General features: G+C 38.7%; 1 long non-coding RNA gene across 1 annotated transcript; it reads left to right on the forward strand.

The window, feature by feature from the left end:
* The first annotated feature begins 8893 nt into the window (after window positions 1-8893).
* Window positions 8894-49337, forward strand: LOC142600110 (uncharacterized). Its single transcript, XR_012833565.1, has 4 exons — window positions 8894-9007; window positions 9784-9889; window positions 47682-47761; window positions 48572-49337. It is a non-coding gene; the product is annotated as an uncharacterized LOC142600110 (long non-coding RNA).
* The last annotated feature ends 22752 nt before the right edge of the window (window positions 49338-72089 follow it).

Consider the following 72089-nt stretch of genomic DNA (forward strand, 5'->3'; position numbering starts at 1 on the left):
AAAGAATCAGAACAAATGCAGAATATGCAATTGTTCTTAACTTTTTGTATAGCATCTGTTTCAAAGCAGTGGCATTATTTTAGTAAAGTAGAGCTGAAGACTGCTAAATGGTAGCTCCCTACACTCCTGTACATTTTAACATATATAATAAAAATATATAGCAAAAGTTAAACCCAAGTACAGCATTGCTGATTTTTTTTTTCAAATATGTATGAATATAAAGAAGATTACAATTGCTACACAAGTGGGCAAAAATTTACGTTTCTTACCCAGCTCTAGTATGAATAGCCTTAATGGTTGTTTCCTGTCCTCTGCTCAGACTGCTCTCTGTTCAATACACAGATGATTCCTATAGGAAGCAACTTTCAAAAGAGTTTGTGTTCTTTAAGAGTCTATGTAGAAGCTACCTGCAATAACCATTTCTTGGCTTTTAAATAGCTTAAAAACATTTATCTGGGTTGTCTTTGTTTTTTATATTTTAGATGACAGTGGATATAATACAGCTTTTTTTTTCCCTAATTATTTTTTCTTTTTTTGAGGGAGTGAAAGGGGGGAGGGTAATAAAACTCTACTAAGTATTATTTTAATCACCAGATTGCTGATGCCTACTTTAAAGATGACTTTCTTGGATTATTTTTCTTAACATGCTTTTTTCACTTTTATCCAGTGAAGTCTTTGTCCTTGACTCATGTTTACTCAAAGGACGAAACTCTTCTGTCTGCATGAATCTTCTGTTCAGCTTTGAGAGTTCCTCTTCAGGTTTGACTGATCAGGTTGACTTATGAGCATCATGTAAACAAATGCTAGGTCTGTGGCACTTCCTACTTATAGAAGCACTTGAGAAATCCACTTCACTTAAACAGAAAGACTAAGTTTCATGCACGTAGTTATATAATTTGTCTTACTAGCGTTTTGCTTGCTTTTTTTTTTCTCCTTCCCAAGGTATATTATTCTGGTTTTCCATGCAAGAAAAATTTCTTTTATATTGTGCTTGTTTAAGTTTATATTTCATTTGTTCCAACCTAAATTTTTCTTCTGCTGCATTGGGAACTGGAGACATTTCTGTGCTATACTTATGCAATGGTTTCAGCTGTTGTCTACTGTTGTTAACAACCACAGAAGTGAGGTGGCAAAGTTGAGTTAAAGATGGGAGAGAAAGGAAACAGACCAGAAAATTGTGATCTTTATGGTTTGTTGCAATCCCAATTGCATTTCAGAGTGTTTGCCTTTTGCTAATAGCAGCTTTACCTAATTCTAGCTTAAATTTCTTCTTGTACATTATAGTTTACAGCTTTGATCCTATCTTCAGGCTTGTGTACCAAATAGATGGAACCTTCATCAGTAGTTCATAATCTTCCAGGGTATCCATAAATCAAAAATTTCCCAGTGGAGGAAAAGATCTCCTTTAGTAATTTTAAGTTTGCTGAATATAGACTTGCTCTTTTAGTTCTTGCAGGCAGAAGTAATCTGCTGACTTCTGGGAGTCCCTAGTTAAAAGCTAAGAACTACTGGTCATCCACCATCTAATGGTGCAGAGTAGTAAACAGTAAATTTGTGTGCATCTTCAATTTCAAGTGCCTATATTTGTATATAATATAGGAATATTTTGCCCATATTTTCATAAATCCAGGCACCTGGAGAGCTCATCTTCCTGAGAGATTCTGCTACTCCTGTGGAAATCAATGTAGCGACAGTAAACAGCTTCAGGTGTGCTATTTTCAGCATAAGTTTGCTCATGAATTGTATGGTTAATGTATTCATTAGCTGTGTAGTCAGAGCTACAAAAATCTTCAAATACTGCCGTCTGAAAACACTGAATTTTATCTCTGTCCACTGATAGCAAAAATCATGCTGTGTTTGAAGATACTCAGACAGATGTTATAATTTCTCTGGCTTCTTGGAAGCTTTTTTGTTGTTTTGTACACAGCTCTAAGGATATCCAGGTAGGTGCTTCGTGACTTTGTTTTATGAATTGCTCCTTGACGTTAAGGAAATAACGCAGACTGCAGAACTCTGATTTTTTGCATTCTTGTAACAAAACCTGAGGTAGAGGGGGTTTTATTGGTAAAGGGTATCATTCTTGTCCTGTTAGTACGTTCCATGAGAAATAGTAAATGTGTATCCCAACTCGAGTTCAAACCCACAATTTTTCAGAAAGCATCTGACAGTTGGTTTTTCAACATAAATAACTTCAGTGGGGCATGCGTAAGGATGAATACGTAAATTCTACTTTTTCATAAAACAAAATCTATCTGAAGTTTTGCTTTCAGCAACACATCTGGGAAATCTAAATTTGGGGTTTGCTTGTTCTGCGGGTTTTGTTGTTGCTGTTGTTGTTGTTGTTGTTTTCCCCAGAAAACTAGTTCTCTAACAAAATAAATGACATAGACCTTTGTGCAGTCTTGGTCCATGGGACAAACCTGATCCATGCCCCTTGTTAAGTTGCTTGTGTCGTGCCCTCATTATACTTCTGACCAGGTGCGACCCTGCAGGACAGCGTGGTGTGGAGAGTCCTTTATGGTGCCAGGCATGCGGTCAGCATGGGGTGAGGAGGTGACTGTCTTTCTGCTGAGTTGTCAAAACAGCCTTTTTCTTGGCCACAGTAAATATCGTTACTTTTCACTCATGCTTTGTGTACTCTGTTTATATGGATAACAGGAACACTGTGGGCAGGGAGACTGTTCATACAGCTTTCTGCAGCAGGATACCTGCTTAGGTGTGGCATCTGTTATCAGCCTTCAGTCTCTGAAATGAGCAACTACTGAATTTGGGATAGCCTTTTTCAACCAAATCCAAATTTGTTTTTTTGACTTCACCAGTTAAACCCACAGGAGATATGAGAATGCAGCTTCAGTGGTCATAAGATTCTTCAGGTGTTTTTCAGAGCCTAATAATGTGTACAGATCCTTAATAGAGGCTTTGTCTTTAACAGCTGCAGTGTGGAGATGGTGAAGAGAGGTTTTGCTGAACTGTTGTTTGAGAAGAGTTGAAAAACTATTTGCTTGCATTTTTCTACCTATGTCTTTTTTTCTTTTTTTTTTTTTGGGGGGGGGGGAATTATGTTGTACAGGTTTTTGTAACTATAGAACACTCTCTTCCTTTTTTAATTACTAGATGTCTGGAACATTACTAGAACAATTTCTTTATTTCAAATTTGTTTGTGAATACAAGAAATTTTAGTCTTTAAAAATACTCTTTTCTTTTTCTATGTATATGTGGGTTATTTTTTTTTTTTTTAATATGGCAGTTGTGTACTTTGTCCTTGGCATTTTGTTGAATTCATTACTAAGCAAAACTTACTGGTGCTGAGCTCTGCTTTCCCCAAGCTTGCTATACAGGTCTATGAACTCATTATGCATATTTATTTTATTTATGATAAAGAGTATCAGCTAAAAGTAGATAACATTATTTATCAAAATACCACTTAGAAACTTTATCTCCTAAAATAAAATAGAAGAACAGTACATAAACCCCATGTAACAGTGTAATAAACTTTCTTGCATATCAAGTATATATTGAATTACCTTGAGATGATCATCAAGATGTATTGAACCAAGTGGTAAATATTGATTGAGTCAAGGCTGAGATTAATATTTACCTCAAGGGTCAATAAATTTTGATGTTGACTGAAATATGAAGTCAATATATATATTGTTAATACATTCTGAATGCATTCAGCAGAAATATCTAGAAATCTGTTCTGTAACCCTAGAGATCCCAAGGGACACCTTCCTTCAACCTAATATTGCAAAGGAAAAACAAGAAATACAAGAAAGTGACCAAGTTTTAATTAGTCAGTCAGATACATATGCACACACACGCACTTCATATCTGATGGGTGAGTACAGATGGAGCAAAAACTTTCTAGAGGGCTGGCCCAAAGCTATACAGCATCTTTGTGAACACCTCAGGGATCACAAACCTCCACTCCGTGCTTTGGCTTCAAGTATAAAGTGTATGTGTTTGACTACGCTTTATGTACCATGAATATAAATGAATGAGTAAGGGTTTAAAAAAAAAAAAAAAAAAAAAATCAAAGGATCCCCTGCCTTCCTCCCTGAATACTTTAGTACATACTACTGTCTCTGCTGAGTGAAGAATGAAACAGTTTTATATCATGTTGATCAGTGTGTTATTGGCGGCTGAATAAGCACTACAGCAATGAGCATCATGGCAGAACAACTACAGATGTTATTTTTGCCAAACTCCAGTTCAGCCAATCAAGATAGTTTTAGCCCTTTGGTTCACATAAATAATAGGGAAAGGCATTCATGGGGCTGATTTGAGTGAAAATGAAACTTATTCATGTGGAGAGAGAAAAGGAGAACTACCCCTTCCCTCCCCATCTGTAAAATGAGTTGGCAAGTCCACGTTTTGCTGAGTCTATTTGTGTCTGAGATCCTTTGTGTGCCACTTTTCCTCCATGCATCTGTTTTGTTGTTACTAAACTAAACAAAAATATCACCTTTCATAGAGCATGTTCGATTTTCTGTTGGAAATAGGCATCTGTCTTAAGCATGGCTTTGGAAATATCCCAATCTGTTACACAGAATGGCTGTGTTTTTTCTGGACTCACAGCTTTGATCAAGATGTGGTACAAAGGAAACTTAAAAATATCTTAGAAAATAACATTTCTTTTGTGAGGTTTAAGATACTAGTGGAAAGAAACTGAGGTTAAGTCTTTGACTAAACTAATTCTTGGAAATCATATGCTCTGTCTGTTTACCAATGGGATGAGATAGCGTGGTGTGCGGGCACAAGTGAAGAGTTAAAACTCAGCTTTAGCTTTGATTTACCCTGTTTTTAAGGTTAAGTCTGACAGAAATGCTATTTTAATGAACACTTTGTATCTAATACAGTTTCATTTGAATGAGCAATGTAGCTGTTTTATTACAATGCTGCCGAACATTCCTGCTATTTCCATCTCTCGTTAAAATAATAAAATGTAGTCATAAACTGTTGCTAAGGACAGAGGTTGGCTCAGAGTGAGATACTCATTTAGTGTTTCAAAAGTTGCACTGCATTCCTTGCAAAAGCAAGAAGAATAGGCAAAGGAAGCCTTTGAGTCTTGCTTACTCAGTGTGCAAGAAGTAATGAGTGCAGTTCAAAGACTGAACAGGAGATGAAGCCTAGCCTGCCTCAACACAGTGAAGAGCTAGAAAAAATTTCAACAATAGTATTGTTAATATTTTAATCTGTTGCTGTAAGCTTTCTTGAAATAAAGATTGTAATGGAGCTGCAGTTCCTAATTTTTAGGGTTATTTTCAATAACTTTTTGCTTTATTTTAATTCATTTTCATCTTAATGTATACACTCACATTAACAGTTAAAAGAGACACCCTGCTTTTTGAACGTGAGAGTGTGTTTTGAACTACGAAGCTAAACCTTCTTCAATTAAAACACTGAAGGATTTCTGTACAGACTTAACTGGAGATATCAGAATTAGAAAATGAGTTGTTCCTTCCCCTTCATCTTTTCTGCACATGCAGTTACTTTGTTGGGGCTTCAAGTGTAGAACTGAGAATTTGTCCAGAGAGTTACATGAGTAGGAACGAAGTCAAACCCATTTGAGTGATGTATGTTAATCTTCTGCTTGAGTTGTCTGAATATCAGTTACAGTTCCAAAGACAGTAAGTTTAGTAATCCAAGAATTTAATGGCACAAAGGTCAATATTCCACATGTCAGTCCATTTGCAGGACCTTCGGTGTCATCCTACTTCGTCATCTTGCTGTGAGTGTCATTCATTTTCCAAAATGCTCCAAAGCATTCTTTTGTTGTCTTATGAAGAGTTGGTATCATTGCTACTCTACTGCATCCAGTGACTAATTTTTTTTTTTTTTCTTCTCTTCCTCCATGAGGTTTTTGTTTGGTCAGTTTTGAGTTAATGGTATTTTTACAGTTCAATATAAACTTGCCATTTCACAAGTCTTTTTAAAAAGAAACCTGTTAAGACATCACTAGTCTCCATTAGAAATATTTTTGCTTATGGCCCAAAATAACTGGTAACTACAGAAACTGAACTTCACCTGTTACCCAGAGAGGATTCACTTATTTGATCCCTAGTACTGCGGTGTTGAGCCACCTATTTAAGGGTTTCTTTTATCTGTGGTTATGATGAGTTATTAAATGTACATCACACTGTCATGTTGTCATGGTTTAATCAGATTCAGAGCAATCGCATTTGATAAGCATGTAAGATAAAGCAACCTATGAACATAAGGGGCAACTCTTTCCTCTTGTTTGTGTTGGATAAAATCCTCAAATCTTTGCTTTGAGAGATCCTTATTTGAAGGTGAGAAGTGGAACTGACCTGTTCACATAAAGTCTGTGCTACTACATACCTCCTGGGACCAATGACTTCTCTTCCTTCCATGCAACCAACTTTTTTAAGGACTCCTGTCTTTGATCCACTTTTTCATTTCTTGGTGTTTGCTTATTGTTTGATTGATGGCAACCTAACTCAGTAATCAGACGCATCTGCCCATTGTGCCCATTGCATTTGAACATGCATTAGCAAGCCATGAGAGTTTTAGATGGCTTTGAAGAGTAAAAGATGTCTATGCAACTTCAGTTTCAACAAACACATCTTTGCTTAAACCAGAATCTAGTTTTGTTTCATTCTACTTCTTTTAACAGCTAGATTGACGCTTCCCATAGACTAAATTTGATAGTGTGCTTTAAGCTCAGTAATAAAGGGAAGATTAAAAGCTTGCATCTTGAAAGCAATTTCCTTCCTAATTCCTAGGTGGTGGAACTGTTGACATAACTTGATGTCCAGCAGATATATTTTCCAGCCAAGCTGCTAGCTTCATGGGATAATTATCCTAGCTCACTGACTTCTCTAAGAGAGATATCATGGGGGAATACTAAGACCTAATAATGATGATTAGTAGTCTACCAAAGTCTTAACAACCTAGTACAGATACTACCTTCCATAGGTGAAGCTGGCTCATTATTTTCTGGTTTCAATTGGTCCTCTTTTTTAAATCTAAACAGTTCTTTTGTGAAAAATTAAAACTGTAGAGAAGCCCCCAGACAATGTCAAACATTGTTTGTAACGCACTTTCCATTTTAAGCTGAAGGAGGGTCGATTTAGATTAGATGTTAGAAAGAAATTCTTTACTGTTAGAGTGGTGAGGTACTGGAAGAGGTTGCCCAGAGAGGTTGTGGATGCCCCATCCCTGGAAGTGTTTAAGACCAGGTTGGATGGGGCTTTGGGCAACGTGGTGTAGTGAAGGGTGTCCCTGCCCATGACAGGGGGGTTGGAACTAGATGATCTTTGAGGTCCCTTCCAACCCAAACCATTCTATGATTCTGTAAGTGACAAAGTTCAGAAAGAAATTCTAGATTGAAAAAAAAAAAAAAGCTTTTAATGATGACCTTGAGATGCTATCTCTGGCATCAGTTTGAAGAAAAAGAATAAATGAGGTCCTATGATAAAACAATAGTCTTGAAGGTGGAAAGTTACCTCCGTGTTTTAGCAATCTGAATGCAACTTTTTTCTTACTATTTACATTCAAATAGTGAAGAATGTAATCTATGCTACTTATTTTAGACTGGTTTAGGCTAATTTCAACCTTCTATAGATGTACTGTTGTTGCTGAGTAGGTGTGTGCATGAACAAATGTGTGTATTCTGATTGATCGAGGAGGAAAGGAATGGCTTGTGTTCATGCATGCAAAAATCTCCTGTCTGCACCTGACACTGTGGATGTGCTTGTATCTACTAGTGCTCAGATGTTGCTCACCTGATCTTTTCCTTCTCGTAAAACAAAAGCACACTAGAAACTGCTTGTGGAGGACTTCTTTGGACATATCTGGATCGTCTGTCTCCATGGATAGGTTGATTTAGTGAATAAATAGTAGACAGCATTTGAGTAACTTCCTTAATTCCTCTTTTTCTTATGTTGGTATATCACTTGCCTGAACATCTTTGGTAATCAGTTTTGCCCAATGTCCTAAAGAGGCTTACAATGTTCTTGTAATTACCAGTCATCTGTGAGACTGATCAGTTCCTCAAAGAAAAGGATCCCCTGCTTTAACAATGAATTCTTCTTTTTTGTTATGTCAATAATCTCCTCAGCATACTTCCACATAGCTGACTTATACTGTCCAGCTTTCTCGACTGTTATGTAGTGGGCAATACTACAGATTGGTGGTAGGGTTTGCTGTAGCTTCCTGATGTGCCAGAGAAACCATGTTCCCCTTTTTTCCAAAGACAGAATGTGGGAAACACCTATGTACTAAAAGTATTAAGATATGTGGTCATTTTGTCTTTTATAAAACAGTTTATATTGGAGGGTACCCTCTGTTAAATGTAGGGTCAGCTTATACCGGGTTGTCCAGGGTCTTCTCCAAGTGAGGTTATGGAATATCCATCCTTGGAGATGTTCAGACCTCTTCAGTAACCTGTTCCTGCGTTTGAGATCCCTTATTACAAAAACTTTTTCCTAGTATCCAGTTGGCATTTCCCTATTGGAACTTATATCTGTAGCTTATCACTGTGCATTTTCAAAGAAGAGTCTGACTTGGTCTTCTTTATATGTTATCATTAGATATCTTTGGACAAATGAGTTTTGTTTTCAGGGGCTGAGAACTCTGAAATGATATCTAGGATTTCACAGTTGGGAGGAAAGACAAAGATATTGAGAGAAAATGAAGCCATAAGAAAACATTCCTTGAACTTCTGTAGCTCAAAATACCTGTGACTTTTAAAGTTTTTATATGCTAAAGTTCATGAATGTAAATAGAGATACATACAGCATGTGTGCGTAACTTGTTCCAAGACCCTGACATGGAGTATGTGATCTTGAGATTAACTGCAAAGCTCTTGGGACATTGTGGAACGATATGTTGGTTTTCTTCACATAATAGCACCCTTTGCCTTTTTTCTGAGCTTTATAACATCTTTTGGGAATCATGACACAGCAGCTGAGAGAAGCTGGTCGGGGGCACTCATGAGCATTGGAGTGTCTGTCTGGTCTGAATGCTCTGAAGTCCTCCTGAAGTAAGTGTCTGTTCAGTTCCATGAAACAGCAGTGTAAAACTTAGCTTTTATATTATTAGTTTCCATAAAAACTTGGATCATATGTTTTAGGATTATTATGTGTTATTACATGTTATTAGTGTTATTAAAAACAGTAAGAGTTGCACTTGGTTGGAATACAGGACATGAACTCAATACATGGATTAACTACACCCCAAAAAACCACCTACAACTTTAATGCTGTTTCAAAGTTAAACGTTTGATGCCCCAAACTTTTATCCACTTGAATTAATCAGTTTATATAATTTGTTTCCTTTAAAAGCAAATATAGCAAAATTGTTTACTGTTTTTGAATTTAAAAGTCACCATGTAATTCAACTAGTATGTTTTATTATGTGACTGTTTTCAGTACACTGGAGTAGCAGAAAATATTCCACATTAAACAGTTAAGAGACTAAGAAAGAGACAATGGTGCATTGCATCCATCCAGCAAGAAACCAAGTATGAAAATAGAAATTAATGTAATGGAGGCTGTTAAATTGTTTGTAATTGCATCAAGAGAAAGTTTTAGTTTGGGTAGTAAAGGACATACTCCAGAGCTGAATAAACTAAAACTTCAAACTTTTTTTTTTTTTTAAATTTTTTTTTTTACTTTTTCATTTACGATACATTGCTTTCAAAGTAAGTTTTTAACTTGGTCTGAATTTCACACTGTCACTGTGCAATTCATAACTTCAAACTCATGGCTTTTACCTACATGTAATGGTCTCTCTGTTTCCACTTCACATCATTCCTAGCAGAAAGGGGAAGCCAACGGTCACCAAAGGCTGGTCCTTGTCCTGCACTCGCTGCTACGGTAAGAAGGTTCATACGTGCCTGTTTCTAGAGAAGGCGCTTCCCACGGTGAGCATGAATCTCGATTCAGTCTTCTAGAAAGCTATTGCTGCTGGTTCCCAAAGGCAGGCATTATCAATACGGTTGGATCCAGAAGCACTAGATAGTATTAAATGCCTTTGGGAGCCGTAGTGAAATTACAGAACATCAACAGTGTTTTCATAACAGATGTAACCATATAAACTACTAATGCAATGTATACCCTGAGGCAATATAGACAGTCTTGGAATGACCTGTAGAAGCAGCTTTTCATACCGTTCAGAGGACAGGGGCAGCCAAAAGTTCTCTCAGTGACAGTGTGAGTCTGTCACTGATCTTCAGATGTATCGAGTTGTCTCTACTGCTCAAAAAATAAGGTCGCCAAAGGCTTTTGAATGTGTTGTACTCATTATGGCGTTCTGAGATATGCAGAATTTGCAGTCATGGGAAATAGTGTGGGTTGTGCAATATGACTGTACATAGTTACAGACCGGTCTCTAGCAGCAAGAAGAAAAGTGAGCATGAAACAGCTACAGAAATAAGAATGTTTTGGAAACCAAAACATTATATTGGTGTTGAAATGCAAAATAAGCAGATCAATGAAACAGCTGTGTTGTTTGAGTGTGAGGAAAGCTCCTGGGCTCTGTTTCAGTTGAGATCAGCCAGGAAGTACAATTCAGAGCATGAGGGCATTTCTGCGAATCTTTAAGACTGTTTCTTTATTGCACTGACTGGATTCTATATTTTCAAGTATGATGATTCAGGATGGATAAACATTATTTGCCAACAATACTTAGGGAAAAATTCCAAAATATTTTTTGAACTGTATCTCTGATAATAAATCACTTACAGGTGTTTCTCTTTCTAATAATTTGATCTGATATAGGGAATTATATAGGTTTAGCATGCAATGAATATGCAGAGATATATGTGTACAGTACTATGTTAAGTCTATTGCAGTATTAACATTTTCTTTAATATTCTTTTTATCTGATTCAAGACTGTGGAAGGGAAAAACTGTTATAGAACCAGAGAGTTACTTTCCCTTATTTTTAACAACAGCCTTTAAAGTGCCAGTACCAAGATGAATTAAACAGCCTTTAAATCCAATGTGCTAATTCAACACTTTCAGTATATTGTAGTGACCTGAAATTTAAAATAATAATAATAATAATAATAATAATAATAATAATAAGCCTTGTACTCTTCTCTATGCTAATTTAAACCCCAAACCTAACCAGACTGAATGAAGGATCAGTGAAAAATGCTCCCAATACCCCGTTATAGCCATCTCTCAGAAGTCACAATGCAGGTTTTAGAAACTACTGGTGGAATAAGTCCTTCTAATTAGGAGATTTTACAAAGGAGAAACTAGTGCTAAAACTTAACTGTAAGCATTTTAGCTTGATGTTTCCGTTCTAAAATCAGTCCAATGCCCAATACTGTGAACAGTAAGAGATATCCAACTGCAGGTGTGTGCTATCATATTTAATTAAGTTTTGCCTTTCATCTGCATTCATTGCTTTACTTAAAGTATCATACTCTTATTATAATCTTTAAATTCCTATAAGATAAATTTTAGGTCATAACTCAAAAGGACCAAATTAACCTCAGATGGACAAAGCTGTTTCCCATATAAGACTGACTTCAGAAATTGCAAAATATGAACTCTTGCACTTTTAGTATCTCCTTCTATTTCTGTCCAGACCTGAATTTATAACAGTGAAGGTCCAAGTTTGGCAATTTTTCATGGAAAAAATAGTGTGCAGGTCCAGGTAGTGTGACTTTGTCTGCATCATACTGGTATCCGTGACTCTGGAATTTTCCAGCCTTTTCATTGCTTCTTTTAATGCACACTAGATACAAATTTTAGCTAAGCTGTGAGCTGCAGCACCAATGTTTTAAACTGGTCAGAAGGAGATGAGATTAACCAATTTATTTCATATGATTTTTGCAGCATTGATGCTCATACTTCAGTTAGTGAAATGGAGTATACTAATCCATTTATTTCTCATTTCTATGTGATTTGCCTAAAGACACTGAAAAAGAATTCATGATTTATTTTTTTTTTTTAATTCCCAAAACCTAAAACAAACTGTCCCAAAAATGCAAGTACCACTGGTCTTCAAGCCGTGTAGTTCAGAATAAAAAGTAAACATGCTATTTGCCAAATGTGTATAAAGGATATGTTTTCTTTCATTTTGTTATCTCACACTATTTAATGTTTGCAATGTGGCATAATCAGGGCACCTAAAGATATATATATTTGCTGTTCTAATTCAAAGACACAAAAATGCAAGATCCCTGAAGTAAGGTTAAGCAGGAGATGGTACAGTCAGGGTTGAAATTCAGACACTGCAGATATAATCCATCTCCCTGACACATGCAGTGCTTCATTGTGAGACTGCCAGACATAGTCTGCTGAGATGGGAATGTCACAGAATACCAAAACAGGGGGAGACGCAGTTTTGTTCATCATTGCTTTTATCTACAAATATCTATCTAACAGTCTACATACATAGCTGTCGCCAGACAGAGAAATATGAATGCAGCATGGAGATGCAGCAGCTAATGTTCAGCGAAGTATATGGAGCATATGCTGGGAGCTCAGAATTACCTGAAAATAATTTGGGTAGTTAATCAGGTTAATTGCTTATCTTTAAGGCAATATTTCAGTGCAGTCGCTGAGCCACCACCTCCGTTGTCTAGCAGAGATCAATGGCATGCCTGGTTGCCTACATCTCCCAGTGAATTCTGAACCGAAATGACAAAAGGGACCCTGAAGGCAAAGAAAGTGCACTGTCATCACTGGGGAGACAGGGAGGCAAGCAGAAAGAGCTGCAGTGGCAGAAAGAAAAAATGCTTTTTCGAAAATATAAAGTGCTACTGGTCTTGCAATTACCTCTCAGTTATTCCTACTCTGTTATATGTTTGAAGTTTCCATGCTGGGGACGGAAGAGGAAAAACCCTGAACCAATTTAGAGAGAATTAAGGTTCCAAAATGAGAGATGCAAATGTATGCATATCTTAGATATATGTGTAAGTTTGGTCTTATGCAAAAAGCAAAAGAACTTGACTTGTCTGTATTGGCCAGTCATACAGATTTCAGTGGATTTTCAAATGCCCATGTCAGGCAGCAAAACACTAAAACTGTGCGAGTGCCTGACCTGTAGCAGTCTCAGCCTGGCATGAGCATAGGTAGTTCTCTAAACGGTTGGGGTCCCTGGGTATTTATGGCTCTAATCAGAAAGGCAGAAAGCTTCTGGGGCTCTGAAAAAATACACCCTTGCCATAGACTTGGCAGAAACCAGGCTGGCCATATGACCAACAGGGCTGGAGGGACATGGTTGTCTGGGTTTATGTCTGGGCATATGGCAAGCTTAGCATTGTGATTAAATATTGTTGACTCCAGCTTCAAAAGCGTGTTTTTATTTGAAATAGGGTATCCTATTCTAGATGTACTGAGCACAGTATAGGCATTTTCCTGCCCATTTGTAAAAGGTAGCCTTTAGCTAAAAGCACCGCTGTGACATGAATCAGCAGTTCAGTAGCAAGCAGGGACACAGCTGAGGAGCTTGGAGCAGTGGGATGGATGGAAATAAAGGGCATGTATCAAACCTAGAATATATCCATTGTAGGGATGCTAATATTTCCCAGGCTTGTGGCAAAAATTTCATGAGGAACCTGCAAGCAATTAAAAGTTTAGGAGAAAGCGCAGCAGGTGGGCTTTCTGTTAGGGAAAGAGAGTTAAAGGTTAGGTTAGATATTTTGGCATTGGTTTAATGCCTGCCCCCCGCCCAGTTCCTGTGATCAATCATTTCATTCTGTCTGCATCATGACAGTTTTCAGTGTCCCCTCTGAATCCCTCCCTCAATCCCAGTACGAAGCCCTGCTCTTTGCAAAGTGGTCTGCACCACCAGAGATCAAACCCAGTGGGTGAAAACTCACTATTTCAACTTTTTTTTCATCGCTTCTATTTGAACTGCAGGAAGTTTTCTCTTTGCATTATCTTGCTCTGAATCTCTTTCTTACCTGTTATAATGTCGTGGTTTAACCCCAGCCGGCAGCTGAGTCTCATGCAGCCACTCACTCACTCTCCCCTGGTGGGATGGGGGAGAGAATCGGAAGAGGGAAAGTGAGAAAACTTCTGGGTTGAGATAAAGACAGTTTAATAAGAAAAGCAAAAGCCGTGCACACAAGCAAAGCAGAACAAGGAATTCATTCCCCACTTCCCATGGGCAGGCAGGGGTTCACCCATCCCCAGGAAAGCAGGGCTCCATCACGTGTAACGGTGACTTAGGAAGACAAACGCCATCACTCTGAACATCCCCCTCTTCCTTCTTTATATGCTGAGCATGACGTCATATGGTATGGAATATCCCTGTGGTCGGTTAGGGTCACCTGTCCTGGCTGTGTCCCCTCCCAACCCCTGGTGCACCCCCAGCCATCCCGCTGGCAGGGCGGTGTGAGGAGCAGCAAAGGCCTTGGCTCTGTGTAAGCACTGCTCAGCAACAACAGGTCCACAGAACAAAAACATCTCTGTGCTATCAACACTGCTTCCAGCACAAATCCAAAACATAGCCCCATGCTAGCTACTATGAAGAAAATTAACCCTACCCCAGCCAACACCAGCATGTATAACCAAAAGTGTCAGGGCTGGAGGGAAATGCCATCATGTTACATCAATTTTCTAGAATATATAACTTCTGAGGAAAACAGTGAAGATCATGACGACAGAAGATACTTATGCAGAGTTGGATGTCTGTTCCTCCACCTGCACTAATCTCAGGTAGACTGGGATCTCATGTGATAACCAGTTCCCAGGAGCCTCACTTTGCATCTCTTTAACATTAGCATCTCCTACTACATATTTCCTCAGAAACATTCTGGTATGTTGAATTACTGGGCATAAAGATTAGAAGTAAATCTGACCACTCCTGTCACTTAGAAATGGATTAGACCTATCTGGTTTGGTGGTCTTATAAAAAGAGCTTAATATGTCATTCAGCATTCACCTCGCATCCTTACATTTTGTGTAAGTCTGAATTTTTTGGGGGTGTGGAAAAAATAATACATTTCTGCATATGTTGTTTTTGTATTTCCATATCTAGTAAAAATTACAGGAAAAGTATATTTGATATTTCTAAGCAGCTGACAGTGAGAAACACAGGTATCATAAGAGAGTTTGCTTTCTTTTTCCTTAATCTGTTATTTCAGGGAATCAGAGAAAAATATTTTTATCAGAATTTTATAGATACAAGCAGTATCTTTACATACTACTACATACAGATACAAGCTCTGAAGTTTTTACTTATTTACAAAAGGTTCCTTTTGTAGTTTTGTTTCATGGAAGAGAGAAAATATGTGGCAAAGATAATATGTATTTTTTTACATATTAGATTTTTATATATTACATAGGGAAAAACGAATTCTCCATTTTGAAAACTCTGTAAAAAATAGGACACATTTTTCATAAATACATGAAAGAGATCCTGTTCTACCAGTTCTGTTAATTGATCCTTTTTTCAACACCTAGAACCCAAAGAGATCCCACAGCAGTTGTTCAAACTTAATCATGAATTCAGCTCATTTTTTCCTAAAACGAGACTAAAAGTCCTTAGTTTTTGTATTTGTAAATAAAAATAAAATTGATGTTCAAGATGTCCTCCAAGGATTTAATTTCATACACTCGCACTGCTTAATTAGTAAAGAATATCAGGTACAGGAAATTTTGACCTTTCATTCTTTAACCATCCTGTCTACCATAATAACGCTTCTGACAGTAAGCAAGGTACTTACTGTCTTGTTTTGCTTCAACATTATCTTTAAAGAATAACCTAAAAATAATCTTGAGTTTGAGCTGCTGAATTTGTAAGCACAAACATATATGGAGTTATTGACAGAAACAAATGTTTAGACCTGTGAAAAATGGATTTTTATTAAGGAGTTTTACAATCCTTCAGACATTAAAAATGTTTGCCAGAGAGCTTTACATTCTGTAACTTCTGTAATTCAGAGTAAAAACTTCAGAGTTTTGTTTTCATATTGTATGTTTTAGTTGAAGTTCATCTGATTTCCTGCAGCGTACTGTTCTCTCTCTGTAGCAGCAATGTCTTTTCCCATGTTTCTTGCTTAACTGGAAGTAGAGAATCAAGTTTGCATACATATATGCCCACATTAAATCATAGATATGAATCCATAATGAAATTCAGTTAACAAAGATTTCGGTGCGATTTCTTGATGTATTTGAACATGCATTCTAGAAAACTACAGAGATTAGAAATACCCTGCTGGTAATTTTACATTAAGAAATTTAAGAAGCTGAAATTGAGTTGTAAATATGTTACCAATTTCAAAATCCTAAAAGAGATATGATCTGGCTAGAAAAGGGAGACACACACACACACACACACACAAAATCTACAGAAATTAAAAGTTTTAATCTAAACAAATAGAGAAGTGTTATGATATCTCATAAAATGGTTTTAGATTTAATTTCTGTTTTTATTAGCTCAGAGTAGTATGTCTTAAAATGCTTCTCCTTCCAGTTTGGATGTTAGCTTTATCTTCACATCATCACAGAATGGCCGAGGCAGGAAGGCATCTCTGGACATTGTCTAGTCCAACCTCGTTGCTCAATGCAAGGTCACCTAGAGCAGCTTGCTCAGGACATTGTTCAACTGGGTTTTGAACACCTCCAGAGATGGAGATTCATCTTCCTTCTGAAGTGGTGTTCTATGCACTATTTCTGCAAGATTTCCATCTAATATTTCTGTTTTCACTTGTACGATCACAACTCTACTGGAGAAAGAGAGGAAAAAAAAAAAAAAAGAAAAAACACACACCCCCCAAACAAACCAACCAACCCAACAAAAACAAAACCCCTCATGCCTCTATTTCAGTGTCAGAATGTTTAATTGTTAAACTAAAGGGAACACTGCCCTTGACAATCCTTAACCAGGATTCTCAGCAGATTCACTTGATACCGGGTTGTTCCATGAGAAAGAAAAAGGTGTTGGAAACTGTATTCTTGAAGTCTTCTGGCATAATCTGCTTTTTTTTTCTTGTTCACTTAGCTGATATTGCTAAAATGCTTGCTTAGTGCCTAGCTTCTCTGCAATGCAGAGTTATGTGTGTACTGTAATGTCATCAACAGGTACAAAACCACTACCAGCATTTCGCCCCTTTTCTTCAAATGTACTGCCAGTCTGCTACTCTTTCTGCTTTCAAAATATCATTATTGGTTGGTCTTTACCATCTGATAGGCAATTACCCCTGTTCACTTGTTGTAAAGCTGTGGAAAAGCCAAGAAATTGAAATTGTTGGTTTTGCTCTAATTATCACTGTTCATGAAATACCGGATGTTTCTAATCTAGCTTCACAGATATTTCTATTTATGCATTTTTGTCTTCTTGATCACGCTCAGGTTGCTTGTTGAAGGAGCTTTTATGGAAAGAGAGATAAGGAAAACAGCACCAGTAAAACAATAGCTCTCTAAAATGTCTATTTAAGTAGTCTTGTCTGCAAGCTGTACGCCACAGAGAGAATCAGGAAGGTGCACTTGAACCACGGCTGTATCTGCCTTGACTGGAAAGTGATGCTGTTATTTGTGGTGTGAACGTTGACATGCTTTATTGGTAGGGTGTTGTCTTGAAAGCAGAAAGCCTGGACAAGTGCATAATTCTGCCACTGCCCGATTTGTGGCCCTGAGACGTTGCTTTCCCTCTCCGTGCTGTGTGCTCCCTCCTGCTCCTGCCTTTCCTGTTGATAGCTTTGTCCCGTCAGCGCGGGGACAACTCTTGCAAAGCGTTTGGATGACATCTTTTGGAAGAGCTGCTGGTTTTGTCAGCTGCTGCGTTGCTGCAATACGGGCAACGTAAATGTGTACCTGTCTTTTGGGGTGGCCCCATATTGTTGTGGTTTTTACTCAGGCAAGAACTCATATACAATTAAAAATACTTGTAGGCTTGAATCTTTTGTGCTAATTGGTTTTCCCCCGAGTCCCTGTTGACAACTAATAGCTCCACGAAATTACACTGGACAGTATATTTAAAACTAATAATAAAAAAGGGAAAACTGCCGGGGGAGGTTCCTTAATAGAAACAAGGTTTGGAAAAGAGTAGAAAGTCAAAGACAAAGCAGCAGTCTGCTTGTTCTGCAGGACTGAAGCAGCTGCTGTGTCACATGAGCCGGCAGCCGCCAAGGCCCTCGACTCAGAGGAATCCTGCTGTAATTATCCTGACTCGTTACAAACTTCACCTGGCTTTCATTCAGTAAAGTAACTTACTGAATATTTTTCCATTAACATGACTTGTGTGTGTAGGCACAGCAGGGATTCATTTGGGGACATCTGACTTTTATTCCTTCTCTTCTTTCCTACGCTTTTCCCTCTTTATTACGCTGAAGGGCAATAGAGTTCCTGCACATGGGAGCGCAACCGTCACGTGAATACCAAAAGAATGCGGCATGTTGTTTCAAAAACAAATGCTGAGTAAAGCAATTATGATTTGCTGCTTATTGTAAAGCTTTGCCAATTTAATTATGTGTTCTGCTCTGAAGATTTGCATGGGATCCTCACTAAGACTTTAGAAAGACTAGCAGCAGTGCAGCTTGTTCAGCCCTTTTCTCTCTCTCTGATCTGCCTGTGCATCCCTGACTATGGTGCGTGGTTTCCATGTGCAGTTGTCTAAAGTACGCTATTTCTGAGGATTTCAGCTGGTCTTTGTGCAACTGTAGCTACTCTCTAATGCCATTTTTGGAACATGATATAAAACTTTGAGCTCTTTTATCTTGCAACATTGCTGTTATATTAAGTTTAAATAAGATGCTAACCAGCTCTTATTCAAATATCTTTTTCTTGTTGCTCTTTTATACCACTGCTGGCAGCTTATTTTGATCACAGACCTGCATTCTGTGGATGTAAAAAGGGGTTTCTTTGTTTTCCTTGCAGTATATCTGAACGCAAAGTGTTTTATTTATTTAAGAGTCCCAAAGCAAACAAAACTGGAGTTTGAGTTGACTTCTTAGACTTAAACTCTCCTGTAAAGGATTTGGTATATAGGTACTTGGCATGACAATTTATAGGAGAGAGATTTTAAAGGAAGTGTCACTTATATTAATGGATGTTGTTGTTGTTTTAAGAGGTGTGAGGGTTTTTAGCTGTCAAATTGAGAGTTTTTTGGTGTGGGTTGATTTAATTTATTTATTTTATACTTTTTTAATCCAGCTGAGGATAACTCTGTATGAGTGCCTAAGGAAACAAGTAATAACAACATAAAAAATATGTTATTTACAATTGACAGCTAACTTGGAACATGTTGTACCTCTCAAGTTAGCAATATCTGCACTGATCCTTCCAGCTAACAATAGCAGCCAATGGTAATTCACAACATGGCAATGCAGATACAGTAACTGTCTTTATATTTGCGCCTCTATTATTAATATTTGTAGCTCTTCATTGCATGTATCAGAGCAATTATATTCTATTTTGCATGATAGCATTACTTTTTAAAAATTAGTTATTGATTAGTTTAAAAAATTTTAAAGAGCTTTTTGAGTGAGTCTGTCCCTTTCATGCATTTATGAACCTGATTCAAAGCCCACTGAATTCAGTGGGAAGGCTTAACATATCTTGCTTTCCTTCATTGTTTTGTGGTTTGTTTGTTGGGTTTTTTCCCCTACCGACTGGATCATGAAGGCAACAAAGTTTTGGTAACAAGTAATGGGACTATTCATGCAAAACTGAAAGAAATAAGAGGGGGACTGGCCTTTGTACTTTGCATCTGAGATTTGAGGCTGTAAAACCACACAAGAATTGAGCCATAAGCAGAAACGTCCAAGCGAAGTCTGAGGACAAGTTGCAGAACAGGTCCATGGGGCTGTACAGGACCTGCAAGTACTTAGCACCTCTCCAGCAAGGGCCCAGAGACAAGTGTCCTTTTATTGGGCTGGTAACACTTGACTCCCTAGGAAGGGTTTATTAATTCTCTGAATACAAAACCAAAAGTGGCCAAATGACAGAATACCAAAGGTGATCAGCTTGCCAAAGCGTTTTGATTTCAAACGTGTCTCTAGAGTGGTGTGGACTTTATGGGTAGGTTTGTGCAGCTGAAAGATCCGCGCCAGATCTGTTTCTTTTTCTTCCTCTCTGTTCCCCTTGTTTTCTGTTTTGTAGTTGCCATTAAAATCTTTCCTATGGCTGTAGACCTTGCGCTAATTTGCTGTGACATTAAAGCTGGAGAATACTGCAATACTACTAATTAGGCCACAGGAAGAATGATGGAGATTTTTGTAGTTACTGTTGCAGATGACTGCTGCAGATAGAAGCAGTCTTTCAGTTGCAATGAATTGTTAGGGCACATCCTGACCTCTTTCTACTCCCTCTCCTATTATGAAAATTATCTTTTTCATATACAAGCTGAACATGAAGGAGTTTGATTTAAATGTAGTTTTATTTATCAGATAACATAGTATGTTAAAATGGTCACAATTATTTCTAGTTATCCTCTCATAGAAACCTGGAGTTACCTGAAACAATCATGAACATTTTATTTTGTCTGCTTTTCTTGAAATATTCTGGATAATAATCTGCCAAGAGGAGTGACAGATTGAAGAAATCTAGGAAAACACAAGAATGCTTTAGCACCGCTTTCTTCTCAATTTCTATTTTCAAAGCCAGATTATAATTTGTAAAGACTATTCTGATCACAGTCTCTTGTCAGGAGAGTAGCTATGGGGCAAAATGGATTTGCATACAGGTTAACGCTTGTACTGAAAGTAATTTTGAAAGATATGTCTGTTTTGATGCCTTATTCAAAAAACGTGCTAGATGCTAACATGTTAGTGCTCTGGGGTAGTATCTATTACTGTTCTTTTCCAAAGCAAAATAAATAGTAATTTAAAAAATCAAGTTTTCCTTGTTTCAGTGAGTAATTTTATTTGAGAAAAGAAATATTTCATTGTGTATCATGATGCAGCACAAGTTCATCAGAGGAGATGCTCTTTTTGTTTCTGCTGAAGAACAGATAAAAGCAAATGCTGCTCTTTATCCCCAAATTTAACAGACCTTTAGCTGGTTCCTTCTGTTCTGTGGGACAGAGACACCTTGGAAAGATTTAAGAGGCATCGTGGGGGTCAGCATGGTTAAAGGATAAAGATTAGAATCATAGAATCATAGAAGGGTTTGGGTTGGAAGGGACCTCAAAGACCATCTAGTTCCAACCCCCCTGCCATAGGCAGGGACACCCTCCACTAGACCAGGTTGCCCAAAGCCCCATCCAGCCTGGTCTTAAACACTTCCAGGGATGGGGCATCCACAGCTTCTCTGGGCAACCTGTTCCAGTGCCTCACCACCCTCACAGTAAAGAATTTCTTTCTAACATCTAATCTAAATCTACCCTCTTTTAGCTTAAACCCATTACCCCTTGTCCTGTCACTACACTCCCTAATAAACTGATACTGTCTGGTTCCTCTTCATTCAGGGATATTTCAGAGAAGCAGGAGTATAAAAGATGGTTCAGGGATGTTTGCATGAGACACTGACAATTAGGTAGGGACTGACACTGCAGAAAAAGTAGAAAAGGTGGGGAGAGTGATGTGATAAGTCAACCTGTAAAAGTAAGCGTATGGCTTGAATATGTTTCATTTTGTGTCCTAGTTATTTCTTGATTGTCTCAGAAAACCATCAGGACACACAGAAATAAGTCAATGGTGAGACTTTTAAATTACAGTTTACTCCAAGCACCATCAGCAAGAATGAATAAATAAAAAATAAATAAAAAATAATAATTAAAAAGCAAGCTCAGCTTTTCTCAGCATTCAGTTCTTCTTAGGGAAAGAAGACAACTGGGAACTAAGCACTGCAGGCTAGTGGCATAAGCTCATTTCGTTGAAGTGTACAGCTATTAAAGTGACAATTGGGAAAGTCATTTGGAGAGGGGGGAAACTGAAACTGCTTAGAAAATATATCCCTAACTGGTAGAGACTGTGCTTGTGATGCCCCATCTGTCAGATCTAGGTGAAGAAATAAAAATACATTCGATGGATTAATTTAACAGTTTAGTAAACAGCACTGATGTTCTTTTATTTAATCTTATGTGCACCCGCTAGATCCAGTTCACAAATAGTCTTGAGTGAGTACAAACCATCGTGCTAATTCCTTTCTGACACTAGCGGATTTCAGGAGAGTTAAACAAGCAGAGGGGGACACGTAACCTGGGGTCTGTCAAGACTCCTTGAAAGTTTGCTTGTGCTTATTCCTGTGTGTAACAGTATATGCCCTCAGACCTTTCTTTTCTTTTCTTTTAATCATTGTTTCTTTCAGAATATTATTTGAATAAGGGTAGAAGCGGTGACTTTTTCTTTTTTCTTTCGTTTCCAGGTTTTTTCTTCTAGCCTTCCTCGTCAGTAGTTCCTTTCTTCCTTTATTATTTGTATAATTAGCAAACAGTGGGTGCAACAGACCAAAAGGTCTATGTTAGTCTTTTAACTTTGAGAACTGAGAGAGACACTGTTGGTTTATATAGTTTCTGGTCGTTCTGTAGAGTATTTGTTTTATTTCTGAATTACCTTTAAGTTTTTAGGACTAATAACATGGACAAATGCTTGCAATTAAGGAGGAAGATCCCAAAGGTTCTCCATAATGATTTTTTTCCTGTCCCAGTACATACTTTCCCTGAAGTTAATGGAAGTTACATGCATGCATCGAAGGAAGACTGTATCCCCAAAGGTTCTACTGGAAAATTTGACAATGCTAAAATAAACAGAGGGTTGTGGCAACACGCTTCAGTGAAAATAAATGCTCACTCTGTTAGCTCAGCTGCTCTGGTGCAGGAAAGCGGTTCTCTTCCAGAGGGTCTCTTGTCAGATGCCCATAGGACTCTGGCTCATTTATCATTTAACATTTCCACTGTGCTTGGCAGAAAATCTGCAAAACTGCCAAAATGTGATTGGATATCAAGGAGGTCTATGTCCTCTCCAGTCTCTTACTTTCACTTGAGGAGTCTGAGTCAGGGCAACCTCTATGTAGATTAAAGGCACTAGTAGAGAACAGAAGTTTGAATAGGGTCTGTGGTTATGTAATATGTATCTTATTTTTTTTCATTCTTTATAGTGACTTTGCTTTTCTCAAGAGACCAGCAATTGTACAGTAGTATATGAGATCTTGGAGAGGGGAGCAGAGACTGAACCTTCTTTGTTTTCATTCAGATGCATTTTGGTTGCTTGGTATTCCCGAGGAGTTGCTGAACGATGTGGTGGAACTAGGCATTTGCTCTGAGCATGCCGTGACTTTCTGTAAAGATGGCATGCATGTGCTCTTCCACAAAGATTACATCTTTACCTTAATCTAGTCATTTCAGATTGAAAGTCTGGGATTGGGTTTTTTTTTTCATTTTCAAAGCATAAAAAAGATGAGGGTTGGGGGTTGAAACAGTGAAAAGTGAAGAAAGAAAAAGAAAAGAATGAAGTAGTGTTTTGTCATTTCCAAAGAGATTATTCCCCCTTCTTTATTTCCTTTCCGCCTACAACACTAGTGTATAATTACTACAATATTTAGGTGAAATAGACTTTCTGTACCTACTCAAGTATACTGAATAAGTCAGAGTTGGAGTAGGTATAGTTAGACCTTTTTTTTTTTTTTTTTAAAATCTGAGATACACAGCAACACTGTCCTGAAATCTTGTTAGCAGATTTTCAGCGTTTAAAGGAAAATTGAATCCTTTTCTGTTTCAGCAGTAGTACCGGGACTTTGCTATGGAGCTGCTGCCGAAGTACTGTGTGGTAATATCTAGCTCACTAGATATTAGGAGAAAAGCCAGTGTGTTCATGGAAACAGTGCTTCCTCAGTCAAGTAATAATCAGCCTAATGTTGATGTCATGCTGCAATCAGACTCTGAGAAGGTTTGCAAATATCTTGAAAGGAGCTGCTCATCTTTGAATGCTGTAGATCAAAGCCCAACTGGAACAAAAAACAAGTATGCTGCATGTCAGCTGCAGAATTTTGTTGATGAGCACAGCATGTATAAGCAGAGGCCACCGCTATCATCACCGGCAGGAACAGCCAGATGGGCTGGGCTGGTCGACTACTTAAAATCTTGCTGCATAACCACAAAAAGTAGAAATGAAGCTTAAAAACCCATTATGCATCTCCAGAGCCCCAGACTGTCTTTTTAAAGATTCAAGTCCATTTTTAACCTGCGCCAAAGACTTTTTTAGACATGTCTGTTCTCAGGAACTTCTGTCTGTTTTTTGCCATTCATGAGAATACAATTAGTCCTGGGGAGGGATAGGATGTAAGACAGTGATTCAAGCAGAGGGATAGTCTATGAACCCTCCCAGCTCTGCCACAGATATGCATGCTCTGCAACTGGGAAAGTCATTTGCTCTCTGTATGCACTTATTTTTCCAACTGTGAAATGGGGGCAATATCTTATCTATAACTGTAACACAAGGCCTGATTCATTAATGTGTTTCTAGTGCACTTTAGGCTCTGTGGGATGAATAGCTAGCAGCCTGCGGGAAAAACAGACAGCCAACAAGATAAAATATAACTCGTGTTACACCAGACTAACCCTCTGGATACTGTGCTTTTGAGGCAAAATCATTTGCTTTTTTTCTGCTGTGGCGTCTCTATTATCTTTGAGGATTTAGAGGTTGTAGAAGGCTAATGCAGGCTTCTCCATGCGTTGGCACCTCTGCCACCATTGTGGCATGGTGAAGCCGGCCTGCACTGGAAGGGACTTGTCACATGCATTGCATTTCCTTGGACTGTGGGTCTAAACTGACCTCCAGGATGGCCACACCAGAATTAAGAGGTGGTGTAGCCAGAAAGGACCCAATCCGGTGTTGTCTGCATCTGAGGCTAGTGAATCTCTCTCAGTGATGTTGTGCAGAGCTCCAGAAGCCTGTGTTAGACGTACGCTTACTTCCTTGATGTGGAGGAAGGCAGTGGCACCCTTGCTGGCATGTAAGGCAGGAAAGCCTATGTCTTAACCTATGTAATTCAGTCAATATTGCAGTTTGAGATGACACACTGTAACGCTACTATCTAACAATTCTAGGCAATTGGTTTATTCAGAGTAAAAATAAAAGACAAAGAAAATGCTCAACAACTTACATGAGGTTTGGTGTTTTGTTGTGGTTTGTTTTTAGAGAGAGTTTTACCTTTGCCCTAGACTTCCCTTGCAATGTTTAAATATGGAAGTTATGCAGCGAGAACTTTTCTTTCTCAGAAAAACATAAATCACCTAAGAATCACATAGAGAGGAGCCTCTAAACCAATTTTTTTAAATCTCTGCAAGCTAATTCTTAGCTCTTTATCTTATAATGAGCCCTGTGGGGCTTCATCTGAAGGGTGTTTCCGTTTGGGCATGTTCACAGGTGGAAGATCTTCCTGGAGCTTACCAGGTTCCCAACTGAATCCCCTGAAGCATTGCTCTTGTAGTGCGATGTGATGAGAGAGTGAGTGCGTTTATTATTACCTGGATTATAGCTGTGCTTTCACACCCCGTCAGTGCTTAAAGCCTAAAAGGAACAGAATCTCCATGAAGGCCTCCAAGCCAGGTAGACAAGCAAGCATGCTCAAAGAAGTGACGTGGATGTCCAAAGCCACATAGCCGCTTACAGAGCCTGAGACAGGCACGGAATCCATCCTCCTGTTCTGCTTTGCAAGTCAAAAACCTGTATTTAAAATTTTGCCTGGTACTTTCTATCAAATGCAGAGCTAATAGCACTTAATTTCAGGTGGTCTTGGAAAGTGGTTAACAGACCGTATCTTAGGAGTTCAGTGCCAGATCCTGGGAAGTCTGAGTTTGTATCCCCTTGCAGATCACACTAATTTTTAGTAATCTTGAGAAGAAAAAATCCAAACCAAAACAAACCACAACCTAAAATAATTGCATAACATAACATTCCAATTCATCTCACCTAATAACGCATTTCTATGCATATCTTTTACCCTTGTAAAAATAAGCAGATGTTACGGGGCAGACTCTCAACGTGATTACGCTGATGTAGATCAAGAGACACCTTTGAACTTGTTTTGTATATCTGCAATGTTCTTGGGTTTTATGTGGTGCTTTGGAAAAAATAATTTGGAACTGTGAGAGCTGAAAGTAGTTTATGGGAAGTTTAAGGGCGGGAAATAGTAACTAATCAGATAACTACAATTATTTTTGTTTACATTCATAAACTACGGTAAGACTTCAGCTCCATCGCTTTATGGTGAAACAGTTCACATTTGTTTCTAAAATAAGAGACAATATAAAGATCTGGAATAAAATTCATAAAAAGCAAAGAAGAGGCATCCTAGCAGAATTAAAGGGCATCGTGAAGATGAAATAAATTCGAACAAGCTTTTTCTATGTTATTCTGTGATTTCTGCTAAATTTAGGTTTTTATATAATTATGCTAAAAACTACAGCATTTCTCATATGGCATTGAATATTGGCCACGATTAATTTAAGCTTTTTTTTACTAATTTATCTCTGCTAGGACAGTACCATAAGCTTTTGTGTGTGCTATGCATCTTGTCTGGCTCAGGAGAGCAGCTTAGGCATCTTTGTTTTACCTATGCTATCTTCCTGAAGCCTGAAGGACTACTTAGTTATAACTATGCCAGGAAAATGTGTTCCAGTACATGTATACCTTCTCTGTATTATATCTGTAATAGAAAATGATTGGAAACTGACATACACTGACCTCTAGTAGATAATTATCTGATAAAATTGATACTTCACTTCAAAATGCCTAAAAAATTATAATGTCAGATTGATGTTTATTCCTAAAAGCATTCTGGAGAACGTCCCCTTGATCTTAGATCAGTCCATTGTCAAATTCCTTAAAGGCCACATCATTTATAAATGATATGAACTGCAGATGTATAATTCATGTGGAGCATAAAATAAGGTTTAAAACATTTGTATTAAAAAGGTAAGGTGATCCTATATTAAATCATATTTATGGCCTAATTTTAAAGTACAGAATCCTTCTGACTGAAGTTTAGCACTTCTTACTTTTTATTTTTTAGAATTTATTAAAAAAAAAAAGTAACTGTGACAATGATGTTGGCAGACAAATGCGCTCTTTTTTAAAAATCCTTGTGTTGCTCTGTCATATTATTTTCCATTAGCTACCCCTACACTTTCTGCAGATTGCTTTCAGCCATATTTTTACTAAATGTTTTTGGAAGTGCAAAGAGCAATGTAAACCGCAGATTTTGCCATTACTGTTTTGACATTGCAAGCTCAAGGTTAATGGAATTTCTTTGTGGATAAAGAAGAAAGATAACTACATTTTAAGTTAAATCACCTTGTGGGTATAGCCAAATTGCAGGAATCCTAGAAACCATTGCCTATATAAAATAAAAATTAAAAAAAAAAAAAAGAAAAAAAAGGAGAGATGTGCGTATTTTGCTATTTTTTTCTTCCTTCTTATTAAGCTCTAAAGACTCTTTCTAAATGTATGCATTTTCTTGTCCTACTGTGTAAAACCAACTTTGGTGTTATCATTTCTTGTCAAACATATTTTAATATATTTTGAGAAGTGTAATAATGCTGTTTGATATGATTATTATTTTCTTATTGTTAAAACCTTAGCCTTGATCTCATTATGAAACTTTTACTAACAGAAATAGCAAGTAAAAATTGACATATAGTGTCTGGTTCAAATGAGTTGGAAATTTGCTCCTGGAGGCCTCTCTCTAGCAAAATGTAAAGATTCACCAGTGTCTAAGTTCATAAATGGCCTTAACCACTTAAAAGCCGTGTCTTTGATTACACCTTTGAAGATCTGACAAACATTTACTAATATAACATTGAACAGTGTTTTGGCAGTATTGTCCCTGAGATTTGTTTTCTTTGAAGTGTTAGGTAGAGTTATGCTGGCTTTCCTTTAATAGCAAAGAAAAATTGCAACAATAATTATTTCCATATAATACAAGACGGACTTTTCCTTCCACTTTGCCTTAGTGATATGAATTGTCCTAAAGTTTGCTTTTATCGTTCATGGGCCCTAGAAGTTAATAGTCATAAGTGAAAACAAGCAAGCTTTCAGAAAGATTGGTTGCTTCAAAAACATGTCTTACCTGATAAACAATGCGATTGTTTTGTCCCTCTCTAGGTACGCACTTGCTCGCACCGCACAGAAGTGAGCGCGGACTGCCGCAGCATCACTGGCACACAGCTTTCAAAGCAAGGGAAAAGCAAGGCTGCTATTGCAACTCTGAAACTGGCCGCATGCCTCCTTAGTGCAGGAAGAATTTTGCCCTTAAAAAAAAAAAAAAAATTATTAACTTTCCTTCTAATACTTTTTTCCCCATGCTCTGCTGTGTTATAAATCTTGCTCTTCCCGATTCCCAGAACAACCATGCAGCTTATTGTCATATCCTGCTTTTCCACACAACCCCCCACCCCCAACGTGCTGTTGTCTTGCTTTTTTCCTCTGGACTCCTTTTCATGGTTGTCGCAATGGGATATGAAATTGCTTTTCGTTTCTTGTCCCAGGAGCAGCTCCTGTTTCTGATTTTCCTCTTTTAAGTGACTTCAAAATAGTACCTCTCCACCTATGGAATGGTGGACTGGGGGTCTCTGCATCACATTCATATCGCTATTGTGTTGTGTTGGCACCAGGTAGCTCTTTCATCTCCTGTGGACATCCAGGCATCAATCCTCATTCTCTAATGCTCATGGCACTGACTTAGTTTCTGATATGTCCTATCAGCTGTGCACTTGAAGAGGGCACGCAGGACAATGAGATGGGAAACACCTTCTTTTCATATTCTGCTTCTTGGTTTTCTACAACTCATGTCTGCAGCTGATCTTAAAGTTGGAAGTTGGGTGGGTCTGTGGGACATAGACCTGGGGGAGATGCACAGCTCCCTTGGGTGGAGGCCCTGAAGACTTGGTGGATGAATTGTGAAAATGGAGAATTGCCTGAGGTTGGTGAGTTGGTGAAGGCGACATGTAGATAACCCATGGGGCAGATCAGGTAGCTGACAGTAGCCTCGGTTCAGGAGGGGCTGCATCAGGGCTCGCAAAGGAGGGAAAAGGGTATGTTGAAAATAGATAGCGGTGAGTGAATCTTCTATGGAAAAACAGTCACTGCAGCTGAACGAAGGCCTGATTTTGAGTGTGCCCAGTCCCAGGACAGCTCTAGGATGTCCTTCGGGGCATGCTCAGGGCTGCATGTTTAGACCAAAGTTGGAAGTGCAAGGTGCCAGGCGATTATCCTGAGCTGCAGTTTCGGAAAAATGGTGAGGGGAAATCTATGGTGCTTTGAAAGCCTCTGTAAATCTGGCTTTAACCAACCATCAAGAAGGAGGTTATGAGACCTGGGGACTAGGAAACTTCCCATTTGGGAGGAGGTGGGGCAGGAAGGCATGCCTCTGCTTTTTCAGAAGTACAGCTGTTACCAGTGGAGATGCCCAGTGAAACTAGTTTGGGAGGTTCCTTTGTAAACCATCAGCCTCTGGCAGAGAGAGCTGGACCAGATTTCAGTTGATTCTGTAAACTTTCCTTTCCAGTGAAGAATTGGGATGCCCCCTCCATTCTGCTGTGCTCGTGTTTTAATGCTGTGACATAAGCCCCCTTTCAAAAATGTATAGAAATCTGTCCTTCATGCCATCCATGCTCAAAACTCTTCCCTGATGCAGTGCTGTAAGAACTCCACTGAAGTTAGGTTTTATGGTCACCTCTGTTCACATATGGTCATCTCCTTTGTGTGCATTGAATCTGCCTGCTGCCTTTCCTCACACATAGGTAGTAATTATGGAGCACTCTTTTGTTGTTAGGATGCTTTGCAGAAGTGCTTCCAGGGTGATAAGATAATATCAACAATAACAATAATAGTTTTAAGGCTGAATGTTTACTGTTTTCAGCATTTAGGTTTCTCTGCTTAAATGCTACTACTGCATTTGTAATTTGACTGTGCTACCCAGTAATAATACTTGGGTTAGAAAAATATGCAATATGAAGAATAACCAACAATACAGTTATCATTATCTAGTTTTCACAGGTGGTTTTTTTCACCATACCTCTTAAACTCCGCATTGCCAAAAGATTTGAAGTTACTTTGTTCAAGTTCACCCATCAAATTCTTAATCTGCCTCAGTAATTTGTATCAATATAATGAGGTTTTATTGAAACAATAACTGAAATATGGCAGCAAATAAAAAATGGGATATATTACAGCGTATGTTTATTAACACAAGATCACAGTGGATAACCTGATATTTTCATTAAATGAAGATTTTAAGTAACTGATTTTGTAGGCAAGGAAAATATTAGATTTTAGTCTATGTGGACTTCTGTAATGAATTTGAAATAGTACCACACAGAAAATTAGCTATATGGAAGAAGATGGGGATAAGTAGCAGAAATCTGAGATCAATAACAAATTGGCAAAAGGTTTGGTCTTGGAACGAAGAAAGTTACAGATGAAATTTCCTTAGGATTGTTCCTGAGGTTTTTCTTACTTAATATTTCATTAATACTTTTCACATAGGGAGCATGCTAGTGAGAAATTATGTAAAGTGGTGCTGGCAGTATGCAGGAGAGCAAAGATTTCATACTGGAAGAAGTGGTTAAACCTGAGGAATGGAGAAACAGAGGCGGGGTGGACTTTATTACTGCAACTTGAAAGTTATGGATTTGGGGGCAAATATAAAAAGCATTCCTGTTGCCAGGTAGGAATTCACCATTTAGAAGTAATGAGAGATATGTGTGCATTAATCTTCGAGGCAATCATGTGCTGCCCTTGCAGTACAGCTACAAAAAGGCAAATAGGACTCCAAGACTTACAAAGTGAAGTGCTTGCTGTTGTGCCTGGGAAAACTTAACATCATTGTTCAAAGACCTGTGAGATTTCATTTAACACCAAATGAACCTAAAATAGTTAGAATTTTAGCTGTGTAACTGACAGAGAGGTCACAAGTACAGGGGTTTTTTTTCATTATTTTATTTTGTTTTGGTGAACGGTGCAAAAAAATAATGAAAGTAATTTACTGGAAGTGAAACTGGTGGGTATCTCTAACACTTGTGAAAGGCATCTTTCTCAGGCAGCTGAGCAGGTTTCTGCCAAGTCGCCCTGTCAGGACAGATATGAAGTAGTACACACCGATGTGGTACCGCTGACCACAGACACTTCATTCACCTCTGTGGTGCTCTGCTACGATGCCCCAGCCAAGAACATGTCCCTCCTCTCGGACAACAGGAACACCCTGCTTCAGTCTGCTGAGTCCTGGTCTGGCCACGGGGCTTTATGAACCGCTTTCTAAACCCTTACCTCATGCTTGCAGAACTAGACTATCTTTTAACAAAGGGTTCAATTATTATAGAGATGTGGTGATTCTATTTTCCATTTAAAACAAGTAAATACAGACTTCTTTTTTTGATGCTCCTACAAAGGTGGTCTCTGTTTCTGGCTTTATACAAGTGACTACACAGACTGTAGGAATGTGAAAATGATATAATTTCCAAGGTAATTGTTCTCCTTTTCTTCTGATGTCTACTACAAGGATTGTGATCGGTGCTGCTTTCATAGTAGGTTTCTACTGGAGCAAACAAACAGGTGACCCTGGAGACAATTTTGTACTAGAGCCTGATTCAAGACTACAATTTAATTTCTCATAGGCTGCCAATCTTTATTGCTATAATTCACTATGGTCCTACAACTTTTATGTGGTTTGAACAAAACTGTTGTTCTACACAGTCATTGTTTACCGTGAATCTATTCAAACCTCTCACACCCACCTCCATGCCATCTAATGTATTTTAACAACAACAACAACAGCAACAAAAAGTGTATATAAAGAAAATAAATGCAGGTGTTTTCCCAATTCATATTAAGTTAATAATATTAGTTACAGTGGGTACTTAAACCAGTTGTAGTCAGTACTTCCTTAAATTATACTTTTGCTACTGTGGAAGATCATCATGAATAGCCTTACATGTTTTACCCCTCACTGATGAAATTGAGGTGTCAGCAGCATGCAAACCATAAGGGGATAATGAGCAGCTGGTGCTTGAGCACCTCTTGCTGGCATTTCTGTGGAACAATTTCTGTGTCACTGGCTGTTCTGCTCTTTTGAACCTGCAAGGGTGTTGAAACCATGAAATAAATGGGAAAAGCTGAAGAAAAATTGTGCATTTCCCTCTCTCCTCTTCAAATGGTAAGACAGGGATTGTCAGGTTCTCTGGGACCAGCCTTATTTCAATTTTGAATTAGACAGAAGGTTTGGCTGTTTACCCTGGAGTGGGCAGGGAGGCCTTACCAGTGCTGCCAAGAATAAATCATAGATAGTAATAATAATATTAATAATATATTGCCTTAATAAAGAGTGCATTCTAGAGAGCAACAAAGGTTGGGTCACCACCAAGAGACAACATGTCAAGTTAGCTTTTATGAAACGTGCCTCTAAAACTCGGTCCAAAGGAAACTATACAAGGAAGCACTCCATGGGCACAAGAGAGACCACACTGGGTGAAGTGAAATAAATAGCACTATCATCTCGCTTAAGTATTCATGACTTGAATAAGCATGTATTTGGAAGAGACAAACCAGCAGAAGATGGGCAAAGTAGCAATTATTTTCAATGCAGGTTAGAATCTGCTTATGGTTTATGCTTCTTGGAGTAGCTTTAAATGAGCAAAGACCGTATCTTTATCTTCCTCATTATTTTCCTTTGTCATCGTTCTCTACTGCCTCCTCTGTATTTAACAAGCCCTAAGTGTAGTTTAAGAGAGGAAGGGACCTTTTCTCTATCTCTTTATATGGAGAGGAAACTTTTCTGCCAAATTCTCTTAAGAGCAGATTAAAGGAAAGGAATTTTGTGGGAGAGGGAATGAATAAGAACATTAACATAAAAATAACTTTCTTTACAGCAACCTTTATAATAATGAAGAAGGAAAATGTACAGATACAATGTTTTGATAGTGCAGGGTCTGAGCTAAAACCAAACCAACATCATCAACAAGAAGAGTTCATTGCTGCTGCTGCTGCTGTACAGTACAAGCCACAAAGGTTTGCAATGATAAACATATCTTATGTTTTCAAATCAATTACTTAAATTCCTTTGTATTTCTTCTCTATTATTCTTTCTATTCATCAAACTTTCTTCTGTATGTGTCTTGGCAGAGGCCTGTGTATCTTTTTTTTCTTTTAAGGTTTGATTTCAGTGGAGAAGTTATTCCCTGGATGGATTCAGTATTCACAGCCTTAATATTCCCATAATTGTTAACAGATTGATTGGAGCTAATGTGCTTCCTTCCCCATTCTCCCAAACGCATATGTAGCAGGACATTTTGTTAATTATTTTAAATATTGCTTTCATAACTTGAGGTCTGGATTATCCTAACCTCATCTGTGCCCAGAAAAAGCCGTTTCTGTGAAGCTCCCTCCCCTCTGGATAGAACAACGGCGACACTGCCGCACTTGTCCTGCTCCTGTGCTTCCTCCTCCTCCTCCTCCTCCTCCTCCTCACCCTGGGGTCCGGAGGCCATTTGAGAAGGAAGGGGAAGACTGAGGGAAGAGAGGCTTTGAGGAAAAGGTGGCTTGTGTCAGGATACTAGGACCATTCCTTAATTTAACTGATGAAATGGGAGCTCAATTCATTAGGAAATTTAGCTTTTAGCATATGTGGAGTAACAATCCTTTCCCCCACTCTTTGTATATCTGAGGTCTTAAAATTATAATCTTCTACTTCATGTATACATGTAATGTGTACTGTTCTGAGACCAGACCATGTTATTTTTTTATTCTCTACCCTGTTAGATTAGTTTTGTATTTTTTTTCCTCAAATATTCTTTTGAAGCTTCTGCAATCAATATGAAAGTTCTTTCTATTAACTGAAACAATATATATATGAAGTGGGTATAATCTGAGCACAATACATTGTTCCAGGCAGCAGCAATGAAAAAGTGAAGTATTGTTTACTGCAGCACAATAGAAGTGGCTAGTGCCTGTGGTATCCATTCAGCTTGTATTTATTCAAATAGTGTGGAGAACACTTTAGCCAAAAGCAAATTTGAAAGGCAAAAGAGGAGAGTAAGAGTGAATAAAAGACTGGGGAGAGGAAGGGAAGAGAAAAGGCTGACAAAAGCTAGGGAAGGGAAACGGGAGGTGAAAACTTCTGAAAAGGGAAGAGAGGCAGAAGATGGCTGACAAGGAAAAGGAGGGTAAATGGGAAAGAAAGAAGATAACTTTTATATGTATGTTTTAAATGGTGTTTGACATGTCATGTTTAATTCTGATACAGAGGCAGGCCTACATTGCACAGAACTGAGAATGGTGCAGTGAACACTTTAAAATGTCAGTTATAATTTTTAGTATAAATTTACAAAATGTTAAATTCTTACGTAGAAAAAAATGAGGTGAGGCAGAGCCTGTTAGAATTAATTGGAAGGAATTAATATGGAGTGTCTCTGTATTTTTTTGAGAGATTTTTATTTCAAGATGCCAAATCCTTCTCCTAGTGTACAGTTCTCCCCCTAATACTGCTTCCTCACTTCACTCACCCTGCTCTAGGCTTTTGCCACTGTTTCCCTGCCTTCTCAAAGTTGCTATTTCTCTTTGTTTCTGACAGCTGTTTTCAGTGGTAGATCCCAGACAATAAACTCAAGAGGCTTATTATCTCATGTTCTGGCCAGTTCTTTGCCAGGACTGACTTTGGATTTGGGGAACCAGCAGATGGAAATGTGGATCAGGCCACGCAATAAGCCAAGCTTCAAATTCTCTCCTATGCAGATGTGGCTTCAGGGAAAAAGTCTGTGTAGTCCTGAAGGTGAACAAAAATGTGAATTTATTAGAGGGTTTGTTACAAATAGTGGCAGGGAGCTGCTGCTGAACTGACACTCACTGATACTATTTTTTTTCCCCATGAGCTCTTTTCAATGTTTTGAATGAGAGAAGTCTTGTATCCACATTCTCTGCTTTCATACTTATGGAAGCTTGATCCTGATGTGAAGATTTAAGAGCTCTTTGTATGTTATAGTCATTAATTCAACTGATCAGAAAATAAACATGCATGTGTACTCTTTCCTGTTATATTCTGGAGGGGTTTTAGTCTGTAATATGCTGTTGCAATTGAACTATATCTTTGAGATTACAGTGAAAATCCTCTCTCCTGCATTATTGGTAGTACCAGTTATCACTTATTTAAGAAAGTAGTTACTTAAATTATAATAGTTAATTCTCTAACTTTTGTAAGTTTTGCCCTAGTTCTGTCCTTTTGTAAGATAGCAAGGAGGGTTTACACCAGTGCATACGTCCTGAAGATTAATTTTGCACATAATCTCCTATAGAAAACATGCATTCTTTTGAACACCAGGTTTAGAACCCACCAGCATTTACTTGCAGTTAAATTATTAATAGGTATTCTGCTCAGTATTAAAGCTTTTACTCATTAGTTATGAGGTATACATACTAACAAATTGCTGTAGCTTTGGTTAAAATACATAAGCCTTCCAAAAGACATACCTGTTCAAGTGAATTCTAGGCTTTGTGCAGAATTAAATAATAATAATGTGTTGTGGCACCCGTTTGTATCCTCATCTCTGTGAGCAATGTTCAGCCAAGATCTAACTAGGTGTTTTTATTAGGTGGTGTGTTTTGCTATTTGTATTGGGGTTTATGGGTATTTTTGATCAGTCCTAAAAAGTGATGATCCCATGATGGGTCATGGAAATTTTGTTTGTGCAGGGCTGGGAGAAACACCTAGCTGATTCTTGAAATAATTATAAAAGCTCTTGATCAGTTGTTAAGGGATTGACTGTAGGGAGAAAAAAAATTGTTTTGGCCCTACTGGAAAGGTTGACCCTTTTTTTTTTTTTTTTTTTTTTTTTTTTGGCTAGCTTTTGTGGCCATTTAAATAAGTGCAATGGTAAAAGTAAAGGTGAGAGTATCTGTTACCTGAAAGTTACCCCTAGAAATGCAAATTAGCTGAAATAATTGTTAATTCAGTACCAGGGCTGAGGTTCAGAGAGGGAAGCAATTGACCTCCATTTGTACATGTAAAACTTGGGGGTTTGGGGAGATGTAATATTTTTTTTTCTTAATGGATCCAGTTTCTGTAAAAGGCCAGTTTTATGAAGGGACAATTGTAGCTAATTATATCTTTAGAACTTCTCAAAGTTTTTTAGGTTGAGTCTGTGTGTCAGAAATAATTGTGATGAATAGGAACAGGTTAGATTTCTTTGTTTCCTTGCAGTGTTGCTTCTTGGGCTTACCTAAATATTCCCAGGCTAACTCTTAGCCTGCTTCCAACTGAATAAACTGCTTGTGGACCCAATATGTCAGAGTACATCATATTTTAACCATCTTTCTGAGTCTAGACTTAATACTCAAGAAAAAGAAGGAATTGTTTCTGAAACAGGATTTTATTTCTTTGTAAAGATTGGTATTTGAAGCTACTCTGGATTTTTAGAATTTGAGAATTCTTTAGTGACCAGACCGAGTCTAAACTAAGCAATAAATTCAAAGTGTTATGTTATTGGCATTAGGCATGCACTCTGAGGTTTTTCAGAGCAACTTAGGTAGCATAGATATACAGCCCCTATAAAACGTAACGAGAGCTTCATACTTGCAACTTCAGCACAGTTTTGAAAGTCTCTGCTGTAGTGACTTTATGAAAATATTTTGAAGCAATTTTGCTATCCTTTTGTTTCCTTTTGCTGCAGCTGATCACACACTTTTTCTTTGCAAGTTGTGATCAGCTTCAACTCTTCTATAGCCTTCTAATACTGAGTCAAATTTAAAATGTAAAAATATGTAACTTCTGAAATGCTGTGGCTTTAATAACAGTAAATGATGGGGAGTTGGAACAGAAAACAAGGTCATGACCTGGATTAAACATGCTTTTGATAGATTAAGTGTATTTTAGCAGTCTGGAAGGGAGACTAGAGAATTTCACTGTTTCTTTTGGAATAGGTCATATTTTCTGCAACTTTCATTCTGGTCTGCTTTCTTCCTGTCATCGTCTCCTTGGTCTCAAGAAAGAGTGCCTGACTTGTTTATGTAAACCTGATGACAGAATTTGGACAAACAGGAAGGTAAGGAAATCACTATGGTCTTAATTCTAGGAGCAAGGCAAATATAATCCATATTTCAAGCAACATTTGGCTTTAATAATTGTTCTACAAAGGGAAGGGACATTGCCCAGACAGAAAGCAGCATTCATGGTGCGAGAATCAGAAAAGTGGAGAAGGTATATTCAATCCTTTGAGATTTATTTGTGCAAAAGTTAGTTTAAATGGAAAACAGAAACTACATATTGCCGTATAATTTTTTAATGGTCATAGCCAAATCCCTGAGGATAAAATGCTTAAAGAAAATAAGCAACAAAAGAAATAAAATTAAAACAAAAGTCTCAAGTGCTCTGTAAAACAATCTTGAAGACTATCCAGAAAGTACATCTGCTGTTGGGTGATGAAAAAGTACACGATAAACAACCAAATAGCAGTGCCACTGGCATGGAAGAATACATTTTCAGATAGTTGAGATAAAGCTGTGAAACATAATAATACCTACCTCTTGTGTCTGTAGAACTTAGTGCTTTACAGGATAAAACAGAGAACAACCAAAATCCCTTTCAAGGTGGGGAAAGCCAATGCACAGGCACCATTTACTCAAGGTTGTGTATGAGAGCCCCTGGAAACTGAACCAAAGTCTCCTATGGCCTAGACTGGTGCCTTATTTGGTAGGTCATACCTCTCCATGGTGCATTGGGGCAAAGCTCTGTCAGTGTTTCTCTAAGTGTATTTTCTTCCCTCCATTTTCTTGAACGATTAGAGAGCTCCTGGAGAGAGAATGCACAAGTGTTTTGCTTTCTGCCATCATGTAGCTGTGCAAAATGATTAGGGTTATAATTGGACTGAGCTGGTATTATCTGATTAATTTTTTTAGGTATATAGAAGCAGCCCAATACCTGTTTCAATTCTTTTAGCATAGTGACAGTAAAATTAGTCCAATGTGTGAGTGCTGGATGTTTAAACCTGGGAATTCACCTGGTGGAGTGGGATAATGGGATGCAAAGAGTTAGCACAGCTAAATGTGTGTGTGCTACTGTCCCAACCTGTTGTCTCAGAGGATAAGTGAGGAGGAGGAGGATGGATGCATGGTGGTAGTGTTGACAGGGTCTGAATGTGCTGCAGCCCTCAGGGTGGTTGCAGGCTACCCAACTCCTACAGAATTTCAGTTACTGGAAGCACAGTGCTAGAAGCCCAGATCAGCACTTGCAGACCTTTGGACTTTCCCTTTGAAACCACTCATGCAAACTCTTTAGCCTTTTCTCAGGACTGGGAGAATGGGACATAGATGAAGTGAGTCTCCACCTTCACTGTTAAGTTTATTTTTACAGGTCAGGTGAGGCATTAGTGCAACATCTGTAAATATCTGAAAAGTAGGCACGCAAATATGGTGTATGAAGACCTAATTAAAACCTTTGGAAATTTTAGTAGAGCATATGTATTTTCCTTCTTTCAAAGGACAAAGTGGAGACATTTTTTAAATGGAAATTGTTGGCTCTTCATGTAGTTAAATTGCTGCAGAACCACCTGCAGTCCTAGGGAACCTGGACTGTGAGCACCCTCAGCACAAGTTGGTCAAGGGTCAGGACATGTTGGGGTTGCTATCACGAAAGCAAATAGAATTTAAATATATTTACTTTGATTTAGTACTGTCATAGACCTGCATGTGAGCTATAAGCCAAGCTTAGGCACCAGCCTTACCATTTTTACCATACGGAGTTGGTGTTTGCTATCTGTGCTGGGAATGGGAGGTACGAGTGAGTTACATTTCAGTAGCATGTAACTGTTTAATATGCAGACAGGCATAATTAACTGGCAATGCCAGAATGTTGCATGTCAAGGTTTAATTCCCTACTGTACACCTTGCCAGAAACCACAGAGGAATAGAGCCATAAAGCTCCTCTAGTCAACAGTTTTGTTTTGGAGTGAGAATGCCAGGAGTCTGCTAAGAGTTAAGGCTTCCTGTGAGACGCATGCATTCAGCAACCATTGTCTTCAATTTCTTACTTCAGCCAGTCTTTTGTAATTGTCTGTGGAGTGAGAGAAGATACAAGTAGACTTTTCCTTACTCAAAATTTAGATTCAATTTATAGCCTAGCCAATAGCTAGAGAGTGAAGGAGCCAGACTTAAGCACTTTCTTCCCTGGATCCATTTTTATCTCCTATGCCTATGAGAGTGTGAAGGTGTCTGCCAGCAGTAACTATCTGATCCATTTTGAAGCTGCTACTTTGCATGCATTCACTAAAATAGGACTAGATCCTGGTCTCTTGAGAGAATGCCTTCAGCAGCGGTCAAGCATAGACTTCCTTTTTCCTGTTGCTTCAGGTATTTCTGTATTTTAGACGGAGCTGAACAAGAAAGATTAAGAGCATGGGTGAAAGTTGTTGAGGTATGCACATTGAGCATCAGGAGTTATATATCTCTGTGTGCACATTGCAAAGGAAATCTGAGTGTGTCAGCCCTGTTGATGGAGGCTTAACTATGCAGGCACTTTATTTGCCTACAGATAAGGAAATATCTGAACAAGATTTTAAAGATCTAGGTGCACAAGGATGCAGACCTCAGCTTGAGAATCTTTAGTTGTTTTTTCCCCTCCACAGGTGAATTTGGTGGATAAAATATATCTCAAAATGTTGGATCCTGTTCCTTTGACAAGTTGCATACGTATCATAACTATCTACTGTCTGTGATGATACTACTTGTCTATTTTTTAGGTGCTACTTTTAATGATTTGCACATCTTGCTGATTTGAAGGACGGAAGGGTATGCAGCTGGGAATGTAAGCAGTTTGTGAGTGCAGACACCTAGGTTTTCAAAATTGCTTGGAAAGTATTTGCATTCTGCCGGTAGTGATGTGCTAATATTCAATAATAATGTATCATCACATATTAACGGAGTCAATATTGTGAAACACGTGCTACAAAAAAATAAAGTTCCTCCATTCTCTACCTTGAAAATGGAAACTGCCTGTTAGGATTGGAGGAAGGCAAATATCTGGTTTTATTGCCATGAGTAAGGAAAGCCAAATGACCTGGTTCACTGACAGTCTGGTCATCCCGAATTTTTAGCATGTTGGTAGGAATTAGTGACTTTAATATTTTTCAGAATTTAAAAGGACAAGAATAATAACTCCCTATTCAGTGAAGTTATTCATCCAGGAGATTATGTTAGAGCAATTTTAAATTGCAAGGTAAATAATGATAGTCATATTCTGCTCTTTCATTGGAGACTTGAGATATATGAAACAGGTAAATGAAGAGAATTAGTTAAGATGAAAATACCAATGTTGAATTGTAAATACTTATCCGGGAATATAATTTTGTTGGTTTTTTAAAGCTCTCTGTGAATACATTACTTCCTGTTATTCAGCTGTTACTGTTTTATGAAAGAAGACCAATCCCTGCTTCAAGGGGGTGGGGCAAAGGACAAGAACCCCATCATCTTGTGTACAATCAAAGCTATGATACAGAAAACTGGCAGTGTGGACTTAGAGTTTCATTTAGTGATTGTAAATTTGCAGTTTGAAAAGGGAATTGCAAGTTACTTGATAAAGGAGGCGATGCTATTCAAATAATTGCTGAGCAATTGGAGACAAAAAAGATATAAAAAATATTTAGAAGAAAGAGTAGGCAATGAAATAGACGTGATGGTCTTGAGGTTATGACCCTGGTTTCTGGATGCCTGAGTGGAATGTGTGGTCTATCCAAAATGTGTTAGGACTGAAAAAGAGAAAAGTTAGCCTGTCTTCTAATTTTATGAGGTCTTTAGGTACCATGATAGGCACTCTGTTTTGTTAGCATGAAGACCACTTACCTTTGTTACAATATTGCTGTTACTCAGACACAAGTGCTCATGGATAATAGTCAAGCAAAGCAAAAAGGAACTATATTTGGAACATCTTTTCATGGGTTTTAGAGTGCTTGCACTTCCGTCCCATTGTCCCATTTCCCTTGTGTCTCTAGTGAATATCTCTCCGGAGTCTTCTATAACTGGAGGGAAAAGCTGAAGAGTTGCCTATTAGCTAGTGCAAAAAGAACAGCAGTAGAAATCAACAAGCCAAAACTTCCAGCAGCTAAATGAGCTGTTTATAGGTCAAATAGTAGTAAGATTTTCTTTTTTCCTTCAATATTTCCAAATACGATCAGACTCCCCTCCTCCCCGCCCAAAAAAATATTTTCATTGGGTCATTGTACTCTGCCATCACTTGCATTTGTGGGTTCCATAATTAGCTTACTAGAAGTATTAGGCATAAACATGGAAATTGCCATGATGTATTCTGAACTGAGACTACTCCCTGCTGTTGGGGAGGTGCTGCAGCTATTGCAGAATAAGAGCTTTGGGAAGGGTGCAAGAGGATTGTTTGCAGCTATTTCTGATCTCTCTGGACAACAAGAATGGGAGAATAAAAAGTGAACTGAAAAGGCAACCAGGATGGAATTCTTGTATTTATGCTTTACTGGAACTGAAGTCTTTTAAACCCTATGTACAAAAAGACAAAAAGTACAAAAGACGTGTCAGTGTCAAAAGAAAGGAAATTCCAGTAAATGCATCAGTGTAACTGTGTTTCCAATAAGCTAACATTTAAAATTGGTTTGTTCTATATTGCATAGCATAGCAATACAGATTCGTAGGCAAGGGAAATCCTTACCTAGAACTAGAAGCATTAAGAATCAGGTTTAGGAGAAATAACTGCTTGTAAGAAGAGATCCGTGTGGTTGGGGGTTGCAATAAAATCTTAAGAGAAAGTAGGAATGGATTATAACAAAATTTTGGAGTTCAGTTGTTCTGTGTTGTCAGAGATCTGCTGAAGCTGAGGAGTCCTTGACAGTGAGTATCTACCCCTAGAAGAAAAACAAATCTGAATCTGAATTCAAGGCAATAGGAAAACCATTAAAACTGAGACTAATGAGAAGCTTTTATTTGTCTGTTTGAGACAGTATTAGTCAGGGCTCTTAAAAGGAGGTAATAAAAATTTAGGGTATCTTTGGGGAAAAAAAAAAAAAAAACACCAAACTTTTAGTAGTAAAACAGGCTTGTAGAGCTGAAAAAGAATGAGGAAAAGGGGGAAAAAAACCCCCACCCAACAGTAAGAGAGATAACATCTCAAAAGAAGAATAAAAAGGATAATAAAGGGTCTGATAGAAATATGGCTTAGAATGTAATGGTGTTTTTCAGCAGCAAAGAGTTAATATGACAGATGCAGCCCTGGTCATGCAGTGCAGGATAATGCACTCCCTTCTGCTAGTGGAGGAAGCCTTTTGTCATTCTTTCTAGATATCTACAACTAGAAATTAAAAATGTCATGAAAAAGGTATTTTTAACTGTGTTTCTGGATAATAAAAGTGAGAATGAGAGCAAATTTTTCAACTGCATGAACCAGCTCCTTTTTAGATCAGTGTTTATTGAAACAACTGACCCTTTTTGTCTAGAGTGGACTCATTACCATAGCTTTAAAAATACCTTTTTTCTGCCAGTTATTTTCTTAAAACCCTCAAAGTTCTGTTTAAATCCTGAGTGAACATCAGGATAGTATGGTATGCTTGTTCTCTGCTTGTACTCATTCTTTTGCATATCTTAGTTCTAGAGCAAAAGAGAGAGATATCTTATTTACAGAAGGTACATAGATATTTGATTTCTCAGTCAATGTTGTATGTGAATATTAAGACAATGTTAAGACAAGATACCTAAATACAGTTCTCTGCTATTCAGATTGTGATTCTGGTGCTTCAGGTTTAAGTTCTATGCATAATACTAAAGTAAATTTCTTGCGATTTATTTATGAACAAACTACTGATATTTATGTAATCTGTAACTGGAGAAATCCAAATTAATCAACCAAAAATCTTGGTCACTTTTGGTTTAAATTATTCAAGTAAATTATTTTTATTTGGCTAGAGCTGTGGTAGAGGTTTAACTTTAACATGTATTTTAGCTATAGCTTGAGAAGCACATCCATATTATGCAGTGTCTTACACCTACGCTCTAGTCCCAGTATTTGTTTGACGAATATTAGTAATCTTAGAAGCATATTGCGCTTAAGAACTGTACTTGTCATAATTAAACTGTATGATGGATAGTTGTATCTATGGAGCTCTAATTAACGCAGAACAAGCAGAAATGAAAATAATGTATGTTTATTGTCAATCGGATGTAGATTCTCATGAGGAAAGTAATCAAAATCCTATTTCAAGTTCCCTAAGGAAATCACCCAGATGACATTTTTCAGTCCTTCTCAATCTTCAGTTTTCTGGATTTGGTCTGGGGAATGGTGAAGGAGAGAAGTCAGAGAAAGTTAAGAAAGGGGCACTGTCTTCCTAACTGAAGAAAATTCAGTAGGATTACCTGAGTGGAATATAATATTCCTTTATGTGAATATAACCTGCAGTTGTGAAAACTGGATAAGGAGTAGTAAGTTCCTGATTACATCATCAGTGTCAGGTAAAGCATCTCTAGAGAGAGATGCCTTTTGGTTTTGACCTTGTTGTAAAATATATGAAGGAAATTTGTTTTCCTTTTGTTGCTTGTATCTTTATGTAACCTTGTAAGTCTGTGGCTCTGGATATGCTCTATTTGCTTTTATGTTATGACATGAGATACAAGTGATTTCAAATTAACTAGTCAATGCTGGTGTACCGATGCATGATACTCCTATGGGGTATGATGGTTTTGAAACACAGCAGCCTGATGTGTTGTTCCAAGATATCAAAAAAGTAGCAAGTCCCTTTTAATGGGGGGAAGGGGAAGGTTCCTTTGCACCCAGCAATAGATGAAGAAAACCCCTAAAAGGAGTGTCCTCCTTTTGGACATGAGTCTACAGAGTCAGTGATCTAGTGGTAAGGGGTGAATACAGGCACAATCTCCAAAGTGATCTTTAGGTACTAGGACAAATATTTGAGGAGACGATTTTCAGAACACAGTGAGTGACGGCTTCCGCCACCATGTTAGCTACTAACTTTAAAAATAACCACGTACTTCCTGGATTCTAAAGGCTGCAGAACATCAGGACTCCATGCTATGGGATAATGAGACCCGCAATTCTTCTTTAAACTGTGCTAGCTAAAAATCTGACAATTCAAAATATTCTTTCCTTATGGACAGGCTCATGCGGCAAAAACACAAAACCGAAACAAACCCCCTAAACTCCAACAACCAAAAAACACATAGGCAAACAAGATAATCAGAACTAATCAAACATTAAAAAAAATATTCACATCAGGTTTACAGTCCAGATGACAGCTCAAAACATCATAGTGTACTCTTCTTTTTCATGCAGACCTTAAATTTTTGGGCTCAGTTTGATCTGGGATTTGTTAAAATTTTTTTTAGAGACTAGAGATCTTGTGTACATGTGTACCTCCCTGAAGAAAGCGCCACGCAATTAACAGATCTATTAGATAGACTTTCTATGTCTGTAGCTTTTAATGGGGCAGACATGAAACAGCCAGAAATTTACAGTCTAGTCATTTTTGAGGAGCAGTGACAAATACAGAGAGTGGAATGAGAGCAAGAGGTTGCAGCAGCAGAATTTCTTGCCTAGAAAGGTTTTGTATATGTCACCTTTGATTTGTACCAACCTTAGCAGCTTCAGGATTGGTGATGTAGGGCTACGGGGCATGTGGGTTTCCAAAGAAAATGAGGACAGGCCAAGGGTCATCCTGATGTGTCGAGGTGCTTGGTGCTCCCTCTTCGAGGGATGTGATTCTCCCCATCTACTCTGTTCTCGTGGGACCACACATGTCCAGCTCTGCTGTCCCCAGTACAAGAGACATGGACCTGTTGGAGCGAGTTCAGAGGAGGGCCACGAAGCTGATCAGAGGGCTGGAGCACCTCTCCTATGAGGACAGGCTGAGAGAGTTGGGCTTGTTCAGCCTGGAGAAGAGAAGGCTCCAGGGAGATCTAATTGCGGCCTTCCAGTACCTGAAGGGGCCTGCAGGAAAGATGGAAAGGGACTGTTTATCAGGGAGTGTAGTGACAGGACAAGGGGTAATGGGTTTAATCTGAAGTAGGGTCGATTTAGAATAGATATAAGGAAGAAATTCTTCACTGTGAGGGTGGTGAGGCACTGGAACAGGTTGCCCAGAGAAGCTGTGGAGGCCCCATCCCTGGAAGTGTTCAAGGCCAGGTTGGATGGGGCTTTGGGCAACCTGGTGTAGTGGAGGGTGTCCCTGCCTGTGACAGGGGGGTTGGAACTAGATGGTCTTTGAGTTCCCTTCCAACCCAAATCATTCCATGATTCTATGAATACCACCGTACCTGCAAGCAAGGCTAGTCCCCTGCCTTATGAGTTGTGAGGCCCACAACTGTAAAGCACCTCTCTTGCCCTGCCTGCCCATCGGCAGAGCCAGAGGGAGGAATATTCGCTATTTTGAACACTATATTGGTGTTCATAAAATGGAAGCTGCCCTCTCAATTATTAGTAGTGCTGGTAAATATGAACAAACATATATTGTTGAACTGGAAAACAGATTTCTGGAATCCATGGGCCAAATTTCTAGATGCAGGAAGGTAAACAAGCTGGATGTAGGTCTACTCAGCATTCATAAACATTAATATGGTAATGCACACAGACCAAAGAGTGTTAACATGATCACAAAGATGTGATGTAACCAACATCACATCAAATAATTTCTTTCTTTTTCTGTAGAGGCTAAGGGAATTAGCTAATTTTAAGTGTTTATTCTGTCAACGCAGCTGTACAAAATGCCACATTTTAGGTAAAACAGAAATAATGAAACAGATCCATAGTCTTGCCTGTGTCCCCCATCCCAGCCTCCGCATTGCAACTGCAGCAGTCCAGCTCTGAAAGCAATATGCAAACGTGCATCTAAGGAACAACATTTCGACTTAACTAAATGACCGCTCATTTAAATACCCTCTGTGTCATCCTGAGGACTGATTCTTTTTAAAGAGCAGCTCCACTGGAGATGATAGCGTGGATTACATGATCGTAAAATCAGTGTAAATGGGATCAGAAGCAGATCCATTATCTCTAATTAGGGACTGTGGTGTGATCTTACTTCATTGCACTGTATACAGGCTGTACGGCTGTTATTCTGAGTGACAGACGTTTGTTTTCCGGCACTTAATTTGCACATAGAATTAATGGTAATGCATCCAAGAATTTATATTGCTAATATAGAGCATTAGCATAGCTTGCTCTGTCCCCAGCTTCTGCTTGGAAAAGGATTCCAAAAAGAGAAAACAGCTCAGACTCAGTGGAATAATGATATTTTCTGTCTTCTATAGTGAACCATTTCAGCCCAATGAGTGTCGAAAATAGAGGTTATTATTTACTTTTCATGGTAGTGGAAACCATTTTCAATGGATTGCGCATTTCTATTAGGGTATAACGTTTGCTCCTCCTGGAAGCAGGAAAATTCTGTAGACAGATTTTTGCCTGTCTTTAAACCTTTCACCAGCTGACTAACCCCCAAGGTTTAATAGCTGGTAGACATCTGTAGGCAAAAGTAAGAGAAACGAGTTCATCAAGGAACTGTATCATGCTTCCAACATGTGGCAACATGAGTGCCTCTTCACCATCTGTTATTTTTGTGAGGATTTTATTATGTAAATGACGGTACACACTGCGCTCTAAACAAAGGAAAATGATTCCCCTTACAGTATGTTGTGACTGCCAGGCTTCTGTGTCAGCCCCGAAACAAATAATGAAAACAACAGAGAAGTGGCAGACAGAATATCTTGGGTTCTTCTACTTGTCCTCCCAAAAAGGAGCAAATATATTTAGGAAGAATTTGTTTCTTACATGTATTGTGACTTATAAAGGCAGGTAGTTAATGAAACAGCAAACAGTAGACAGATGAAACTAAATCAAGGTGAGGTTTGAAGACTTAAAATAGATTGAAGAGATAATCCTGCAAAACTATGGAGAATCCTAAAACTCTCTGGTCTCACTGAGAGACAAAAGCATGGAACTTGGCCCCTAGATCATCTGCAACAGAGAGAAATTAGTATTTTGTGATAGGATTGGAAGTGCATATCCTGCCCTACATTCTGGTTTAAAATTTTCCATTAAATTACCAATTTAAATTGAAATGTAATTATCTTAACTGGCATATTTTTGGCAGCTGCGATGATTAAAAAAAAAAAAGTCCCTGTGCTACTCTGGATCAAGTAAAACCCATAGGAGTTCTAACACTGGCCCTTAATCAAAGTCTGCAAAGACACAAAGGCTTTGAGCTAATCTATGCCAAGCTATGTTGGACAGTATGGCACTGCCTAGAGCATCCTTCTGGTGGTATTTAAAGCACCTGGTGCCCTAGGAAAAGAAATTGTATCCAAGGCTGTAAATTCTGTTTTCCTTCTACCCATCTACCGACCAACAGTGGCTGCTCTGATAGCGTAATAGCTCATGGGAAAGAAAACGCACCACTATTTTTGTTTTATAAATTTATTTAATGTGTGACACCCAAGTGGTTATCTGGACACACACTCTTCCTCATTGTGTGTGTCATGTGGTTTAATATAATTAAACTATCATAGCATTCATTGATTTAACTCAACTCTTAATTTGATAATTGGAAAAGGTATGCATTGGGGATTAATTGTTCTTCCAAGTGAATTTAAACAGAATTAACTGAAACCAGTGCCAGACTTGACCAAATTGGTGATTTAAGGGTGTTTGTTACTTCCTGCATTGTCTTTGTGTGTTTTCTTACACTTGTATTTGTCAGCTTTTTCTGACTTAATTATGATTAAGTGTTGAACTTTACAGATAGCCAACTGCTGGTACTGCTGTATTGATTAGTTGTTTTTATTAATGTGTTAAATGTTGTGGTTGTAACAGGAATATATTTCGTGATAGAGCAGCTAATAGCTGCAGTAGCTGGAGAACTCTGCCATGAAATTATCAAGCAGCTCTAGAAGGTTGTGGGGTCTTTTTCAATTTTTTTTCTTTTTTTTTTTTTTTGGACATCCTTAACATCAAAATCTATCATTTCTGTTAGTGCCTGTTGTTGTGTTTTGTTTGCAGAATTAGAAATCAATGGTAACCATAATCCAATTCCTTGAGTCAAACAATTTGGTTCAAGTTTGCAAATGTGACATAAGCTTGCTTTCATCATTGCAGGTGTCAGAAACAGTTTAAAAGAAATTAAAATATTGATGAATATTACTGTGTCATAATCTTTCCCTCTCATAGTGCACGTCAAAAATTCAGCCATCATTTAAAGTTAAATTTTTACATAGATGGTCATCAAAGCAGCCTAACAGATCTTCATGATGTGAAATGGTACTGAAAGTAAGGAAGCGTGGTGGTTTAACCCCAGCCAGTAACCACACACCACGCAGCTGCTCGGTCCCCCCTCCCCTTACCTGAATTAAACTGTAACGGTAGAGTTCCTGTTGTTTCTCCACCATACACTGTTTTATACATCACATATATGCATAAATGGTATTCATAATTATTCTATATTCTGAAACTTAGAAGAGATCCATTCAAACAGGAATGCCAATATTCTTTGTCTTGAGATACAACATGTTATATGTAACTATAATGGATCATTCCAATGTAATATACTGTTCTTTTCCATCAGTTTGTATATGTAAACTAATGGGGAACAGTTACATAATAAATACTCTGTACAGCTGAAGTCTTTGTAACCTTAGAAGCCTGGAAATTACGTTATTAATATCCCATATGATGTTTTACCCAGTCATCTGTTTTCTGTTTTTCAGAGCGCTTAGGCGTAGGGGAAGGAGCCCCGCTTGCACAAGACTCCCTGATTTGAAGAGGAGCTGAAACGCTTGGGAGAAAAATCACTCTCCTCTAGGCACGGTCACGGCAGTAGGACTTCAGCTCAAGGTGGGGTCGTGCAAGCAGCTGCCCCTGAGGGTCAGCAGGGGGAGGGCACAGCCCAGCCGCCGCTCCACGGGAGCCTGGCCAGGAGTGTGGGCTGTCGCAGCCCCTCGGCACCGCTGGGGTGGCGCGAGTGGGATGCCAGTAGATGTCTTGCAAGCTCTGCAGGGTGCTAAGCTCAACACCAGCTGTCAGAAATGCCTTCCAAGGCCTTCGGTCAAACAACGGGGTGACCTAGGGGGCGTTAAAAGTATTGGCCAGCCTTCTAACCTAGGGTTATGGAACAGGCTCTCAAAGGAAAATACTCTGGTCCTGGTTTTTGGACTCCAGGAAAACTAGGAAATGAAGTTGTGGCTTGGATTTGGTAGCTGGTTATGCCATTTGCACATGCAAAACCCCGAAGAAAGAACCACAAGCAAAATGAAAGCAGAAAACTGTAAATGCAAGGCCTTTCAGTGCAAATTTTGACTCCAGGATGCCATTGAAGGTATAATGATATAACAATTACACAACTTGAATAATTTTTCTGTCTTTAGAAACTGAAAATTCAAGCTGACATTCGTGCCTCGCATAAGTTCTGATACGTGTCTTCTCTCGATTTACACGTGCTTGGTTTTGCAAAACAAATAAAATTCCTGCTTTGATACTTGATGGTGCTATCTGTTGATGTTTCTTCTCTTACTTTCTGATATCTTCTCTTCATTTTTGTGCTGCTGCTCAGACTCCCCTTTTCCCACGTCACCGGTTGTGTCTTTCAATCCTTCTGTTCTAACACTTTGTCTAAGTTATATTTTCTTTCACAGTGCTTTTTTTTTTTTTTCTTTCTTTCTGTATTATCATCGTACAGTCTCCAATGTATCTAGCAACTCTGGGGGTAGCTTGAATAGCTAGAGCACAATGGACTTGGATGTCTGAGAGTTAGTATTCTTTGTAACTGCCATTAGCTTTAAGCATGTCAGTTTGTTTTTCAATATTTTGCTTTTTTTTCCCCCCCATTTCTAGTAATGCAGATAGAGATATCCCCCTTTCTGAGCAAAATGCCATAATGTTCACAAGAGCTATACAGATGGCAAATAATGTTGGTAGCAGAAAAAGAGGAAAACTTTCATTGTCAGAACAAAATGGACATAAAGGTTTTATAAACTAAAGGCCAATTATTCCAGAGGTGCATGGGGGGCCAGTTCCACTGTAATCAGTCTTGTGAATGTGAGGGCAGAATAGGACCTTGACTGTCTGTATCTGGACTTTGTCAGGCCATTTGTTTGTGACCAGAATTGTATCGTTATTCTGGTTTTCAATAAAGGGATGTTCACTGAGGCATCACATTGATATTTTTGAAGTATGTTCCACATTTTCAAAGGAACAAATTTATCAGCAAAGAATTGAAATGTCTAGCTGTTTCAGTACGCTATCGAGATTTCACATCACACTGCTGTGCAAGCGCGTTCATTTTTCACCTGCTGGGTGTAATGGGAATGAGTTCAACAAATGAAAGCATGTTTTAACAAGGAGATGACTCGGCCAAATCTTGTTCCTTCCTCCAGAGAAATACCCCCACCCCACCACCCGACCCCCGAAAAACAAAACCCAAAGGCACCAACTTGTTTTCATTACTCAGAGATCAGATCTGATCCCAAAATCCTATAGTCAGGGGCATTGTTGGGAGTAGACCCATGGGATTTCAACAAAATTGAGCTTCCACTTTTCATCTCACCTGTACCTGGGTGGACTGCTGCCTGAAGGAGCCTAGTCCTTAGGCATCTCTTGCCTTATTGTCTTAAAGCTGACTCTTTGAGGAAAATCTTGTCAGGCTTTCATCTCTGAGTTCTGTACTGGGCAGACCCTTTGCAGTTATTTAGTGTTTTAGTCTTTTAGTGTTTCTGTAAAACATGACCTTTAGCAACAATCTTTGGACATTCCATTGAGTATGTTCACAAAACCTGAGGAGGGCTGCTGTTCTGGTTGCTCACAACCCTGCGAGCTGAAGAGCTTCCCCCAGGACCAGGCAGCCAACCAGGCTGATTCCTTGGACATTGAATCTCCAGCATTACTTGCTAATATGGCTGTCCCGGTTTTGTCTGGGATAGAGTTAATTTTCTTCCTAGCAGCTGATATAGTGCTGTGTTTTGGATTTAGGCTGAGAATAATGTTGATAACACACTGATGTTTTAGTTGTTGTCAAGCAGTCAAGGACTTTTCAGCTTCTCATACTGCCCTGACAACGAGAAGGCGGGGGGTGCCTGAGAAGCTGGGAGGTGACACAGCCAGGACAGCTGACCCAAACTGGCCAAAGGGATATTCCATACCATATGACGTCATGCTCAGTATATAACTGGAGTGTGGCTGGGAGATGGCGTGGCTCAGGAACCAGCTGAACATCAACTTTGTGTGGTGAGCAGTTGTGCTGTGCGTCACTGGTTTTGTATATTCTATTATTATTATTAATAATTATTATTATCTTCCTTTTCTGTCCTATTAAATTGTCTTTATCTCAACCCACAAATTTTACCTTTTTCTCCCTTTTTGATTCTCTTCTCCATTCCACTGGGGCAGGGGGAAGGATGGAACAGCTGTGTGGTTGTTTCAGCTGCTGGCAGGCTTAAAACATGACAATGGCACAGAAAGCAGCGGCTGAAGGTGAGTAGTTACTTTGTGACATGATTATTCTTCTGGGACCTATGGAAAATGGGTGGGTGAGCCCAGTCTGGCTCTTTGCTGACAGGCCAGTTGGAATAATTGGTATCTTTTTTGCAGTGTTTCTCAGCAGAAAGAGCAAGGCTGGAACTGAAAGGAGGAAAAATCTCTTTGTGGAGCATTTTATGTCTAAGATCAAGACCTTTTGAAGGATTTAAGTCCCAAATACAAATGTAACATCCGACGAGCTATAACAGCTATTGGGGGACAGAGGGAGAAAAGAGGAGGGGAGAGGGAAAGGGAACCACATCCAAGGAAGGTGATGCTGTTTGGAAAAAATGTCTCATACAGTTTGGCATCTAGCTCTCAACAGGCTATTGCCAACCTGCAAGTTCATTTGAGGTTTATAGCAAGTTACAGGAAGAATAAAAACTTAATCATGTGCAGAGCCTTGGTGTTGTATTCTTGCCATCTATTTCAATAGCAGTAATAACATACAGACTGAGAAGTGATTAAAGAATGGCACAAGCTGCTTTCTACTTGAGTTTGCAAATGTATTTCCACTTAAAGCTTAATTTTTATGTTTTTCATCCAAATTTAAGAAAACAAGAGAACATGAGGTCCAAGAACTCCATATATGGGTTGGATCTGGGGTCAGGTTTTTTATCAGTTTTTACCTGAGTTAAACATGGGAACTTTTCACCTAATATCTAAAAACATAACAATATTTTATTGTGGCTCAAAAATACAAACAGCAATAAGATGAAAAGTGAAACTCAATGATGAAGGTGGTGGCTCAACAGAAGACTCACCTACATGTTGTAGCCTGTACCTTCTTAACAAATCACAAAAGTTCCTATTAAAGATTTTTAGGATTTAAAGATGAGATCTGTTGAAATGCTGTCTGAGCCTGGATCTTGTAGTCCAGACTAAAGATTAATTTAATTCTCTTTTTAAGAGCTGCAAAGGTTATTTTCTTCTTGCTAGTTCTTTGGGTTTTTTTCAGTTCATAACTATGAACTTTACTGTCATCAGCTGAGATCAAAGATCTTAATGCATCTAAAATTATCATCGCTACTTACAAGAAGGAAGTAAGCTTCTCAGTAATAAACCATGCATTAGAAAACCTTTTCAGTGGATAAAACTTTTTTCTTTCTGTTTCTGAAATAATTTTTTGAGTGGTAATCACCTCCTTCAAAATCTACTTTTTTCTTGTACCTGGCTGCAAACTTGGCAGAAGGTTTTTGTTCCTTGCTCTCACACCACAAACATGGAGTTTGTGTGAATTTTACCCATGGGAAATCTGTGCCTTTAACTACGTTTAGCATCTTTATTAGCTTATTAGCGTGCATCTGAGTTATCCTGATACATTGTAAACACACTGGACCTGAGATATATAGCAACAGCATATAAAGATTTTTTAAATTTTTTTTTAAAGGACTTGAAATTTGGCAAAAGTTTGCTGTGAATGAGTGGTCCTACTTATTAGGGATGACATTTAGCAACTCTAGTCCACAAATTAATGCTGCCCTTTGGGGAAAAGAAAGAAACCAATTTCAGAAAAAATGTTTTCTTTTAATTTCTTTACTTCTTGCCACTTTTTCTTCTTTTGATATATCAGTTTCTTGTGCACTGCTTTCTCTCCTTGTTTATCAAAGTTACTAATTTATGGTCTATTGATGCACAACAGTTCTTTGATCTTACAGTTGGTACTTGGCTGTCAGTAAGAAAGATGAGAAGCAAAAGTGTGAAGGATTTTCCTAGGGTAGGATAAGAGTTATAGCCATGTCTCTAAGCGAGAAACTTAGGCAGGTGAAGAAAGGTTGGACTGCAGAAAAGTAGGACAAGACTATCACTTTGTTTTGGGAGATAATATAGTTTGAGTTATGTGTTTAAAATCGTTATTAAGATTGGTTTATATTCAGCTACTTCAAATTGTCCAACACTTTCACTACTTAAAATAGTGAAGTTTTTTGATTTATTTGGTTTTTACCTTTCCAACTGGCCCACCTCTTTCCCCTAGTTTCTTGCCTCCTTTGCAGTGTTATGCTAGATATAGGAGAGAAACCTTTCCACTGATTTTGATAGGAAAAGTTTTCTCAAAAGACTAGCTTTTTGGTTTATAACCTTGGGTTGTTTGTTCAGTATTTGTTCAATCACCTTCTTTAGCAAGAGAGCATAAAATCTATTTAACAATGCAAATGTCTGGCCGAGCCTAAGTTCGCTGAAATTTCTGGACACATCTAATACTGTCTGTATAGGTCTACCATATTTATCTGCATGGAGATTATACTGGTCTTGCTGCAGTACTGATTTGCACTTGAAATGTGATGCCTGTAGGGACCAGCATGTTCAAGTTCTAAAAAGAGTTGGTTGATAATTTGAATTTCAGCAGAAAAGACAGGGGAGAGAGGACAATAAAATTCTGTTGAATAATTTCTTTTCTCCAGCATTGTCACTACAAAATTTTAAACCTAAATCTTGATGTTTGTCTCCCCTCCTCCTAGAAAATTTTACATTTGAAAAAGAGCCTGAAGGCTTAGTAACAATTTAGTAAGAACACAAGAATGTCATCATCTTTCCTAATGAAGTTTCATCTCAGAGAGATTTGCCTTGTTCTTTCAAATGAGGAGGAAGTTTCTCTCTCATGGTTTACAACAGTTGAGTCCCATGATGGGTATCATATAACGCATATGATTTACACATATGATTGATTTTACATTCATCTAAACTACAACACTCGTCAGTTGCTGCCTTGATGCCATTGCGGCTATATTCCTGTCCTAAAGTGAAGGCATATGGATATCTTTGTAGCTCCAGCACTGCAGGTAGGAATTTAGGGGTATGATTTCACTTATTTGAAGTTATCCAAATGCTGGAAGCAGAGATCAATGCCAAATAGATAAGTTGATTAACTACTTTCATTTTCTCTCCTAGAAGATTGGTTATATGAAAAAGAAACACTGAAAATATGTCTTTCAAAGAAGTAATTTTAGAGCGCCAGACAAATGTAAAGTACAATTTGTCTTGTTCTCTGAAATGTTGACTGATAAATATGAGGTGAGTTGGAGTGGCTATGGTGAGAAAGCTGTTTCAAAAGACAGACTAGAATATTGTTTCAGTGGTAGAAGTATGTCTATATTTTTCTCATAACTTTCTAGGGGAAAAAACCCATATTATGCATGTCCTTGGTTTGAATTTGTACAGGCTAGCTGCCAATTTAATAAATGACAAAAATATTGCTATGTTAGGATGTTGCCATGAAAGTATTGTTCCTAATATATACTTGAATATAATAGTAATAATACTGTAGGTTACTTTATATGTATTATAATTATGCATTTTTTTTTCTACATCCACTAAGTACATGGAATAATTCAGCTTCTGTAATTTATTTTGTTAAAAGACACACTGGTTTTACAGCATTCATGGATATACATACAATTTATAAATTTAAGACACTAAAACTATGTATTTCTGATTTTTAACTTCTACTGAAACTATAGTGTCATGATGGTATGTACAGAGTAATATCCTTGGACTTCCTTGGACTTCCTGAGGCCTTAGCTGGCAGAGTTGTCAAATTAAACTGGGACATTTTGTAAATGTATCTTTAATAAATACATATGTCTGTCATGCTTCCCTACTCAGTCTTATAAATCAGACTGTATCTAGCTGTCAGATACTCTCAACCCAGCTGTCCTAATCTGTCAAGTAAAAATTATAGCATCTAGGCTCACATCCTTCTCTGAAAATATTTATTTATACCAGTGACATGTCAAGGACACACAATTTTTTATTTATTTATTTATTTTTCCCCAGCAACAAAACCATTAACAGCTGGCTCAAGTCCCTGCCAGGAGGGCAGTGGTTAACACATAGAGAGAATTTATAATGGAAGAACACACCAGCCAAGCAAAATAAATGTTGGATAGCATTTTAAAAAATCCTTCCTAAATGCCAGATATTGAGCATTCAGGCTTGTCTTACTCAATATACAATAGTAATTTTATGCCATTCATCATCCTCACCCCCATTCATCTACAGATGAGCCTACACTCCTGTGTTGCAAAGAGATGTAGAAGTTGCCTCCAGGTTTTGCGTCTCTGCAGTATCTAGTAATTAACCATTACAGTTCTAATGACACGTCGGACACATCATAAACTATTGCCGTAACGTGAGAGGAGGAGAATGCTATGGAGAATATGAAGCCATTGCTTATTGTAGTTCCACCAGCTCTCCCTGAACAGAGAATACGACCTCAGAGGTTGAGAGTCAGAGGGGGAAAAAACAGGATGAAGGAATCCTTGGTATTTTTAAAAGAATAAAGCATTTTATTACATATGCATAAACAGATGTTAACATCACTTGTAACTTTTCTTTTTTAGAAATTTTAGACTACACTCTATTTAAAACAAGAACTAAAACTCACCTGCATTCAGTTTAAGACAGGAAGAAAATAAATCTTAACTCTTTGAAATATTGTGCCCAAATTATTAAAGAATCAAAATCCCAGTTTACTTCAAGCTTGCAACTCATTCTAGTCATCCTAACAGTACTGGGGGGGTTTTGCATTTTGTTTTTGGTTTGTTTGGTTGGTTGGGTTTTTTTGTCTCTGAGATCAGTAAATTCTCAAGTACTTTTTTAGGTGTGATAGACTCAGCTTTATTTTGAGCTTTCCATTTGTGTGTTCATGTTAGCCAGTTTCTGTGATGATCTGCATTCTTTTGCCTAAAGTGTTAGTTTTTTGCTGTAGTAAAATTGAGAGAATTGCCAACTGTCCAAAATAAAGTTATAAAAATCTTTAGATAAAAAAAGGTGGATTTCAGTTTGATATATTATGAGAAGATACTTAAGTTCTGGACCTCTCGTTCTGGATATATTGGAGGAAGTATGGACAAGAGGGAAGGACACCTGATCCAGCAGTAAGGAGATCTGTTCTTTCATGAGCCAAGGACCAGTGGGACAGGACACAACATTAGGGACCTGAGTATTGGGACTTTCTCTGGAAATCTGCCATAGCTTGCCTTGACCGTTGTTTAAAGCAAGGCCATAAGTCTGCTTTTTACATGAATAATTGCCGAAGGAATTGCTTTCAGAAGAAGGGTGATACTTTCTAAATAATAATGACTGTTGCCTCCATGCCAGAACTGAGTGGAACTTGCGTGAATGCACTGCATATGGGAAAACAGAGTGGGAATAGCCTGGGGAGGAAGCGCATTGCCTCAAAATCTTGAAAGGAGTTAATCACTTTGGAATGCCCCCAGGTGTATGACAGGGAATTGAACTTATCACAAATGAAATCTTTCATCAATGGCATTTTACTAGTTATCTCCTTCTCTGACAGGCTGTCTTGTTTAAAAAAGAATAGAGTCCTTTTTTTAAAACCCATTATAATTGTTTTAATAATATTATTTATAATGAGCTTTTCGAGAATTGCAATATGATAGCTGAAGTGAAAAAAAATCATCCTGAAAGTAAAGCATTTTTAAAAACCAGAAACCTGGAACCATATAATGAAGGTTGGTTTGGCTTCCCTAGTATGGGTAACTTTTTAACTGAAATAGCTGTTTGTTTTCCTTTCCTAAAAGCCCTGGGCTAATTCAAGCATAACCATTCAATTTAAGGTAGGACCTGATGAAGAGCAGTCCTATGGACTGTGATAGGCTGTGATGAATGTTTGTCGTGGTCCTTTCTGCCCTTGAGATCTGTGTATATCTGAACTAGACACAAACAGCCCACAAGAGTTTTGAAACCAGGTAATTAAATAACTGCAGTCCTGTTAGGCACCATGTGGGAAAGCATGGATGAAAAGCTAGAGGGATGTGGAAGAAAAACATTGCCTCAGCTTCAGCCTCTCAAGTCAAAAGCTTAAGAAATTTAAATAAAAATTATGAGTGACTGTTAAGAGAAAGAAACCTTGGGTTTCAATCTGATAAAACCTGGATTAGAAACAGAAAGAGACGGCAACAGCAATTAAGTTTGGACAAATTCTATGTTTAGAGAGGGACCGACAAGATTAAAATCCCTTTCTATCTTGAAATCTGGATGATAAGAAAGCATTTAAGTACCTTAATTTTAAATTGGATAGGTCAAATGCTATTTGATTTGTTCACATGTGTGTGATCTTTCTTCACAATTTTACAAGGACACCCATCAAAAGTGGGCTGAATAAGAACCCACTGTAGATCCAACTAAATAAGGAAGCAAGGATACAGCGATTGACTTGGGGAATTCTACTGGATTTCTTGGGGTAACAGCATTCCTCCTCTGGTTTTAGGAAATCTAATTCCTTTTTTATTATATTCTCACAAATTCATGGTAATAGTAGCACTTTGAAGTTTACTATCTGGATTTACACTTTTGAACTTTTTTCATAATGGTTCATGTAAGTATTTTCCCCCAAATAAACTACTAATATTCTTGTGTGAAATTAACTTGGTGATTAAATTGCAGGTCTTAGTTGCAGCAAATTCACCTTTAACCTTCTCTAGAGAAGGGTGCAGCTCTTAAATACACATAGTGAATTAATCACGAGCTTGTTTCTCTGAACAAAAGCTGTATTTGAAAGAATTTATTGTGAAAGAAGTTGTATCATACATAATGAAGTGTTATAAAAGTCCTGAATGATTTCAAGTGACTAACCCCACATTAGACGTTGGGAAATCCGTGCCTGGAACAGCTAGAAGTACAGAGGGCCTGATGTAAAGCATGTTGAAGTCAATGACTTTTTTCCATTGTCTGCAATGGACATAAGGTTGTTCAATTTCATGGGATGGAAAAAATTTATTTTATGGAACAAACATGCACAAAGAAACACAACTCATTCCTTAGATACATGTGCTTGCTTCCTGATGGTTTTTAATGGGAAACATATGTGCACCGTGAGGTGAGCACATTGAATTACCCAGCTCTTTGAAGGGAATTAGTCACTTTTGCAAGCGAATCAATATCCAATAACAGGAGCTGATCAACAGCGCTTGAGTTCAGTTGAGCATGCCAACAAGGTGTTGTGAGATACGAGCTTCCATTGGTTTTCTGATTCTTTAAAAATTAAGGGTTGAAGGAGCTAGACTGTCTCAGGATCAAGCATTGAATTTATGTCATATTTTTCTAAATCTGGAAATGGGACAGTGAAAAGCGTTGCTGTGTAGTTAATGTATATTCCTTCAGCTGCTGATGTAGCAGAAAAAAAGAAATGAATGCTTGCAAGCTGCATAAGGCTTTAGCAATGAGAAAAAGCTCTAACAAACTCATGATTGTATATAGTACAATAAAATATTAAAAATTCACTAGCTTTTATGTTCTGAGGAGCTGCTTATTCCTCCAGACTATGAGCCAGATCATGAAGATCAATCTCAGTAAAAGAAATAATTTTCTGTCTTGGTTTCAGCTGAGAGAATTGATTTTTCTTCATAGTAGCTAGTGTGGGGATACGTTTTGGATTTTTGCTGGAGACAGCATTGATAATATAGAGATGTTTTTGTTCTATGGACCTATTGTTGAGCAGCGTTTATGCGGGGCCAAGGCCTCTTCTGCTTCTTGCACTGCCCTGCCAGCAGGATGGCTGGGGGTGGACAAGAAGTTGGGAGGAGACACAGACAGCACAGGTGACCCAAACTGACCCAAGGGATATTCCATACTATATGACGTCATGGTCAGCTTATAAGGAGCTTGGGGGAAGAGAGAGAGGGGGCAGCAGTGGCGTTCAGAGTGATGGTGTGTGTCTTACCCAGTAACCGTTACACTTGATGGAGCCCTGCTTTCCTGGGGATGGCTGAACCCCTGCCTGCCCGTGGGAAGTGGGGAATGAATTCCTTGTTCTGCTTTGCTTTGCTTGTGCGCGCGGCTTTTGCTTTACCTAGTAAACTGTCTTTATCTCAACCCACGAGTTTGTCTCACTTTAACTTTTCCAATTCTCTCCCCCATCCCGATGGGGGGGAGTGAGTGAGCGGCTGCGTCGTGCTCAGCTGCCGGCTGGGGTAAAACCACGACAGTCCTTTTTGGCGCCCAACGTGGGGCTCGAAGGGTTCGAGATAATGACAGATTTGATTGGAATGTGCTAGATTGAATTTATAGCTGTTATTAGCTGTTCAGCTATTAACTGGCAGGCTCCTGTGCTTGCCGTGGGGCTTGCTTGCCTTACTATCTATTAGGGTCTAGTGCTCATTAGTGGCTGTTTTCTGCTTTCGCTGCTCGCTGTACTGCTGTCCTGCTTATCATCTTACTGTGCTGTGCCTGGGAACATTTTGGTAACAGCAATGGCGATGCGCCTGGGCTGGCAGGTGGCCAGGGCATCGCTGCTGTTTCTGTGCTGCCGTCCTGGACAGGCTGGAACTCCTGTGTGCACTCGAGTCGAAGGGACTGTGACCTGCGGATGATTCCACGTCGGAGCAGGACACCCCAAAGCGTCTGTGGCTGTGGTTGTGTCTGTGCCGCAGCAGGTATATCTCAAAGTGTCTGGGGCCGTGGTTGCGTCTGTGCCGCAGCAGGTATATCTCGAAGTGTCTGGGGCCGTGGTTGCGTCTGTGCCGCAGCAGGTATATCTCGAAGTGTCTGGGGCCGTGGTTGTGTCTGTGCCGCAGCAGGTATATCTCAAAGTGTCTGGGGCCGTGGTTGCGTTTGTGCCGCAGCAGGTATACCTCTGGAAGGATTGTGAGCCAAGGATAAGTCCATGCTGGAGAAGGTACACCTCGGAGCATCTGTGGCAAGGATAAGTCCATGCTGCAGCAGGTACACCTTGAAGCATCAGTGGCTGTGCATGGGTCATGCTGGAACATTTCAAAGTGTGTGGCCATGGATGAGTCCATGATAGGGCAGGTTTATTTCTGAGAGGACTGAAGTGACTGTGATTGTGGGCAAGGCCACACTGGAGCAAGTGTATCTATGAAGGCATTGTGGCTCATGGAGAAGGCCATGCTGGAACAGGTGCACCTCGAAGTGACTGTGGCTGTGGATAAGTCTATGGCACAGCAGGTGTACCCCTGGAGAAACTGTGGCTCATGGATAAGGCTCCACTTGGAGCAGGTACACCCCTAAGGGACTGCAGTCTGAGGATAAGTTCAAGCCGGAGCAGGGGCAAGGGGAGGTGTTCATTGCAATGGTAAACTTGATGGTCTGACTCGAAGGGACCAGGGGTGGAGATTGTAATGGAAATACCTTTAAATTGTTGTAACCCATGATTTGAATTGCATGTTACAGGAATTACTGTAGCAGAAATCACCTGAACCAATGGAGAACAAGCCTTACAGGGGGCAGCGCAAGTGCAGCAGTGGACCTGACCAGAGCTGGTTTTGGTGCCCAGTAACTCCACATGTCAACCACCTCTCCTGTCCTGAGTGACCACCGTGGTGGATGGAGCCCAAGGTTGTGGACCAAGTGAACCCAATGGACATTTTGCAGACATTTATGGACATTTTAAAAGGGTGGTCCACAGACTAAGGGAATGATATCAGCATATTATATCAAGGGATGAGAAGGGTGGTGGTGCTCAATGAGGATGTATTGAATTGTGTGGGAGCTGAGCATGACGTAAATAGTATGGAATAAGGGGTGGATAATGTCTTGGTTTCAGCTGAGAGAATTGATTTTTCTTCACAGTAGCTAGTGTGGGGATACATTTTGGATTTTTGCTGGAGACAGCATTGATAATATAGAGATGTTTTTGTTCTGTGGACCTATTGTTGAGCAGTGTTTATGCGGGGCCAAGGCCTCTTCTGCTTCTTGCACTGCCCTGCCAGCGAGATGGCTGGGGGTGGACAAGAAGTTGGGAGGAGACACAGACAGCACAGGTGACCCAAACTGACCCAAGGGATATTCCATACTATATGACGTCATGGTCAGCTTATAAGGAGCTTGGGGGAAGAGAGAGAGGGGGCAGCAGCGGCGTTCAGAGTGATGGTGTGTGTCTTACCCAGTAACCGTTACACTTGATGGAGCCCTGCTTTCCTGGGGATGGCTGAACCCCTGCCTGCCCGTGGGAAGTGGGGAATGAATTCCTTGCTTTGCTTTGCTTGTGCACGCGGCTTTTGCTTTACCTAGTAAACTGTCTTTATCTCAACCCACGAGTTTGTCTCACTTTAACTTTTCCAATTCTCTCCCCCATCCCGATGGGGGGGAGTGAGTGAGCGGCTGCGTCGTGCTCAGCTGCCGGCTGGGGTAAAACCACGACATTTTCATTTGATATTAAAGAAAGAATTCCAATATTTAATATTCACTTCCTAGGTATAATGATTTTTTAAAAATATTTTCTTTATGATGGACAGAACCCATACCTTACTGTACTATGTTATCCACAAAGTGAGTGTATTTGTCAACCAGCTAATCCTCCAGTTCTATTTAATGAATTGTTGGAAAGCTGCTGTTGCACTTGTCATCTTGCACAGATTGCAGTTGTCCAAAGGGTTTTTAAAAATGTGTATCTAGAACCATGACTTATAAATATATATATGTTAATAATAATTTTGCTTATATTTCTAGCTAATGAAAAATTATATTTAAAATAGAGATATTTCTGACCATACAATTAGTGTCCATAAAGATATTTTTTTAATGGGAGTAATCAAAGTCCACCCTGGATTCTCCCCTTTTATTCTAAGTGTCTTTGCAATTTTGCTAACAGGTTTTGGAGCCCCATTGCCTGATGTGCTGGTTTTGGCTGGAATAGAGTTAATTTTCTTCATAGTAACTAGTATGGGGCTGTGTTTTGGATTTGTGCTGGAAACAGTGTTGATAATACAGGGATGTTTTGGTTCCTGCTGAGCAGTGCTTACACAGAGCCAAGGCCTTTGCTGCTTCTCGCACTGCCCTGCCAGCGGGATGGCTGGGGGTGCACAAGGGGTTGGGAGGGGACACAGCTGGGACAGCTGATCCAGAGTGGCCAAAGGGATATTCTGTTAACATATGATGTCACGTTCAGCAATAAAAACTGAGGGAAGAAGAGAGAAAGGAGGGGTGTTGGGAGTTATGCCTGTCTTCCCAAGTAACCGCTACGCGTGATGGAGCCCTGCTTTCCTGGCGATGGCTGAACCCCTGCCTGCCCATGGGAAGTGGGGAATGAATTCCTTGCTTTGCTTTGCTTGTGCACGCGGCTTTTGCTTTACCTATTAAACTGTCTTTATCTCAACCCAGCAGTTTCTGCACTTTTGCCCTTCCGATTCTCTCCCCCATCCCACTGGGGAGGAGCGACCGAGTGGCTGCGTGGGGCTGAGCTGCTGGCTGGGATAAAACCATGACACCTGGTCACTGTACACCCCTGGAGACTCTCTGATATGCATGTCTTCTCACATTACTAGTATGACACACTTATTGGCTCTAAGTCTTGACATCTAGTTTTAACAGTATCACCTCAGTGGAAGACATAAGCAAACACCAGTAAGTTTTGTGGAGATCTAAGCAGTCAAGGGGTATACCATATTTTCTTTTCCCAGAAAACTATTTTTAAATGAACAGTGGAAGTAATAATCAGCTGCTATTTCAGTCTGCTTAATGTTATTACAAAATTAAATGGATAAGTTAAAAACACAAGTTAAAGACTACATGTTTTTTCATGTATGGAAACAAACAAAGCAAGAAAAAGTAAGAGAAAGCAAAGGGTGAAACCGAATTTGAAATAAGAGTGAAGAAAAATCAGGTTGCCATTCTTTTCTCTCAAGTACTGCTTTTCTTACAGTATTGAAACAGCCGCACAATGTTGTTTTCTTTTTCAATGAACCTTACAAATTGGGAGGATTTGCTTTTAATTCTTGTAGATGGTGTGGGAGAAGACCAGCAACTTTTGTGCTTCATTTCCTGTTCCTATAAACACTTAGGGATTTTGCTTGGTTTCAAGTGAGAAGGCCCACTGACATGCAGAGGGACTACTCTGGGGCTTAAATTTAAGCAGGTGTGTAAGCGTTTGTGGAACTAGGGCTTTTTTATATTTATTGACCGACAGGTTCATTGCCCTACAGGGACTACTTTGCAAGACTATTTGCAGTGACTTTTTTCATTTTGGAAAGACCACTTTCAGGTCTAGCCTTGTTACAGCTCCACAGATTTACGCTGTGGGAAGACCTGGGAGTAGTGCCACCAAAGGGGGACTTTGGGCAGGGCTGTATGGTCAGCCATGGTCTGAGTGAGGGCTTGTAGGCTGCAGTGAGTGATTCCTTGTGCTGTCAAAATGGGTATTGCATATATTGCACGACACCAGCAGCGCACCCTGTGAAATACACTCCCATCCATGCTGGGAGAGGAGGTCTGACACACCTTTGAAGAGACTAGCCAGAAGCAGGAGAATGGGATAGAGGAGATGATGCTGATAATTGCGTTGTTTATAGGAGTCCTTTTGCGAGAAGAGCGTTAGGGCTGCAACAGTTGCCCCACCTATAGCTTTGCAGAGTAGCTACAGGTTGGTGTTTCTGGAGACTGTTGGCTGGCCTGCATTCTGGGTCTGGGGGGGTCTTCACCACCACAACTCCTTGTACAATGCTGTTTTTTCTGGCTTTATGTTGATATAAGGGAGGAGGGAAACACATCATCCTCATTTTTACACAGGGTTTGCTTGTGTGGTCTGTAGAAAAATCCCAGATTTCTTCTTAGGATTCCCTTTATCTTTTGAGGGGGGTTTCCTGTCTCTTCTGCAGAATCAGAATTTGTCCTCTTTTTAATTAACTCCTAAAAGGACATTTTGATACTATGTTCTAAGTGACATGCATTAAAAAAATCCTGAAATTTATTGAATTTGCATGTACAGCTCCTCTTATTAGTATTACACCGATAGTACACTGACTACCATTGATGCAATTTATTGAATTCTGTTTATAAACTTCTTTCAAGTAAATATGACTCTGTGTAAGACATCAGCTATTAAAATGGATGAAGAGTTTAACAATTCTTATTTATGGAATAAGATGTTGTATTTCTTGTCGGTAGAAGTCTATAAAATCAGATTGTCTATGAGAAACTGTATGCTAAATAGGCTGCTCTTGTGATCTGCTGTTTGATTTTTTGGCATGAGTATTTGTGTTAAATTGTACATTCACCTTGTAAAGTTCATTCTTTCCTAACTACATTATACTGGTATTACAAGTGCTCTTGTTAAAATGACACCTTTTTATTATAGGATGGTCCACAAATATAGCTACAGTAAAAACTCGTCAACCTTTCTATTATAAATACAAATCCCTATTTTCAAGGACTTTTAACTCTGCTATAAATTCTCATTCCAGGCTAACATTTGGCATATAAAGCCTCATCCAAACAGCAAAGCTATTTATTATAGAATTGCTTTAGTGATTTGAAAATATTTTAAAGAAAAAAAAAAAGTAGAAATACTCGCATGATGATTTTAATCTGATGGATTCCTAGGTTTGAGAATCTGGGCAGGGAGGAAGGTGCTGGGGCAGGAGGGCCGGGTTGTGCTTCCTGCTCAGGCCGAGTCGCTCCTCTGCACCATCTGGTTCTGCTCAGACCAATCTGAGTTCAAGGGGTATTTTGTCTTTGGATGGTTTTTGGGGGCTTTTTCAACCATTGGGTTTCTGGTGCAGTCTTCCCAAGGCACTTTAATGTCATACTTGAAAAATTACTTCTGACACCCTGTCAAATTTTTTCTATGAAATGGAAAATTCTTAAGTCCTTTCTGCTCCCATAAGCTTCTCAAAAATTTGAGTCCTAGAAAGTAAGTGTATGAGGTCCTTACTGGCATAGTTTAAGACAGGATAATGTTGATAACAGACTAGAAAGACTGCCCAGGATTTTTCTACCTCACCATGTCATTTGGCTGCATCCAGTGCTGCTATTTAACAGCTTTCTGAAGATTAACACAGTTCTCTCAAATCTCTCTCAGTCTCTTCTGTAGACACTGCTGCTAAGAAGCATCTGGCATGATATTGCTGAAAGAAGTGGTTTCAGACATATTTCAGGTTGCTGTTTCACGACAATTTTAAACTGCCCTGGGTAGCAGCTCTTGCTGAAAGGAGTTAGTTGTCTCACTCGTCCTTCCTGTCCTGGGAGTTTTTGCAGTTTCTGTGTTTGCATGGTCAGTCAGCCAGACCCAGAAGCTGCTTTCACTGGGAAAAAAAACAAAATAAACATGGGTGTGGGTTGGTTTTGGGCCAGACAAGCTCCCTGTCTGCCTCATCAAGTGGCTTACAGAGGTGGTGGACACCATGAAGATCATACTTTCCCTCTTCCACCAGCAGCCCTGTCTTGGCTTGTCTCAAATGCAACGATGAAACTGTAGTTGCTGATACTTAAATGACTGCTTGGCGAACTTCCAGAGAGCAACTGCCATCCCTTGAAAGGATTTTCCAAAGTTCTTGTTTCCTTGGGATGCCCACAGGGATAAAGTGCCCAGAGGCCCAGGTATCCGTAAGAAAAAAGGCTTCCAGGTGACCCCATCGTCAGGCTGACATTGCGCAAATTGCAGCTTCTTTAATCTAGGAACTGCAAAGGCTCAATGACAGTGAGGGTGCCTGCATTTGACAGCATTGCACACAGCCTTGGTTGGCCAAAAATCTGTATATGTGCATCTGGAGGAGAGGGAAAGAGTGGTCTTGACCACTCATAGCTTGGAAATGCATGAACTGGGAGGAGACCAACCGCAGACAAAAGCCTTAGATTGCAAACCAAGGCAAAAGTAGGTGAGCTCACAGACTTTGTTGCTTTTTAATGACAATTTTCTGGGCCTGGCAGTTGCAAACACTTCGTGCAAGTACTTCGTGGCACTAGAAAGAGTGTGTGTGGGGGGAATTTCTGTGCTTGGTAAGAACAATCTGCTCTAGCAGGAAATTTATTATGTTCAAAGCTTTATTCTGAAAGCCCTAGGGATTATAAAGTGAAAAGCAAAACAAAACAAGAAAAGCCCCTCTGCCTTCTCACAATTAGCTGTGACATTTCTCAGAGGCCTCCCTTTTGCCCGTGCCTGCCAAGATGGTCTCACGGGGTCTCAGGCATCACCTCAAGGTCTGCCCATGCCTCCACTCTGCCGGCATGCTTCACTTGTCCAGGAGAGCGGAAAGCAGTGCTGATATTAGGGGGAGACTCTTGCTAACTGGTATAAGTCTTTATACCCTCGTAAATGCACTACTTTGTTCTCTTCAGCTGCTTCTTGAGATCCCAATACTTCTTTTTCTCCCTGAAAGCTACGTGTCTTCCCACTCCTCTGCCGCCTCCCCGTTCAGTCCCTGTGTCTGTGTGCCTCCATTATTCTTTCCGTCTTGTGTTTTCCTAACTTCTTTTTCTGGCGTCCAACTTTACCAGGACTTCTTCAGAGGAAACTGCAAAGTCCTTCTTGAGGATGCTGCCAAGGGTCAAAAAAGGGGATGGTGGTTCATTCAGAAATGCGTGATGTAAATGTTGCAGGGCCTTGAGTGTATGGGTGTGGTGACAATTGGCGAAGAAGTAAAGGTTATCATAAATAAATCTGGGACACTTGAAAGATTTGTGGGTTAGTTTGTTTCTCACTTCTATTTTATTTTATTTTATTTTCAGTTATTGATAAAAACTAGATGTGGAAAAATAGAACAAAAAAAAAATTTGCTTTTATTTTGAAAAAAAGGCAATTGCAAAGCATCTGTAAAGCAATTATTAACAAAAAACCTTTTTACACCACGGTTGTCATTTTGTTCAAAATTACATTTAGTTTGATACTTTTAAAAAAAGGGACAAAAGAGCTTCAAGAAGGGTAAGCCAGTTCTGCATTTCAAACTTGCTAGTCTATGCACCTTTAGGATCAGTCAAGCCCACATGGAGTTGTGTTACATATGGGTAAGGCTTATTATGTTATTATTTGAGTTTATCGTCGAGTAAGTGAGACAGGGAGTTATTCATGGGACCACCCTGTTTAAGCCATTTCTTGTCTTAAAGAAACCAAACCAAAGTATTCCCACAAGTGTTGAATGCACTCTGCTGCTCTGACTTCAGAAAAAGACCACCTCTGTTAGGCAATGATTTATTTTTTTCTTGGTCTCTTGGGTGACCACTGATGGCAGATTTTCCTGTGTTTCCTATGGTAGAAGCAATATGTTCTGAAATATTTTGATTATATTTAAAGTATATGTATGAAAATGTGATATATGGTAAAGTGATGTATGGCAAAAAAAAATATTGATATGCATATTGGATATATCAAGAAGAGGAAATGTGGAAGATATTTTCATAAGCATATGTTCTACTTTATTTGGGATAGGAATATTGGAGAGGATGGGAACACTTATGAAAATGTATAGAAGCGTTTTATAGTGCATTGAAGCAGTTTTTCTGATAAATGTTTGGAAAATATCCAAAAATGTTATGGTGCATAAAGGAAGCAATATGTAACATTTTTTTTCTTATTTTTCTTAATATGGTTAATTTATGTTCATTTATTTTAGAATATATTAGAACCATATTTCATACAAATTAAACTTATTGCTTGCTGTCTATGCACACTATTGAAATTTGGTTGATTTTGTAATGACCTTTATAAAGTGCATAAATACATTTGTCCGAATTTATAAATATATGTGAAATGTGCAATACATATATTTAGGGAAGAAGAGACACATTTCATAGAGATTTTGCGAGTCTGTCTTGTGATCAGGACAACACTTACACACAGGGTAAATCCTGCTTTAAATATACCCATTAAAGGTATACAGGTTTATGCATATACCTGCATTCCACTATACCAGTCATAGTTATGAGGAGTATTTTCACGAATTATATCTATATGTTTTTGTTATTGTAAAATCCTTAGAGAAAATTTGCTGATGAGAGAAAAGTCTTCCTACTAAGCAAGCTGTTTGACAGAAGAAAATAAATTTTGGTATTTCTTCAAAACTATTACTTAAAATTTCTGTTTCATTTTTACAAACATCTGAAAAATGGGCCTCTCTGTTGACAGAGGAATGCCAAATTTTATCTGCAGTGCTAAGGATAGAAAACTCTTCTGAGCATGGGTTTTTGACATCAGTCATGTTCAGAGAGTTTAATGATGGCAGTAGATTAGTACTTGCTCTGCTTCCTTATGTTTCTAAAAACTCTCTCCATACTGCCATTTTGCTTTGCACTACATTATGAAATTGAATGTTAAAATGACACTCTGTTAATCCTGAGATTTTCATTTTTTTATAAGAGGCACTGTCCTTGAACCTATAGAAAATTACAGTGACAACTGTCCAGAGTTTGAGGGGTACATCTCATTTGATACTCATTTACACAAATGTATTCCTGCTTTTCTCTTAGACTCCCTTAGATTATGACATTCAGAAGTCTAAAAGACACTAACAAATGAAACAGTTGTTTCTTCTTTTTTTTTTTTATTCTTCTTTTTTTGCTTTTCCGCTCTCTTATTTTTCTTTATTATCTCCCATGTTTCTCCTTTCAAACTATGGCACTTTTTCTGCCTTTCCATATCTAGGATGTGCAACTTTAAAGAAGTGTTTACAGGAAAGAAACTCTCTAGAAGTTTAGGGGTTTGGCCTTTGCACAATAATCTGATATTAGCATATGAATTCATTATTTGGAGAACTTCAAATTAAAACAAAAATCCTTACTTTGGTTTTCAATACTTCAGAAATATACATTTTATAGTTTCCTGGGTTGTTTTCCAGGAAGTTCCCTGTGAGTTACTAAATCCGCAGCTTTAAGACCCTTGATTTCCTAACCTGATGGAAGTTCTTACTGAAGTTTGTTTCATCCCAGTATCATCAACATTTCCTGCAACTCGACAGTGCTGCTGAGAACAGAGGAATGCCGGGGATGCTCAGGAGGAGCATTCACAAAGCCTAATTTTTGCCTAGAAAGGTCAGTCTTCTCACTTGCCCTCTACTGCTAGTGGAACGAGAGTCTCCTGCAGGGTTGGTGCAGAGCTCCCAAGCTTGGCATGCTCACTCAGCCCTTGGAGGACCCGCTTGTCTGTACTGACTACGGAAGGAAGCTTGGCAGGTTAGCACCTTCTGAGTCTTTGTGAATCCCTCTTTATCATACCTGGAGACAAGGACTTCAAAGGTTTTGAAAAATGGGTTAAAAATTAGATCATTTTCAAATGCTAACTGTCTTTTTTAGCTAGTCTCATGGGCCTTTTTTTTTTTTTTTGCCTCTATTTCTCAAATAAAACATAATGACTGCTATCAAAAAAGGCGGGTTTTTTTCCTATTTAATCAGACATTATTGGAAATTGTATTTCAGGTTAGTGTTTGAACCTAAGAAACAGCTGAAGAAAATTTAATCATGATGAGTCTTATCCAATTGCAAAAAGAGAAGGTTTCTCTAAATTACCAAGATATAGATCAGTATTCTTGAGTGCAGGTATATCAAGAGATGATGTTTCTAAAAAGGTGCATTTTGATTATTATCATAATCAAATTCCCACAATAGTAGCAGATACACAGTACCCTTAAAAATATGGATGGATTTGAAGATATTTTTCTTCTAAATTTTATTTGAAGACATCCTCCACCGATTTTTCTTTTATACCTATATTTTTGATATGCATTATTACTAAGTTCTCCATCTAGCCATCTACATGGTGTTATAGCAACACAAATAACAATGTTCCAGAATTTTTATCTAGCTGACAAGTAAGTATAGTCTTGAACCTTATTTCAGATGTCCTTAAAAAAGAGTTAAATGTCCAGAGCTAGATCTTTGAGCCACTTTCCAATGCTTCAGTTCCTGAGGACTGTAAGAATGGACTGCCTAAAGGTTTTACGTCACCGCTTTTTCATGCAAATGAGGAAAATACTCTTTAACTACAAAGGCCGCTGCAGTTTCCAGTTGCGCTGTAGGCTCAGCCTGGTATCAGCATCTGACGTACTGTATTTATTAAGAATGGCATGTCTCGCTGTGAGAGGCTCATCTGAGATCTCAGGCTGCAAAGTGACTTCTAAGTCTTCCTTCAGCATGGAGTAACTTACTGTCCCAACTGCAGTCCTCCAGGTCCTAGGAATGCCTCTGCTCTTCAATTTCAATAACACACATCTAGATTTTCATATGGTCCCCCAGACTATGAATTATGCTGCCCTTTGCCATAAGCCTGAGGCATTTTCTAGCCTTGCATTCTGGCTTTTCCATAGTGCCTGAGGCTTTATAAAGATCTTGATAACTCTTTTTTTTTTTTTTTTCTTTTTTTTTTTGCCAGAAGGGAGTTCATATATACTCTTATTTGAATTACGATTCCCTAATGGAGAAGTGAACCCAGAGGCAGACAGGTAGGAGACACAAAGGAAAAAAATCTACAGGTAAGACTAGAAGACAGCAAAGGGGTTGTCATACAGCTGGATGATGAAGTTACAGAGATGGTGCTCTTGGCACGTTACATTTCCTGTTAAAAAAATATTGCCCTTTAGAAACTTTTGAATGTGTTTTAGCACATTTGTAACCTTACAGAATAGTCACACTACCAGAAATGTTATAATTTGTTGTTTACCACCTTCTCAAACTACCTATTATTCTAGAGGCATTATTTATCAGACAGATTTTGACTGATCTGCTTTGCAGTGGATCAGTGAGCCAAACCCCCCTTTTTAAGCTGCCTTACCAGTGTCCGATATCTTGATTCTTTGTGTTCTTATTAAAAATGACAGCAATACTTCTATACATTCATTATTTTAAAGAAAATAATGGAAAATTAATATTGAATTTTTAATCTCGTGAGGAATTTTTATGTTTTATTAAGTCTTTTGGCACTTACGGCTTTGGAAACCTATGACCAGGAATCATTTATGCTTTTGAAGAGCCAAACTGAAAGTCGTATTTGTTTTTGTGACAGGAGTAAGGGTACTCAAACTATGGATGTTGGAATAAAGTAAGGGTTCAAAAGGTTCTGCTTTATAGGAGGATGAGCATTTTTTAATGGACTTATAAAAGCAGTTGACTTAGTATTCTTGTATCGGTTTTTAATTTTTGTAATTACAGAATAGAGGTGTTTTAGGATGGCTTAGTCTTACCAGAAATTAGTGAAGTCAGGCTATGTTTCTGAAGATATTTCCATCATATTAATAGCTCCATGCTTTGGTATCACTGTAAAATAAAAGTAATAAAAATGTAATGTTAAGTAATAGAATAAGGTGCACAAAGTATGACGTAAAACACAATGGAAGTGCTTTACAAATGCTTATGTAAAGGAGATTGCTCAGCAACAAAAGGCAGGACTAAAAGTTAATTGAGAAGCTGTTTTCCTAACACAGGAATAATCTTTTTTTTCCAAACCAAAGGAATTATAAATGTAGTAAATTATTAGACTGCTTGTTATAATGCTTGTGTTAGCAATAGAGGATTGACCTTACATTTTGTAGCTTTTTTATTCGAATGTGCAACATTTCCTGTAATACGGTAAGCAGTTTTCATGTGGGAGTTTAAAAGAGCATAGCAAATTAAAGAACTGATATTTAATTGGTTTATTTTTGTTGCTGTTCCTCTCTAATGGTAACCATAGAATAAATTAAAGTTACAACTGCTTCAATCTAAGATTGTGCAACACTTGTTTTGAGTGTTCTGAAGGCTCACTTTCACCCCATTAGATTTTTAATCCATCTTTCCTCAGCAGTGGAATGGAGTCAATCATCAGTGTGATGGCGTGATGCTACTTATTTTATAGAGCTTTTTATAGATGCAAGATTTGTACATGAAAAATTTGTTTGTTACTTTTATGGAATATGACTTTTGCTCCCCATAACTGTTTCTGATGTAACTGGCTCTAGCTTTTTTCCTGCTAGATACTAACTGCTACTGACCACCTTCGCAAATTGTCATCTAATTAAAATCATCAGCCATGTCTTTCATGGTGAATTGAATTTGTAA

The sequence above is a fragment of the Balearica regulorum genome, chromosome 1, assembly GCF_011004875.1.
Source record: "Balearica regulorum gibbericeps isolate bBalReg1 chromosome 1, bBalReg1.pri, whole genome shotgun sequence".
Lineage (NCBI taxonomy): Eukaryota > Metazoa > Chordata > Aves > Gruiformes > Gruidae > Balearica > Balearica regulorum.